At 46.7% G+C, this 72,089-nt stretch overlaps 1 protein-coding gene across 1 annotated transcript; it reads left to right on the top strand.

Annotated features, from left to right (window-relative positions):
- The first annotated feature begins 46,355 nt into the window (after positions 1-46,355).
- LOC142499909 (uncharacterized) lies at positions 46,356-60,519 on the top strand. The gene is made up of 4 exons (XM_075609964.1): positions 46,356-46,420; positions 54,578-54,705; positions 58,943-59,020; positions 59,375-60,519. Exons 1-4 carry the CDS (start codon positions 46,356-46,358, stop codon positions 60,493-60,495), a joined length of 1,392 nt encoding a protein of 463 aa, XP_075466079.1. The 3' UTR covers positions 60,496-60,519.
- Positions 60,520-72,089: the final 11,570 nt, after the last annotated feature.

Raw genomic sequence — 72,089 nt, 5'->3', positions numbered from 1 at the left:
AGATAATGGAGGATGCTGGGGATAATAAGGGAACAGTGGGAAGATCAAGGGGGACGATGGGGAGAATGGGGAATAATGGGACGATCATGGGGGACGCTGGGGAAAATAGGGAACAATGGGAAGATCATAGGGGACTATAGGGAGAATGGGGAACGATGGGAAGATCATGGTGGACGCTGGGGAAAATGGGGAACGATGGGAAGATAATGGGGGACGCTTGGGAAATGGGGAACGATGGGAAGGTCATGGGGGATGCTAGGGAAAATGGGGAACGATGGGAAGATCATAGGGGACGATAGGGAGAATGGGTAATGATGGGAAGATCATGGGGGACACTGGGGAAAATGGGGAACGATGGGAAGATCATGGGGGATGCTGGGGAATATGGGGAATGATGGGAAGATCATGGGGGACGCTGGGGAAAATGGGGAATGATGCAAAGATCATGGGGACACTGGGGGAAATGGGGAACAATGGGGAAGATCATGGGGGACACTGGAGAAAATGGGGAACGATGGAAAAATGATGGGGGATGCTGGGAAAAATGGGGAATTATGAGAAGATCATGGGGGACGCTGGGGAAAATGGGGAACGATGGGAAGATCATGGGGGACACTGGAGAAAATGGGTAACGATGGAAAAATCATGGGGGATGCTGGGGAAATGGGGAACGATGGGAAGATCATGGGGGACGCCAGGGAAAATGGGGAACGATGGGAATATCATAGGGGATGATAGGGATAATGGGTAATGATGGGAAGATTATGGGGACACTGGGGAAAATGGGGAACGATGGGAAGATCTTGGGGGATGCTGGGGTAAATGGGGAATGATGGGAAGATCATGGGGGACGCCAGGGAAAATGGGGAACGATGGGAAGATCATAGGGTATGATAGGGATAATAGGTAATGATGGGAAGATCATGGGGGACACTGGGGAAAATAGGGAATGATGGGAAGATCATGGGGGATGCTGGGGAAAATGGGAAATGATGGGAAGATCATGGGGGATGCTGGGGAAAATGGGGAACGATGCGAAGATCTTGGGGGATGCTGGGGGAAATGGGCAACAATTGGAAGATCATGGGGGACACTGGAGAAAATGAGGAACGATGGAAAAATCATGGGGGATGCTGGGGAAATGGGGAATGATGGGAAGATCATGGGGGACGCTGGGGGAAAATGGGGAACGATGGGAAGATAATGGAGGATGCAGGGGATAATGCGGAACGGTGGGAAGATCAAGGGGGATGATGGGGAGAATGTGGAATGATGGGAAGATCGTGGGGGTTGCTGGGGAAAATGGGGAATGATGGAAAGATAATGGGGGACGCTGGGGAAATGGGGAACGATGGGAAGATCAAGGGGGACGCTAGGGAAAATGGTGAACGATGGGAAGATCATGGGGGATGCTGGGGAAAATGGGGATCGATGGGAATATCATGGGGGATGCTGGGGAAAATGGGGAACAATGGGACGATCATGGGGGACGCTGGGGAAAATAGGGAACAATGGGAAGATTATAGGGGACGATTGGGAGAATGGGGAACGATGGGTTGATCATGGTGGACGCTGGGGAAAATGGGGAATGATGGGAAGATCATGGGGGTTGCTGGGGAAAATGGGGAATGATGGGAAGATTATGGGGGATGCTGGGGAAAATGGGAAACAATGGGAATATCATGGGGGGAGATGGGGAGAATGGGGAACGATGGGAAGATAATGGGGGACTCTGGGGGAAATGGAGAACGATGGGAATATAATGGAGGATGCTGGGGATAATGGGGAACGGTGGAATGATCAAGGGGGATGATGGGGAGAATGGGGAACAATGGGAAGATCATGGGTGTTGCTGGGGAAAACGGGGAATGATGGGAAGATAATGGGGGATGCTTGGGAAAATGGGGAACGATGAGAAGATCATGGGGCACTGGTGAAAATTGGGAATGATGGAAAGATAATGGAGGATGCTGGGGATAATAAGGGAACAGTGGGAAGATCAAGGGGGACGATGGGGAGAATGGGGAATAATGGGACGATCATGGGGGACGCTGGGGAAAATAGGGAACAATGGGAAGATCATAGGGGACTATAGGGAGAATGGGGAACGATGGGAAGATCATGGTGGACGCTGGGGAAAATGGGGAACGATGGGAAGATAATGGGGGACGCTTGGGAAATGGGGAACGATGGGAAGGTCATGGGGGATGCTAGGGAAAATGGGGAACGATGGGAAGATCATAGGGGACGATAGGGAGAATGGGTAATGATGGGAAGATCATGGGGGACACTGGGGAAAATGGGGAACGATGGGAAGATCATGGGGGATGCTGGGGAATATGGGGAATGATGGGAAGATCATGGGGGACGCTGGGGAAAATGGGGAATGATGCAAAGATCATGGGGACACTGGGGGAAATGGGGAACAATGGGAAGATCATAGGGGATGATAGGGATAATAGGTAATGATGGGAAGATCATGGGGGACACTGGGGAAAATGGGGAATGATGGAAAGATCATGGGGGATGCTGGGGAAAATGGGGAACGATGGGAAGATCATGGGGGACGCTGGGGAAAATGGGGAACGATGCAAAGATCTTGGGGGATGCTGGGGAAAATGGGCAACAATTGGAAGATCATGGGGGACACTGGAGAAAATGGGGAACGATGGAAAAATCATGGGGGATGCTGGGGAAATGGGGAATGATGGGAAGATCATGGAGGATGCTGGGGATAATGCGGAACGGTGGGAAGATCAAGGGGGATGATGGGGAGTATGGGGAACGATGGGAAGATCGTGGGGGTTGCTGGGGAAAATGGGGAATGATGGAAAGATAATGGGGAATGCTGGGGAAAATGGGGAACGATGAGAAGATCATGGGGCAATGGTGAAAATTGGGAATGATGGAAAGATAATGGAGGATGCTGGGGATAATGGGGAACGATGGGAAGATCATGGTGGATGCTGGGGAAAATGGGGAACGATGGGAAGATAATGGGGGACGCTTGGGAAATGGGGAACGATGGGAAGATCATGGGGGATGCTAGGGAAAATGGGGAACGATGGGAAGATCATGGGGGTTGCTAGGGAAAATGGGGAATGATGGGAAGATTATGGGGGATGCTGGGGAAAATGGGAAACAATGGGAATATCATGGGGGGAGATGGGGAGAATGGGGAACAATTGGAAGATCATAGGGGACGATAGGGAGAATGGGTAATGATGGGAAGATCATGGGGGACACTGGGGAAAATGGGGAACGATGGGAAGATCATGGGGGATGCTGGGGAATATGGGGAACGATGGGAAGATCATGGGGGACGCTGGGGAAAATGGGGAACGATGGGAAGATCATGGGGGACACTGGAGAAAATGGGTAACGATGGAAAAATCATGGGGGATGCTGGGGAAATGGGGAACGATGGGAAGATCATGGGGGACGCTAGGGAAAATGGGGAACAATGGGAATATCATAGGGGATGATAGGGATAATGGGTAATGATGGGAAGATTATGGGGGACACTGGGGAAAATGAGGAACGATGGGAAGATCTTGGGGGATGCTGGGGAAAATGGGGAACGATGGGAAGATCATGGGGGACGCTGGGGAAAATGGGGAACGATGGAAAAATCATGGGGGATGCTGGGGAAATGGGGAATGATGGGAAGATCATGGAGGATGCTGGGGATAATGCGGAACGGTGGGAAGATCAAGGGGGATGATGGGGAGTATGGGGAACGATGGGAAGATCGTGGGGGTTGCTGGGGAAAATGGGGAATGATGAAAGATAATGGGGAATGCTGGGGAAAATGGGGAACGATGAGAAGATCATGGGGCAATGGTGAAAATTGGGAATGATGGAAAGATAATGGAGGATGCTGGGGATAATGGGGAACGGTGGGAAGATCAAGGGGGCCGATGGGGAGAATGGGAAACAATGGGACGATCAATGGGGACGCTGGGGAAAATAGGGAACAATGGGAAGATCATAGGGGACGATAGGGAGAATGGGGAACGATGGGAAGATCATAGTGGACGCTGGGGAAAATGGGGAACGATGGGAAGATAATGGGGGACGCTTGGGAAATGGGGAACGATGGGAAGATCATGGGGGACACTGGAGAAAATGGGTAACGATGGAAAAATCATGGGGGATGCTGGGGAAATGGGGAACGATGGGAAGATCATGGGGGACGCTAGGGAAAATGGGGAACAATGGGAATATCATAGGGGATGATAGGGATAATGGGTAATGATGGGAAGATTATGGGGGACACTGGGGAAAATGAGGAACGATGGGAAGATCTTGGGGGATGCTGGGGAAAATGGGGAACGATGGGAAGATCATGGGGGATGCTGGGGAATATGGGGAACGATGGGAAGATCATGGGGGACGCTGGGGAAAATGGGGAACGATGGGAAGATCATGGGGGACACTGGAGAAAATGGGTAACGATGGAAAAATCATGGGGGATGCTGGGGAAATGGGGAACGATGGGAAGATCATGGGGGACGCTAGGGAAAATGGGGAACAATGGGAATATCATAGGGGATGATAGGGATAATGGGTAATGATGGGAAGATTATGGGGGACACTGGGGAAAATGAGGAACGATGGGAAGATCTTGGGGGATGCTGGGGAAAATGGGGAACGATGGGAAGATCATGGGGGACGCTGGGGAAAATGGGGAACGATGGAAAAATCATGGGGGATGCTGGGGAAATGGGGAATGATGGGAAGATCATGGAGGATGCTGGGGATAATGCGGAACGGTGGGAAGATCAAGGGGGATGATGGGGAGTATGGGGAACGATGGGAAGATCGTGGGGGTTGCTGGGGAAAATGGGGAATGATGAAAGATAATGGGGAATGCTGGGGAAAATGGGGAACGATGAGAAGATCATGGGGCAATGGTGAAAATTGGGAATGATGGAAAGATAATGGAGGATGCTGGGGATAATGGGGAACGGTGGGAAGATCAAGGGGGCCGATGGGGAGAATGGGAAACAATGGGACGATCAATGGGGACGCTGGGGAAAATAGGGAACAATGGGAAGATCATAGGGGACGATAGGGAGAATGGGGAACGATGGGAAGATCATAGTGGACGCTGGGGAAAATGGGGAACGATGGGAAGATAATGGGGGACGCTTGGGAAATGGGGAACGATGGGAAGATCATGGGGGATGCTAGGGAAAATGGGGAACGATGGGAAGATCATAGGGGACGATAGGTAGAATGGGTAATGATGGGAAGATCATAGGGGACGATAGGTAGACTGGGTAATGATGGGAAGATCATGGGGGACACTGGGGAAAATGGGGAATGATGGGAAGATCATGGGGGATGCTGGGGAATATGGGGAACGATGGGAAGATCATGGGGGATGCTGGGGAAAATGGGGAACGATGCAAAGATCATGGGGGACACTGGGGAAAATGGGAAACAATGGGGAAGATCATGGGGGACACTGGAGAAAATGGGGAACGATGGAAAAATCATGGGGGAAGCTGGGAAAAATGGGGAATGATGAATAGATAATGGGGAATGCTGGGGAAAATGGGGAACGATGAGAAGATCATGGGGCACTGGTGAAAATTGGGAATGATGGAAAGATAATGGAGGATGCTGGGGATAATAAGGGAACAGTGGGAAGATCAAGGGGGACGATGGGGAGAATGGGGAATAATGGGACGATCATGGGGGACGCTGGGGAAAATAGGGAACAATGGGAAGATCATAGGGGACTATAGGGAGAATGGGGAACGATGGGAAGATCATGGTGGACGCTGGGGAAAATGGGGAACGATGGGAAGATAATGGGGGACGCTTGGGAAATGGGGAACGATGGGAAGGTCATGGGGGATGCTAGGGAAAATGGGGAACGATGGGAAGATCATAGGGGACGATAGGGAGAATGGGTAATGATGGGAAGATCATGGGGGACACTGGGGAAAATGGGGAACGATGGGAAGATCATGGGGGATGCTGGGGAATATGGGGAATGATGGGAAGATCATGGGGGACGCTGGGGAAAATGGGGAATGATGCAAAGATCATGGGGACACTGGGGGAAATGGGGAACAATGGGGAAGATCATGGGGGACACTGGAGAAAATGGGGAACGATGGAAAAATGATGGGGGATGCTGGGAAAAATGGGGAATTATGAGAAGATCATGGGGGACGCTGGGGAAAATGGGGAACGATGGGAAGATCATGGGGGACACTGGAGAAAATGGGTAACGATGGAAAAATCATGGGGGATGCTGGGGAAATGGGGAACGATGGGAAGATCATGGGGGACGCCAGGGAAAATGGGGAACGATGGGAATATCATAGGGGATGATAGGGATAATGGGTAATGATGGGAAGATTATGGGGACACTGGGGAAAATGGGGAACGATGGGAAGATCTTGGGGGATGCTGGGGTAAATGGGGAATGATGGGAAGATCATGGGGGACGCCAGGGAAAATGGGGAACGATGGGAAGATCATAGGGTATGATAGGGATAATAGGTAATGATGGGAAGATCATGGGGGACACTGGGGAAAATAGGGAATGATGGGAAGATCATGGGGGATGCTGGGGAAAATGGGAAATGATGGGAAGATCATGGGGGATGCTGGGGAAAATGGGGAACGATGAGAAGATCATGGGGCAATGGTGAAAATTGGGAATGATGGAAAGATAATGGAGGATGCTGGGGATAATGGGGAACGGTGGGAAGATCAAGGGGGCCGATGGGGAGAATGGGAAACAATGGGACGATCAATGGGGACGCTGGGGAAAATAGGGAACAATGGGAAGATCATAGGGGACGATAGGGAGAATGGGGAACGATGGGAAGATCATAGTGGACGCTGGGGAAAATGGGGAACGATGGGAAGATAATGGGGGACGCTTGGGAAATGGGGAACGATGGGAAGATCATGGGGGACACTGGAGAAAATGGGTAACGATGGAAAAATCATGGGGGATGCTGGGGAAATGGGGAACGATGGGAAGATCATGGGGGACGCTAGGGAAAATGGGGAACAATGGGAATATCATAGGGGATGATAGGGATAATGGGTAATGATGGGAAGATTATGGGGGACACTGGGGAAAATGAGGAACGATGGGAAGATCTTGGGGGATGCTGGGGTAAATGGGGAATGATGGGAAGATCATGGGGGATGCTGGGGAAAATGGGGAACGATGGGAAGATCATAGGGTATGATAGGGATAATAGGTAATGATGGGAAGATCATGGGGGACACTGGGGAAAATAGGGAATGATGGGAAGATCATGGGGGATGCTGGGGAAAATGGGAAATGATGGGAAGATCATGGGGGATGCTGGGGAAAATGGGGAACGATGAGAAGATCATGGGGCAATGGTGAAAATTGGGAATGATGGAAAGATAATGGAGGATGCTGGGGATAATGGGGAACGGTGGGAAGATCAAGGGGGCCGATGGGGAGAATGGGAAACAATGGGACGATCAATGGGGACGCTGGGGAAAATAGGGAACAATGGGAAGATCATAGGGGACGATAGGGAGAATGGGGAACGATGGGAAGATCATAGTGGACGCTGGGGAAAATGGGGAACGATGGGAAGATAATGGGGGACGCTTGGGAAATGGGGAACGATGGGAAGATCATGGGGGACACTGGAGAAAATGGGTAACGATGGAAAAATCATGGGGGATGCTGGGGAAATGGGGAACGATGGGAAGATCATGGGGGACGCTAGGGAAAATGGGGAACAATGGGAATATCATAGGGGATGATAGGGATAATGGGTAATGATGGGAAGATTATGGGGGACACTGGGGAAAATGAGGAACGATGGGAAGATCTTGGGGGATGCTGGGGAAAATGGGGAACGATGGGAAGATCATGGGGGATGCTGGGGAATATGGGGAACGATGGGAAGATCATGGGGGACGCTGGGGAAAATGGGGAACGATGGGAAGATCATGGGGGACACTGGAGAAAATGGGTAACGATGGAAAAATCATGGGGGATGCTGGGGAAATGGGGAACGATGGGAAGATCATGGGGGACGCTAGGGAAAATGGGGAACAATGGGAATATCATAGGGGATGATAGGGATAATGGGTAATGATGGGAAGATTATGGGGGACACTGGGGAAAATGAGGAACGATGGGAAGATCTTGGGGGATGCTGGGGAAAATGGGGAACGATGGGAAGATCATGGGGGACGCTGGGGAAAATGGGGAACGATGGAAAAATCATGGGGGATGCTGGGGAAATGGGGAATGATGGGAAGATCATGGAGGATGCTGGGGATAATGCGGAACGGTGGGAAGATCAAGGGGGATGATGGGGAGTATGGGGAACGATGGGAAGATCGTGGGGGTTGCTGGGGAAAATGGGGAATGATGAAAGATAATGGGGAATGCTGGGGAAAATGGGGAACGATGAGAAGATCATGGGGCAATGGTGAAAATTGGGAATGATGGAAAGATAATGGAGGATGCTGGGGATAATGGGGAACGGTGGGAAGATCAAGGGGGCCGATGGGGAGAATGGGAAACAATGGGACGATCAATGGGGACGCTGGGGAAAATAGGGAACAATGGGAAGATCATAGGGGACGATAGGGAGAATGGGGAACGATGGGAAGATCATAGTGGACGCTGGGGAAAATGGGGAACGATGGGAAGATAATGGGGGACGCTTGGGAAATGGGGAACGATGGGAAGATCATGGGGGATGCTAGGGAAAATGGGGAACGATGGGAAGATCATAGGGGACGATAGGTAGAATGGGTAATGATGGGAAGATCATAGGGGACGATAGGTAGACTGGGTAATGATGGGAAGATCATGGGGGACACTGGGGAAAATGGGGAACGATGGGAAGATCATGGGGGATGCTGGGGAATATGGGGAACGATGGGAAGATCATGGGGGATGCTGGGGAAAATGGGGAACGATGCAAAGATCATGGGGGACACTGGGGAAAATGGGAAACAATGGGGAAGATCATGGGGGGAGATGGGGAGAATGGGGAACAATGGGACAATCATGGGGGACGCTGGGGAAAATAGGGAACAATGGGAAGATCATAGGGGACGATAGGGAGAATGGGGAATGATGGGAAGATCATGGTGGATGCTGGGGAAAATGGGGAACGATGGGAAGATCATGGGGGATGCTTGGGAAATGGGGAACGATGGGAAGATCATGGGGGACACTGGGGAAAATGGGGAACGATGGGAAGATCATGGGGGATGCTGGGGAATATGGGGAATGATGGGAAGATCATGGGGGACGCTGGGGAAAATGGGGAAGGATGGGAAGATCATGGGGGACGCTGGGGGAAAATGGGGAATGATGGGAAGATAATGGTGGAAGCTGGGGATAATACGGAACGGTGGGAAGATCAAGGGGGATGATGGGGAGAATGGGGAACGATGGGAAGATCGTAGGGGTTGCTGGGGAAAATGGGGAATGATGGAAAGATAATGGGAAATGCTGGGGAAAATGGGGAACGATGAGAAGATCATGGGGCACTGGTGAAATTTGGGAATGATGGGAAGATAATGGAGGATGCTGGGGATAATGGGGTATGGTGGGAAGATCAAGGGGGACGATGGGGAGAATATGGGGGAAACTGGGAAAATGGGGAATGATGGGAAGATCATGGGGGACGCTGGGGAAAATGGGGAATGAAGGAAAGTTCATTGGGGATGCTTGGGAAAATGGGGAACGATGGGAAGATCATGGGGGATGCTGGGGAAAATGGGGAACGATGGGAAGATCATGGGGGACGCTGGGGAAAATGGGGAACAATGGGAAGATCATGGATGACAATGGAGAAAATGGTGAATGATGGAAAAATCATGGGGGATGCTGGGGAAAATGGGGAATGATGGGAAGATCATTGGGGACTCCAGGGAAAATGGGGAACGATGGGAAGATCATAGGGGATGATAGGGATAATAGGTAATGATGGGAAGATCATGGGGGACACTGGGGAAAATGGGGAATGATGGAAAGATCATGGGGGATGCTGGGGAAAATGGGGAACGATGGGAAGATCATGGGGGACGCTGGGGAAAATGGGGAACGATGCGAAGATCTTGGGGGATGCTGGGGAAAATGGGCAACAATTGGAAGATCATGGGGGACACTGGAGAAAATGGGGAACGATGGAAAAATCATGGGGGATGCTGGGGAAATGGGGAATGATGGGAAGATCATGGAGGATGCTGGGGATAATGCGGAACGGTGGGAAGATCAAGGGGGATGATGGGGAGTATGGGGAACGATGGGAAGATCGTGGGGGTTGCTGGGGAAAATGGGGAATGATGGAAAGATAATGGGGAATGCTGGGGAAAATGGGGAACGATGAGAAGATCATGGGGCAATGGTGAAAATTGGGAATGATGGAAAGATAATGGAGGATGCTGGGGATAATGGGGAACGGTGGGAAGATCAAGGGGGCCGATGGGGAGAATGGGAAACAATGGGACGATCAATGGGGACGCTGGGGAAAATAGGGAACAATGGGAAGATCATAGGGGACGATAGGGAGAATGGGGAACGATGGGAAGATCATAGTGGACGCTGGGGAAAATGGGGAACGATGGGAAGATAATGGGGGACGCTTGGGAAATGGGGAACGATGGGAAGATCATGGGGGATGCTAGGGAAAATGGGGAACGATGGGAAGATCATAGGGGACGATAGGTAGAATGGGTAATGATGGGAAGATCATAGGGGACGATAGGTAGACTGGGTAATGATGGGAAGATCATGGGGGACACTGGGGAAAATGGGGAACGATGGGAAGATCATGGGGGATGCTGGGGAATATGGGGAACGATGGGAAGATCATGGGGGATGCTGGGGAAAATGGGGAACGATGCAAAGATCATGGGGGACACTGGGGAAAATGGGAAACAATGGGGAAGATCATGGGGGACACTGGAGAAAATGGGGAACGATGGAAAAATCATGGGGGATGCTGGGGAAATGGGGAACGATGGGAAGATCATGGGGGACGCTAGGGAAAATGGGGAACGATTGGAATATCATAGGGGATGATAGGGATAATGGGTAATGATGGGAAGATTATGGGGACACTGGGGAAAATGGGGAACGATGGGAAGATCTTGGGGGATGCTGGGGAAAATGGGGAACGATGGGAAGATCATATGGGACGCTGGCAAAAATGGGGAACGATGCGAAGATCTTGGGGGATGCTGGGGAAAATGGGCAACAATTGGAAGATCATGGGGGACACTGGAGAAAATGGGGAACGAAGGAAAAATCATGGGGGATGCTGGGGAAATGGGGAATGATGGGAAGATCATGGGGGACGCTGGGGGAAAATGGGGAACGATGGGAAGATAATGGAGGATGCTGGGGATAATGCGGAACGGTGGGAAGATCAAGGGGGATGATGGGGAGAATGGGGAACGATGGGAAGATCGTGAGGGTTGCTGGGGAAAATGGGGAATGATGGAAAGATAATGGGGGACGCTGGGGAAATGGGGAACGATGGGAAGATCAAGGGGGACGCTAGGGAAAATGGTGAACGATGGGAAGATCATAGGGGACGATAGGGAGAATGGTTAATGATGGGAAGATCATGGGGGACGCTGGGGAAAATGGGGATCGATGGGAATATCATGGGGGATGCTGGGGAAAATGGGGAACAATGGGACGATCATGGGGGACGCTGGGGAAAATAGGGAACAATGGGAAGATCATAGGGGACGATTGGGAGAATGGGGAACGATGGGAAGATCATGGTGGATGCTGGGGAAAATGGGGAATGATGGGAAGATAATGGGGGACGCTTGGGAAATGGGGAACGATGGGAAGATCATGGGGGATGCTAGGGAAAATGGGGAACGATGGGAAGATCATGGGGGATGCTGGGGAAAATGAGAAACAATGGGAATATCATGGGGGGAGATGGGGAGAATGGGGAACAATGGGACAATCATGGGGGACGCTGGGGAAAATAGGGAACAATTGGAAGATCATAGGGGACGATAGGGAGAATGGGTAATGATGGGAAGATCATGGGGGACACTGGGGAAAATGGGGAACGATGGGAAGATCATGGGGGATGCTGGGGAATATGGGGAACGATGGGAAGATCATGGTTGACGCTGGGGAAAATGGGGAACGATGGGAAGATCATGGGGGACACTGGAGAAAATGGGTAACGATGGAAAAATCATGGGGGATGCTGGGGAAATGGGGAACGATGGGAAGATCATGGGGGACGCTAGGGAAAATGGGGAACAATGGGAATATCATAGGGGATGATAGGGATAATGGGTAATGATGGGAAGATTATGGGGGACACTGGGGAAAATGAGGAACGATGGGAAGATCATGGGGGACGCTGGGGAAAATGGGGAACAATGGGAATATCATAGGGGATGATAGGGATAATGGGTAATGATGGGAAGATTATGGGGGACACTGGGGAAAATAGGGAATGATGGGAAGATAATGGGGGACTCTGGGGGAAATGGAGAATGATGGGAAGATAATGGAGGATGCTGGGGATAATGGGGAACGGTGGAAAGATCAAGGGGGATGATGGGGAGAATGGGGAACAATGGGAAGATCATGGGGGTTGCTGGGGAAAATGGGGAATGATGGGAAGATAATGGGGGATGCTTGGGAAAATGGGGAACGATGAGAAGATCATGGGGCACTGGTGAAAATTGGGAATGATGGGAAGATTATGGGGGATGCTGGGGAAAATGGGAAACAATGGGAATATCATGGGGGGAGATGGGGAGAATGGGGAACAATGGGACAATCATGGGGGACGCTGGGGAAAATAGGGAACAATGGGAAAATCATAGGGGATGATAGGGAGAATGGGGAACGATGGGAAGATCATGGTGGATGCTGGGGAAAATGGGGAATGATGGGAAGATAATGGGGGACGCTTGGGAAATGGGGAACGATGGGAAGATCATGGGGGATGCTAGGGAAAATGGGGAACGATGGGAAGATCATGGGGGTTGCTGGGGAAAATGGGGAATGATGGGAAGATTATGGGGGATGCTGGGGAAAATGGGAAACAATGGGAATATCATGGGGGGAGATGGGGAGAATGGGGAACAATGGGACAATCATGGGGGACGCTGGGGAAAATAGGGAACAATTGGAAGATCATAGGGGACGATAGGGAGAATGGGTAATGATGGGAAGATCATGGGGGACACTGGGGAAAATGGGGAACGATGGGAAGATCATGGGGGATGCTGGGGAATATGGGGAACGATGGGAAGATCATGGGGGACGCTGGGGAAAATGGGGAACGATGGGAAGATCATGGGGGACACTGGAGAAAATGGGTAACGATGGAAAAATCATGGGGGATGCTGGGGAAATGGGGAACGATGGGAAGATCATGGGGGACGCTAGGGAAAATGGGGAACAATGGGAATATCATAGGGGATGATAGGGATAATGGGTAATGATGGGAAGATTATGGGGGACACTGGGGAAAATGAGGAACGATGGGAAGATCATGGGGGACGCTGGGGAAAATGGGGAACAATGGGAATATCATAGGGGATGATAGGGATAATGGGTAATGATGGGAAGATTATGGGGGACACTGGGGAAAATAGGGAATGATGGGAAGATAATGGGGGACTCTGGGGGAAATGGAGAATGATGGGAAGATAATGGAGGATGCTGGGGATAATGGGGAACGGTGGAAAGATCAAGAGGGATGATGGGGAGAATGGGGAACAATGGGAAGATCATGGGGGTTGCTGGGGAAAATGGGGAATGATGGGAAGATAATGGGGGATGCTTGGGAAAATGGGGAACGATGAGAAGATCATGGGGCACTGGTGAAAATTGGGAATGATGGGAAGATTATGGGGGATGCTGGGGAAAATGGGAAACAATGGGAATATCATGGGGGGAGATGGGGAGAATGGGGAACAATGGGACAATCATGGGGGACGCTGGGGAAAATAGGGAACAATGGGAAGATCATAGGGGACGATAGGGAGAATGGGGAACGATGGGAAGATCATGGTGGATGCTGGGGAAAATGGGGAACGATGGGAAGATAATGGGGGACGCTTGGGAAATGGGGAACGATGGGAAGATCATGGGGGATGCTAGGGAAAATGGGGAACGATGGGAAGATCATAGGGGACGATAGGGAGAATGAGTAATGATGGGAAGATCATGGGGGACACTGGGGAAAATGGGGAATGATGGGAAGATCATGGTGGACGCTGGGGAAAATGGGGAATGATGGGAAGATAATGGGGGACGCTTGGGAAATGGGGAACGATGGGAAGATCATGGGGGATGCTAGGGAAAATGGGGAACGATGGGAAGATCATGGGGGTTGCTAGGGAAAATGGGGAATGATGGGAAGATTATGGGGGATGCTGGGGAAAATGGGAAACAATGGGAATATCATGGGGGGAGATGGGGAGAATGGGGAACAATGGGACAATCATGGGGGACGCTGGGGAAAATAGGGAACAATTGGAAGATCATAGGGGACGATAGGGAGAATGGGTAATGATGGGAAGATCATGGGGGACACTGGGGAAAATGGGGAACGATGGGAAGATCATGGGGGATGCTGGGGAATATGGGGAACGATGGGAAGATCATGGGGGACGCTGGGGAAAATGGGGAACGATGGGAAGATCATGGGGGACACTGGAGAAAATGGGTAACGATGGAAAAATCATGGGGGATGCTGGGGAAATGGGGAACGATGGGAAGATCATGGGGGACGCTAGGGAAAATGGGGAACAATGGGAATATCATAGGGGATGATAGGGATAATGGGTAATGATGGGAAGATTATGGGGGACACTGGGGAAAATAGGGAATGATGGGAAGATAATGGGGGACTCTGGGGGAAATGGAGAATGATGGGAAGATAATGGAGGATGCTGGGGATAATGGGGAATGGTGGAAAGATCAAGGGGGATGATGGGGAGAATGGGGAACAATGGGAAGATCATGGGGGTTGCTGGGGAAAATGGGGAATGATGGGAAGATAATGGGGGATGCTTGGGAAAATGGGGAACGATGAGAAGATCATGGGGCACTGGTGAAAATTGGGAATGATGGGAAGATTATGGGGGATGCTGGGGAAAATGGGAAACAATGGGAATATCATGGGGGGAGATGGGGAGAATGGGGAACAATGGGACAATCATGGGGGACGCTGGGGAAAATAGGGAACAATGGGAAGATCATAGGGGATGATAGGGAGAATGGGGAACGATGGGAAGATCATGGTGGATGCTGGGGAAAATGGGGAACGATGGGAAGATAATGGGGGACGCTTGGGAAATGGGGAATGATGGGAAGATTATGGGGGATGCTGGGGAAAATGGGAAACAATGGGAATATCATGGGGGGAGATGGGGAGAATGGGGAACAATGGGACAATCATGGGGGACGCTGGGGAAAATAGGGAACAATGGGAAGATCATAGGGGATGATAGGGAGAATGGGGAACGATGGGAAGATCATGGTGGATGCTGGGGAAAATGGGGAACGATGGGAAGATAATGGGGGACGCTTGGGAAATGGGGAACGATGGGAAGATCATGGGGGATGCTAGGGAAAATGGGGAACGATGGGAAGATCATGGGGGTTGCTAGGGAAAATGGGGAATGATGGGAAGATTATGGGGGATGCTGGGGAAAATGGGAAACAATGGGAATATCATGGGGGGAGATGGGGAGAATGGGGAACAATGGGACAATCATGGGGGACGCTGGGGAAAATAGGGAACAATTGGAAGATCATAGGGGACGATAGGGAGAATGGGTAATGATGGGAAGATCATGGGGGACACTGGGGAAAATGGGGAACGATGGGAAGATCATGGGGGATGCTGGGGAATATGGGGAACGATGGGAAGATCATGGGGGACGCTGGGGAAAATGGGGAACGATGGGAAGATCATGGGGGACACTGGAGAAAATGGGTAACGATGGAAAAATCATGGGGGATGCTGGGGAAATGGGGAACGATGGGAAGATCATGGGGGACGCTAGGGAAAATGGGGAACAATGGGAATATCATAGGGGATGATAGGGATAATGGGTAATGATGGGAAGATTATGGGGGACACTGGGGAAAATAGGGAATGATGGGAAGATAATGGGGGACTCTGGGGGAAATGGAGAATGATGGGAAGATAATGGAGGATGCTGGGGATAATGGGGAATGGTGGAAAGATCAAGGGGGATGATGGGGAGAATGGGGAACAATGGGAAGATCATGGGGGTTGCTGGGGAAAATGGGGAATGATGGGAAGATAATGGGGGATGCTTGGGAAAATGGGGAACGATGAGAAGATCATGGGGCACTGGTGAAAATTGGGAATGATGGGAAGATTATGGGGGATGCTGGGGAAAATGGGAAACAATGGGAATATCATGGGGGGAGATGGGGAGAATGGGGAACAATGGGACAATCATGGGGGACGCTGGGGAAAATAGGGAACAATGGGAAGATCATAGGGGATGATAGGGAGAATGGGGAACGATGGGAAGATCATGGTGGATGCTGGGGAAAATGGGGAACGATGGGAAGATAATGGGGGACGCTTGGGAAATGGGGAACGATGGGAAGATCATGGGGGATGCTAGGGAAAATGGGGAACGATGGGAAGATCATGGGGGTTGCTAGGGAAAATGGGGAATGATGGGAAGATTATGGGGGATGCTGGGGAAAATGGGAAACAATGGGAATATCATGGGGGGAGATGGGGAGAATGGGGAACAATGGGACAATCATGGGGGACGCTGGGGAAAATAGGGAACAATTGGAAGATCATAGGGGACGATAGGGAGAATGGGTAATGATGGGAAGATCATGGGGGACACTGGGGAAAATGGGGAACGATGGGAAGATCATGGGGGATGCTGGGGAATATGGGGAACGATGGGAAGATCATGGGGGACGCTGGGGAAAATGGGGAACGATGGGAAGATCATGGGGGACACTGGAGAAAATGGGTAACGATGGAAAAATCATGGGGGATGCTGGGGAAATGGGGAACGATGGGAAGATCATGGGGGACGCTAGGGAAAATGGGGAACAATGGGAATATCATAGGGGATGATAGGGATAATGGGTAATGATGGGAAGATTATGGGGGACACTGGGGAAAATGAGGAACGATGGGAAGATCTTGGGGGATGCTGGGGAAAATGGGGAACGATGGGAAGATCATGGGGGACGCTGGGGAAAATGGGGAACGATGGAAAAATCATGGGGGATGCTGGGGAAATGGGGAATGATGGGAAGATCATGGAGGATGCTGGGGATAATGCGGAACGGTGGGAAGATCAAGGGGGATGATGGGGAGTATGGGGAACGATGGGAAGATCGTGGGGGTTGCTGGGGAAAATGGGGAATGATGAAAGATAATGGGGAATGCTGGGGAAAATGGGGAACGATGAGAAGATCATGGGGCAATGGTGAAAATTGGGAATGATGGAAAGATAATGGAGGATGCTGGGGATAATGGGGAACGGTGGGAAGATCAAGGGGGCCGATGGGGAGAATGGGAAACAATGGGACGATCAATGGGGACGCTGGGGAAAATAGGGAACAATGGGAAGATCATAGGGGACGATAGGGAGAATGGGGAACGATGGGAAGATCATAGTGGACGCTGGGGAAAATGGGGAACGATGGGAAGATAATGGGGGACGCTTGGGAAATGGGGAACGATGGGAAGATCATGGGGGATGCTAGGGAAAATGGGGAACGATGGGAAGATCATAGGGGACGATAGGTAGAATGGGTAATGATGGGAAGATCATAGGGGACGATAGGTAGACTGGGTAATGATGGGAAGATCATGGGGGACACTGGGGAAAATGGGGAACGATGGGAAGATCATAGGGTATGATAGGGATAATAGGTAATGATGGGAAGATCATGGGGGACACTGGGGAAAATAGGGAATGATGGGAAGATCATGGGGGATGCTGGGGAAAATGGGAAATGATGGGAAGATCATGGGGGATGCTGGGGAAAATGGGGAACGATGAGAAGATCATGGGGCAATGGTGAAAATTGGGAATGATGGAAAGATAATGGAGGATGCTGGGGATAATGGGGAACGGTGGGAAGATCAAGGGGGCCGATGGGGAGAATGGGAAACAATGGGACGATCAATGGGGACGCTGGGGAAAATAGGGAACAATGGGAAGATCATAGGGGACGATAGGGAGAATGGGGAACGATGGGAAGATCATAGTGGACGCTGGGGAAAATGGGGAACGATGGGAAGATAATGGGGGACGCTTGGGAAATGGGGAACGATGGGAAGATCATGGGGGACACTGGAGAAAATGGGTAACGATGGAAAAATCATGGGGGATGCTGGGGAAATGGGGAACGATGGGAAGATCATGGGGGACGCTAGGGAAAATGGGGAACAATGGGAATATCATAGGGGATGATAGGGATAATGGGTAATGATGGGAAGATTATGGGGGACACTGGGGAAAATGAGGAACGATGGGAAGATCTTGGGGGATGCTGGGGAAAATGGGGAACGATGGGAAGATCATGGGGGATGCTGGGGAATATGGGGAACGATGGGAAGATCATGGGGGACGCTGGGGAAAATGGGGAACGATGGGAAGATCATGGGGGACACTGGAGAAAATGGGTAACGATGGAAAAATCATGGGGGATGCTGGGGAAATGGGGAACGATGGGAAGATCATGGGGGACGCTAGGGAAAATGGGGAACAATGGGAATATCATAGGGGATGATAGGGATAATGGGTAATGATGGGAAGATTATGGGGGACACTGGGGAAAATGAGGAACGATGGGAAGATCTTGGGGGATGCTGGGGAAAATGGGGAACGATGGGAAGATCATGGGGGACGCTGGGGAAAATGGGGAACGATGGAAAAATCATGGGGGATGCTGGGGAAATGGGGAATGATGGGAAGATCATGGAGGATGCTGGGGATAATGCGGAACGGTGGGAAGATCAAGGGGGATGATGGGGAGTATGGGGAACGATGGGAAGATCGTGGGGGTTGCTGGGGAAAATGGGGAATGATGAAAGATAATGGGGAATGCTGGGGAAAATGGGGAACGATGAGAAGATCATGGGGCAATGGTGAAAATTGGGAATGATGGAAAGATAATGGAGGATGCTGGGGATAATGGGGAACGGTGGGAAGATCAAGGGGGCCGATGGGGAGAATGGGAAACAATGGGACGATCAATGGGGACGCTGGGGAAAATAGGGAACAATGGGAAGATCATAGGGGACGATAGGGAGAATGGGGAACGATGGGAAGATCATAGTGGACGCTGGGGAAAATGGGGAACGATGGGAAGATAATGGGGGACGCTTGGGAAATGGGGAACGATGGGAAGATCATGGGGGATGCTAGGGAAAATGGGGAACGATGGGAAGATCATAGGGGACGATAGGTAGAATGGGTAATGATGGGAAGATCATAGGGGACGATAGGTAGACTGGGTAATGATGGGAAGATCATGGGGGACACTGGGGAAAATGGGGAACGATGGGAAGATCATGGGGGATGCTGGGGAATATGGGGAACGATGGGAAGATCATGGGGGATGCTGGGGAAAATGGGGAACGATGCAAAGATCATGGGGGACACTGGGGAAAATGGGAAACAATGGGGAAGATCATGGGGGGAGATGGGGAGAATGGGGAACAATGGGACAATCATGGGGGACGCTGGGGAAAATAGGGAACAATGGGAAGATCATAGGGGACGATAGGGAGAATGGGGAACGATGGGAAGATCATGGTGGATGCTGGGGAAAATGGGGAACGATGGGAAGATCATGGGGGATGCTTGGGAAATGGGGAACGATGGGAAGATCATGGGGGACACTGGGGAAAATGGGGAACGATGGGAAGATCATGGGGGATGCTGGGGAATATGGGGAATGATGGGAAGATCATGGGGGACGCTGGGGAAAATGGGGAAGGATGGGAAGATCATGGGGGACGCTGGGGGAAAATGGGGAATGATGGGAAGATAATGGTGGAAGCTGGGGATAATACGGAACGGTGGGAAGATCAAGGGGGATGATGGGGAGAATGGGGAACGATGGGAAGATCATAGTGGACGCTGGGGAAAATGGGGAACGATGGGAAGATAATGGGGGACGCTTGGGAAATGGGGAACGATGGGAAGATCATGGGGGATGCTAGGGAAAATGGGGAATGATGGGAAGATCATAGGGGACGATAGGTAGAATGGGTAATGATGGGAAGATCATAGGGGACGATAGGTAGACTGGGTAATGATGGGAAGATCATGGGGGACACTGGGGAAAATGGGGAACGATGGGAAGATCATGGGGGATGCTGGGGAATATGGGGAACGATGGGAAGATCATGGGGGATGCTGGGGAAAATGGGGAACGATGCAAAGATCATGGGGGACACTGGGGAAAATGGGAAACAATGGGGAAGATCATGGGGGGAGATGGGGAGAATGGGGAACAATGGGACAATCATGGGGGACGCTGGGGAAAATAGGGAACAATGGGAAGATCATAGGGGACGATAGGGAGAATGGGGAACGATGGGAAGATCATGGTGGATGCTGGGGAAAATGGGGAACGATGGGAAGATCATGGGGGATGCTTGGGAAATGGGGAACGATGGGAAGATCATGGGGGACACTGGGGAAAATGGGGAACGATGGGAAGATCATGGGGGATGCTGGGGAATATGGGGAATGATGGGAAGATCATGGGGGACGCTGGGGAAAATGGGGAAGGATGGGAAGATCATGGGGGACGCTGGGGGAAAATGGGGAATGATGGGAAGATAATGGTGGAAGCTGGGGATAATACGGAACGGTGGGAAGATCAAGGGGGATGATGGGGAGAATGGGGAACGATGGGAAGATCGTAGGGGTTGCTGGGGAAAATGGGGAATGATGGAAAGATAATGGGAAATGCTGGGGAAAATGGGGAACGATGAGAAGATCATGGGGCACTGGTGAAATTTGGGAATGATGGGAAGATAATGGAGGATGCTGGGGATAATGGGGTATGGTGGGAAGATCAAGGGGGACGATGGGGAGAATATGGGGGAAACTGGGAAAATGGGGAATGATGGGAAGATCATGGGGGACGCTGGGGAAAATGGGGAATGAAGGAAAGTTCATTGGGGATGCTTGGGAAAATGGGGAACGATGGGAAGATCATGGGGGATGCTGGGGAAAATGGGGAACGATGGGAAGATCATGGGGGACGCTGGGGAAAATGGGGAACAATGGGAAGATCATGGATGACAATGGAGAAAATGGTGAATGATGGAAAAATCATGGGGGATGCTGGGGAAAATGGGGAATGATGGGAAGATCATTGGGGACTCCAGGGAAAATGGGGAACGATGGGAAGATCATAGGGGATGATAGGGATAATAGGTAATGATGGGAAGATCATGGGGGACACTGGGGAAAATGGGGAATGATGGAAAGATCATGGGGGATGCTGGGGAAAATGGGGAACGATGGGAAGATCATGGGGGACGCTGGGGAAAATGGGGAACGATGCGAAGATCTTGGGGGATGCTGGGGAAAATGGGCAACAATTGGAAGATCATGGGGGACACTGGAGAAAATGGGGAACGATGGAAAAATCATGGGGGATGCTGGGGAAATGGGGAATGATGGGAAGATCATGGAGGATGCTGGGGATAATGCGGAACGGTGGGAAGATCAAGGGGGATGATGGGGAGTATGGGGAACGATGGGAAGATCGTGGGGGTTGCTGGGGAAAATGGGGAATGATGGAAAGATAATGGGGAATGCTGGGGAAAATGGGGAACGATGAGAAGATCATGGGGCAATGGTGAAAATTGGGAATGATGGAAAGATAATGGAGGATGCTGGGGATAATGGGGAACGGTGGGAAGATCAAGGGGGCCGATGGGGAGAATGGGAAACAATGGGACGATCAATGGGGACGCTGGGGAAAATAGGGAACAATGGGAAGATCATAGGGGACGATAGGGAGAATGGGGAACGATGGGAAGATCATAGTGGACGCTGGGGAAAATGGGGAACGATGGGAAGATAATGGGGGACGCTTGGGAAATGGGGAACGATGGGAAGATCATGGGGGATGCTAGGGAAAATGGGGAACGATGGGAAGATCATAGGGGACGATAGGTAGAATGGGTAATGATGGGAAGATCATAGGGGACGATAGGTAGACTGGGTAATGATGGGAAGATCATGGGGGACACTGGGGAAAATGGGGAACGATGGGAAGATCATGGGGGATGCTGGGGAATATGGGGAACGATGGGAAGATCATGGGGGATGCTGGGGAAAATGGGGAACGATGCAAAGATCATGGGGGACACTGGGGAAAATGGGAAACAATGGGGAAGATCATGGGGGACACTGGAGAAAATGGGGAACGATGGAAAAATCATGGGGGATGCTGGGGAAATGGGGAACGATGGGAAGATCATGGGGGACGCTAGGGAAAATGGGGAACGATTGGAATATCATAGGGGATGATAGGGATAATGGGTAATGATGGGAAGATTATGGGGACACTGGGGAAAATGGGGAACGATGGGAAGATCTTGGGGGATGCTGGGGAAAATGGGGAACGATGGGAAGATCATATGGGACGCTGGCAAAAATGGGGAACGATGCGAAGATCTTGGGGGATGCTGGGGAAAATGGGCAACAATTGGAAGATCATGGGGGACACTGGAGAAAATGGGGAACGAAGGAAAAATCATGGGGGATGCTGGGGAAATGGGGAATGATGGGAAGATCATGGGGGACGCTGGGGGAAAATGGGGAACGATGGGAAGATAATGGAGGATGCTGGGGATAATGCGGAACGGTGGGAAGATCAAGGGGGATGATGGGGAGAATGGGGAACGATGGGAAGATCGTGAGGGTTGCTGGGGAAAATGGGGAATGATGGAAAGATAATGGGGGACGCTGGGGAAATGGGGAACGATGGGAAGATCAAGGGGGACGCTAGGGAAAATGGTGAACGATGGGAAGATCATAGGGGACGATAGGGAGAATGGTTAATGATGGGAAGATCATGGGGGACGCTGGGGAAAATGGGGATCGATGGGAATATCATGGGGGATGCTGGGGAAAATGGGGAACAATGGGACGATCATGGGGGACGCTGGGGAAAATAGGGAACAATGGGAAGATCATAGGGGACGATTGGGAGAATGGGGAACGATGGGAAGATCATGGTGGATGCTGGGGAAAATGGGGAATGATGGGAAGATAATGGGGGACGCTTGGGAAATGGGGAACGATGGGAAGATCATGGGGGATGCTAGGGAAAATGGGGAACGATGGGAAGATCATGGGGGATGCTGGGGAAAATGAGAAACAATGGGAATATCATGGGGGGAGATGGGGAGAATGGGGAACAATGGGACAATCATGGGGGACGCTGGGGAAAATAGGGAACAATTGGAAGATCATAGGGGACGATAGGGAGAATGGGTAATGATGGGAAGATCATGGGGGACACTGGGGAAAATGGGGAACGATGGGAAGATCATGGGGGATGCTGGGGAATATGGGGAACGATGGGAAGATCATGGGGGACGCTGGGGAAAATGGGGAACGATGGGAAGATCATGGGGGACACTGGAGAAAATGGGTAACGATGGAAAAATCATGGGGGATGCTGGGGAAATGGGGAACGATGGGAAGATCATGGGGGACGCTAGGGAAAATGGGGAACAATGGGAATATCATAGGGGATGATAGGGATAATGGGTAATGATGGGAAGATTATGGGGGACACTGGGGAAAATGAGGAACGATGGGAAGATCATGGGGGACGCTGGGGAAAATGGGGAACAATGGGAATATCATAGGGGATGATAGGGATAATGGGTAATGATGGGAAGATTATGGGGGACACTGGGGAAAATAGGGAATGATGGGAAGATAATGGGGGACTCTGGGGGAAATGGAGAATGATGGGAAGATAATGGAGGATGCTGGGGATAATGGGGAACGGTGGAAAGATCAAGGGGGATGATGGGGAGAATGGGGAACAATGGGAAGATCATGGGGGTTGCTGGGGAAAATGGGGAATGATGGGAAGATAATGGGGGATGCTTGGGAAAATGGGGAACGATGAGAAGATCATGGGGCACTGGTGAAAATTGGGAATGATGGGAAGATTATGGGGGATGCTGGGGAAAATGGGAAACAATGGGAATATCATGGGGGGAGATGGGGAGAATGGGGAACAATGGGACAATCATGGGGGACGCTGGGGAAAATAGGGAACAATGGGAAGATCATAGGGGATGATAGGGAGAATGGGGAACGATGGGAAGATCATGGTGGATGCTGGGGAAAATGGGGAATGATGGGAAGATAATGGGGGACGCTTGGGAAATGGGGAACGATGGGAAGATCATGGGGGATGCTAGGGAAAATGGGGAACGATGGGAAGATCATGGGGGTTGCTGGGGAAAATGGGGAATGATGGGAAGATTATGGGGGATGCTGGGGAAAATGGGAAACAATGGGAATATCATGGGGGGAGATGGGGAGAATGGGGAACAATGGGACAATCATGGGGGACGCTGGGGAAAATAGGGAACAATTGGAAGATCATAGGGGACGATAGGGAGAATGGGTAATGATGGGAAGATCATGGGGGACACTGGGGAAAATGGGGAACGATGGGAAGATCATGGGGGATGCTGGGGAATATGGGGAACGATGGGAAGATCATGGGGGACGCTGGGGAAAATGGGGAACGATGGGAAGATCATGGGGGACACTGGAGAAAATGGGTAACGATGGAAAAATCATGGGGGATGCTGGGGAAATGGGGAACGATGGGAAGATCATGGGGGACGCTAGGGAAAATGGGGAACAATGGGAATATCATAGGGGATGATAGGGATAATGGGTAATGATGGGAAGATTATGGGGGACACTGGGGAAAATGAGGAACGATGGGAAGATCATGGGGGACGCTGGGGAAAATGGGGAACAATGGGAATATCATAGGGGATGATAGGGATAATGGGTAACGATGGAAAAATCATGGGGGATGCTGGGGAAATGGGGAACGATGGGAAGATCATGGGGGACGCTAGGGAAAATGGGGAACAATGGGAATATCATAGGGGATGATAGGGATAATGGGTAATGATGGAAAGATTATGGGGGACACTGGGGAAAATGAGGAACGATGGGAAGATCTTGGGGGATGCTGGGGAAAATGGGGAACGATGGGAAGATCATGGGGGACGCTGGGGAAAATGGGGAACAATGGGAATATCATAGGGGATGATAGGGATAATGGGTAATGATGGGAAGATTATGGGGGACACTGGGGAAAATAGGGAATGATGGGAAGATAATGGGGGACTCTGGGGGAAATGGAGAATGATGGGACGATAATGGAGGATGCTGGGGATAATGGGGAACGGTGGAAAGATCAAGGGGGATGATGGGGAGAATGGGGAACAATGGGAAGATCATGGGGGTTGCTGGGGAAAATGGGGAATGATGGGAAGATAATGGGGGATGCTTGGGAAAATGGGGAACGATGAGAAGATCATGGGGCACTGGTGAAAATTGGGAATGATGGGAAGATTATGGGGGATGCTGGGGAAAATGGGAAACAATGGGAATATCATGGGGGGAGATGGGGAGAATGGGGAACAATGGGACAATCATGGGGGACGCTGGGGAAAATAGGGAACAATGGGAAGATCATAGGGGATGATAGGGAGAATGGGGAACGATGGGAAGATCATGGTGGATGCTGGGGAAAATGGGGAACGATGGGAAGATAATGGGGGACGCTTGGGAAATGGGGAACGATGGGAAGATCATGGGGGATGCTAGGGAAAATGGGGAACGATGGAAAGATCATAGGGGACGATAGGGAGAATGAGTAATGATGGGAAGATCATGGGGGACACTGGGGAAAATGGGGAATGATGGGAAGATCATGGGGGATGCTGGGGAATATGGGGAATGATGGGAAGATCATGGGGGACGCTGGGGAAAATGGGGAACGATGGGAAGATCATGGGGGACACTGGAGAAAATGGGGAACAATGGAAAAATCATGGGGGATGCTGGGGAAATGGGGAACGATGGGAAGATCTTGGGGGACGCCAGGGAAAATGGGGAACGATGGGAAGATCATAAGGGATGATAGGGATAATGGGTAATGATAGGAAGATCATGGGGGACACTGGGGAAAATGGGGAATGATGGGAAGATCATGGGAAATGCTGGGGAAAATGGGGAACGATGGGAAGATCATGGGGGACGCTGGGGAAAATGGGGAACGATGCGAAGATCATGGGGCACTGGTGAAAATTGGGAATGATGGGAAGATAATGGAGGATGCTGGGGATAATGGGGAATGGTGGGAAGATCAAGGGGGACGATGGGGAGATTATGGGGGAAACTGGGAATATGGGGAACGATGGGAAGATCATGGGGGACGCTGGGGAAAATGGGGAACAATAGGAAGATCATGGGGGACACTGGAGAAAATGGGGAACAATGGAAAAATCATGGGGGATTCTGGGGAAATGGGGAACGATGGGAAGATCATGGGGGACGCCAGGGAAAATGGGGAACGATGGGAAGATCATAGGGGATGATAGGGATAATGGGTAATGATGGAAAGATCATGGGGGATGATAGGGATAATGGGTAATGATGGGGAGATTATGGGGGACACTGGGGAAAATGGGGAACGATGGGAAGATCTTGGGGGATGCTGGGGAAAATGGGGAACGATGGGAAGATCATGTGGGATGCTGGGGGATATGGGGAACAATGCGAAGATCATTGGGGACGCTGGGGAAAATGGGGAACAATAGGAAGATCATGGGGGACACTGGAGAAAATGGGGAACAATGGAAAAATCATGGGGGATTCTGGGGAAATGGGGAACGATGGGAAGATCATAAGGGATGATAGGGATAATGGGTAATGATGGGAAGATCATGGGGGACACTGGGGAAAATGGGGAATGATGGGAAGATCATGGGGGATGCTGGGGAAAATGGGGAACGATGGGAAGATCATGGGGGACGCTGGGGAAAATGGGGAACGATGCGAAGATCATGGGGCACTGGTGAAAATTGGGAATGATGGGAAGATAATGGAGGATGCTGGGGATAATGGGGAATGGTGGGAAGATCAAGGGGGACGATGGGGAGATTATGGGGGAAACTGGGAATATGGGGAACGATGTGAAGATCATGGGGGACGCTGGGGAAAATGGGGAACAATAGGAAGATCATGGGGGACACTGGAGAAAATGGGGAACAATGGAAAAATCATGGGGGATTCTGGGGAAATGGGGAACGATGGGAAGATCATGGGGGACGCCAGGGAAAATGGGGAACGATGGGAAGATCATAGGGGATGATAGGGATAATGGGTAATGATGGGAAGATCATGGGGGACACTGGGGAAAATGGGGAATGATGGGAAGATCATGGGGGATGCTGGGGAAAATGGGGAACGATGGGAAGATCATGGGGGACGCTGGGGAAAATGGGGAACGATGCGAAGATCTTGGGGGATGCTGGGGAAAATGGGCAACAATTGGAAGATCATGGGGGACACTGGAGAAAATGGGGAACGATGGAAAAATCATGGGGGATGCTGGGGAAATGGGGAAGGATGGGAAGATCATGGGGGACGCTGGGGGAAAATGGGGAACGATGGGAAGATAATGAAGGATGCTGGGGATAATACGGAACGGTGGGAAGATCAAGGGGGATGATGGGGAGAATGGGGAACGATGGGAAGATCGTAGGGGTTGCTGGGGAAAATGGGGAATGATGGAAAGATAATGGGGAATGCTGGGGAAAATGGGGAACGATGAGAAGATCATGGGGCACTGGTGAAAATTGGGAATGATGGAAAGATAATGGAGGATGCTGGGGATAATGGGGAATGGTGGGAAGATCAAGGGGGACGATGGGGAGAATATGGGGGAAACTGGGAAAATGGGGAACGATGGGAAGATCATGGGGGACGCTGGGGAAAATGGGGAATGATGGAAAGTTCATTGGGGATGCTTGGGAAAATGGGGAACGATGGGAAGATCATGGGGGATGCTGGGGAAAATGGGGAACGATGGGAAGATCATGGGGGACGCTGGGGAAAATGGGGAACAATGGGAAGATCATGGATGACATTGGAGAAACTGGTGAACGATGGAAAAATCATGGGGGATGCTGGGGAAAATGGGGAATGATGGGAAGATCATTGGGGACGCCAGGGAAAATGGGGAACGATGGGAAGATCATAGGGGATGATAGGGATAATAGGTAATGATGGGAAGATCATGGGGGACACTGGGGAAAATGGGGAATGATGGAAAGATCATGGGGGATGCTGGGGAAAATGGGGAACGATGGGAAGATCATGGGGGACGATAGGGAGAATGGGGAACGATGGGAAGATCATGGGGGATGCTGGGGAATATGGGGAACGATGGGAAGATCATGGGGGACGCTGGGGAAAATGGGGAACGATGCAAAGATCATGGGGGACACTGGGGAAAATGGGAAACAATGGGGAAGATCATGGGGGACACTGGAGAAAATGGGGAACAATGGAAAAATCATGGGGGAAGCTGGGAAAAATGGGGAATGATGAGAAGATCATGGGGACGCTGGGGAAAATGGGGAACGATGGGAAGATCATGGGGGACACTGGAGAAAATGGGTAACGATGGAAAAATCATGGGGGATGCTGGGGAAATGGGGAACGATGGGAAGATCATGGGGGACGCTAGGGAAAATGGGGAACGATTGGAATATCATAGGGGATGATAGGGATAATGGGTAATGATGGGAAGATTATGGGGACACTGGGGAAAATGGGGAACGATGGGAAGATCTTGGGGGATGCTGGGGAAAATGGGGAATGATGGGAAGATCATATGGGACGCTGGCGAAAATGGGGAACGATGCGAAGATCATGGGGGACACTGGGGAAAATGGGGAACAATAGGAAGATCATGGGGGACACTGGAGAAAATGGGGAACAATGGAAAAATCATGGGGGATTCTGGGGAAATGGGGAATGATGGGAAGATCATGGGGGACACCAGGGAAAATGGGGAACGATGGGAAGATCATAGGGGATGATAGGGATAATGGGTAATGATGGGAAGATCATGGGTGACACTGGGGAAAATGGGGAATGATGAGAAGATCATGGGGGATGCTGGGGAAAATGGGGAACGATGGGAAGATCATGGGGGACGCTGGGGAAAATGGGGAACGATGCGAAGATCTTGGGGGATGCTGGGGAAAATGGGCAACAATTGGAAGATCATGGGGGACACTGGAGAAAATGGGGAACGATGGAAAAATCATGGGGGATGCTGGGGAAATGGGGAATGATGGGAAGATCATGGGGGACGCTGGGGGAAAATGGGGAACGATGGGAAGATAATGGAGGATGCTGGGGATAATGCGGAACGGTGGGAAGATCAAGGGGGATGATGGGGAGAATGGGGAACGATGGGAAGATCGTGAGGGTTGCTGGGGAAAATGGGGAATGATGGAAAGATAATGGGGGACGCTGGGGGAAATGGAGAATGATGGGAAGATAATGGAGGATGCTGGGGATAATGGGGAACGGTGGGAAGATCAAGGGGGATGATAGGGAGAATGGTTAATGATGGGAAGATCATGGGGGACGCTGGGGAAAATGGGGATCGATGGGAATATCATGGGGGATGCTGAGGAAAATGGGGAACAATGGGACGATCATGGGGGACGCTGGGGAAATAAGGGAACAATGGGAAGATCATAGGGGATGATTGGGAGAATGGGGAACGATGGGAAGATCATGGTGGATGCTGGGGAAAATGGGGAACGATGGGAAGATAATGGGGGACGCTTGGGAAATGGGGAACGATGGGAAGATCATGGGGGATGCTAGGGAAAATGGGGAACGATGGGAAGATCATGGGGGTTGCTGGGGAAAATGGGGAATGATGGGAAGATTATGGGGGATGCTGGGGAAAATGGGAAACAATGGGAATATCATGGGGGGAGATGGGGAGAATGGGGAACGATGGGAAGATAATGGGGGACTCTGGGGGAAATGGAGAATGATGGGAAGATAATGGAGGATGCTGGGGATAATGGGGAACGGTGGGAAGATCAAGGGGGATGATGGGGAGAATGGGGAACGATGGGAAGATCATGGGGGTTGCTGGGAAAAATGGGGAATGATGGGAAGATAATGGGGGATGCTGGGGAAAATGGGGAACGATGAGAAGATCATGGCTGGAGATGGGGAGAATGGGGAACAATGGGACAATCATGGGGGACGCTGGGGAAAATAGGGAACAATGGGAAGATCATAGGGGACGATAGGGAGAATGGGGAACTATGGGAAGATCATGGTGGATGCTGGGGAAAATGGGGAACGATGGGAAGATAATGGAGGACGCTTGGGAAATGGGGAACGATGGGAAGATCATGGGGGATGCTAGAGAAAATTGGGAACGATGGGAAGTTCATAGAGGACGATAGTGAGAATGGGTAATGATAGGAAGATCATGGGGGACACTGGGGAAAATGGGTAACGATGGGAAGATCATGGGGGATGCTGGGGAATATGGGGAACGATGGGAAGATCATGGTGGACGCTGGGGAAAATGGGGAACGATGGGAAGATCATGGGGGTTGCTGGGGAAAATGGGGAATGATGGGAAGATTATGGGGGATGCTGGGGATAATGTGGAACGGTGGAAAGATCAAGGGGGATTATGGGGAGAATGGGGAACAATGGGAAGATCATGGGGGTTGCTGGGGAAAATGGGGAATGATGGGAAGATAATGGGGGATGCTGGGGAAAATGGGGAACGATGAGAAGATCATGGGGCACTGGTGAAAATTGGGAATGATGGGAAGATTATGGGGGATGCTGGGGAAAATGAGAAACAATGCGAATATCATGGGGGGAGATGGGGAGAATGGGGAACAATGGGACAATCATGGGGGACGCTGGGGAAAATAGGGAACAATGGGAAGATCATAGGGGACGATAGGGAGAATGGGGAACGATGGGAAGATCATGGTGGATGCTGGGGAAAATGGGGAACGATGGGAAGATAATGGGGGACGCTTGGGAAATGGGGAACGATGGGAAGATCATGGGGGACACTGGGGAAAATGGGGAACGATGGGAAGATCATGGGGGATGCTGGGGAATATGGGGAATGATGGGAAGATCATGGGGGACGCTGGGGAAAATGGGGAAGGATGGGAAGATCATGGGGGACGCTGGGGGAAAATGGGGAATGATGGGAAGATAATGGTGGATGCTGGGGATAATACGGAACGGTGGGAAGATCAAGGGGGATGATGGGGAGAATGGGGAACGATGGGAAGATCGTAGGGGTTGCTGGGGAAAATGGGGAATGATGGAAAGATAATGGGGAATGCTGGGGAAAATGGGGAACGATGAGAAGATCATGGGGCACTGGTGAAATTTGGGAATGATGGGAAGATAATGGAGGATGCTGGGGATAATGGGGTATGGTGGGAAGATCAAGGGGGACGATGGGGAGAATATGGGGGAAACTGGGAAAATGGGGAATGATGGGAAGATCATGGGGGACGCTGGGGAAAATGGGGAATGATGGAAAGTTCATTGGGGATGCTTGGAAAAATGGGGAACGATGGGAAGATCATGGGGGATGCTGGGGAAAATGGGGAACGATGGGAAGATCATGGGGGACGCTGGGGAAAATGGGGAACAATGGGAAGATCATGGATGACATTGGAAAAAATGGTGAATGATGGAAAAATCATGGGGGATGCTGGGGAAAATGGGGAATGATGGGAAGATCATAGGGGACGCCAGGGAAAATGGGGAACGATGGGAAGATCATAGGGGATGATAGGGATAATAGGTAATGATGGGAAGATCATGGGGGACGCTGGGGAAAATGGGGAATGATGGAAAGATCATGGGGGATGCTGGGGAAAATGGGGAACGATGGGAAGATCATGGGGGACGCTGGGGAAAATGGGGAACGATGCGAAGATCTTGGGGGATGCTGGGGAAAATGGGCAACAATTGGAAGATCATGGGGGACACTGGAGAAAATGGGGAACGATGGAAAAATCATGGGGGATGCTTGGGAAATGGGGAATGATGGGAAGATCATGGAGGATGCTGGGGATAATGCGGAACGGTGGGAAGATCAAGGGGGATGATGGGGAGAATGGGGAACGATGGGAAGATCGTGGGGGTTGCTGGGGAAAATGGGGAATGATGGAAAGATAATGGGGAATGCTGGGGAAAATGGGGAACGATGAGAAGATCATGGGGCACTGGTGAAAATTGGGAATGATGGAAAGATAATGGAGGATGCTGGGGATAATGGGGAACGGTGGGAAGATCAAGGGGGCCGATGGGGAGAATGGGGAACAATGGGACGATCAATGGGGACGCTGGGGAAAATAGGGAACAATGGGAAGATCATAGGGGACGATAGGGAGAATGGGGAACGATGGGAAGATCATGGTGGACGCTGGGGAAAATGGGGAACGATGGGAAGATAATGGGGGACGCTTGGGAAATGGGGAACGATGGGAAGATCATGGGGGATGCTAGGGAAAATGGGGAACGATGGGAAGATCATAGGGGACGATAGGTAGAATGGGTAATGATGGGAAGATCATGGGGGACACTGGGGAAAATGGGGAACGATGGGAAGATCATGGGGGATGCTGGGGAATATGGGGAACGATGGGAAGATCATGGGGGATGATGGGGAAAATGGGGAACGATGCAAAGATCATGGGGGACACTGGGGAAAATGGGAAACAATGGGGAAGATCATGGGGGACACTGGAGAAAATGGGGAACGATGGAAAAATCATGGGGGAAGCTGGGAAAAATGGGGAATGATGAGAAGATCATGGGGGACGCTGGGGAAAATGGGGAACGATGGGAAGATCATGGGGGACACTGGAGAAAATGGGTAACGATGGAAAAATCATGGGGGATGCTGGGGAAATGGGGAACGATGGGAAGATCATGGGGGACGCTAGGGAAAATGGGGAACGATTGGAATATCATAGGGGATGATAGGGATAATGGGTAATGATGGGAAGATTATGGGGACACTGGGGAAAATGGGGAACGATGGGAAGATCTTGGGGGATGCTGGGGAAAATGGGGAACGATGGGAAGATCATATGGGACGCTGGCGAAAATGGGGAACGATGCGAAGATCTTGGGGGATGCTGGGGAAAATGGGAAACAATTGGAAGATCATGGGGGACACTGGAGAAAATGGGGAACGATGGAAAAATCATGGGGGAGGCTGGGGAAATGGGGAATGATGGGAAGATCATGGGGGACGCTGGGGGAAAATGGGGAACGATGGGAAGATAATGGAGGATGCTGGGGATAATGCGGAACGGTGGGAAGATCAAGGGGGATGATGGGGAGAATGGGGAACGATGGGAAGATCATGAGGGTTGCTGGGGAAAATGGGGAATGATGGAAAGATAATGGGGGACGCTGGGGAAATGGGGAACGATGGGAAGATCAAGGGGGACGCTAGGGAAAATGGTGAACGATGGGAAGATCATAGGGGACGATAGGGAGAATGGTTAATGATGGGAAGATCATGGGGGACGCTGGGGAAAATGGGGATTGATGGGAATATCATGGGGGATGCTGGGGAAAATGGGGAACAATGGGACGATCATGGGGGACGCTGGGGAAAATAGGGAACAATGGGAAGATCATAGGGGACGATTGGGAGAATGGAGAACGATGGGAAGATCATGGTGGACGCTGGGGAAAATGGGGAATGATGGGAAGATAATGGGGGACGCTTGGGAAATGGGGAACGATGGGAAGATCATGGGGGATGCTAGGGAAAATGGGGAACGATGGGAAGATCATGGGGGTTGCTGGGGAAAATGGGGAATGATGGGAAGATTATGGGGGATGCTGGGGAAAATGGGAAACAATGGGAATATCATGGGGGGAGATGGGGAGAATGGGGAACAATGGGACAATCATGGGGGACGCTGGGGAAAATAGGGAACAATTGGAAGATCATAGGGGACGATAGGGAGAATGGGTAATGATGGGAAGATCATGGGGGACACTGGGGAAAATGGGGAACGATGGGAAGATCATGGGGGATGCTGGGGAATATGGGGAACGATGGGAAGATCATGGGGGACACTGGGGAAAATGGGGAACGATGGGAAGATCATGGGGGACACTGGAGAAAATGGGTAATGATGGAAAAATCATGGGGGATGCTGGGGAAATGGGGAACGATGGGAAGATCATGGGGGACGCTAGGGAAAATGGGGAACAATGGGAATATCATAGGGGATGATAGGGATAATGGGTAATGATGGGAAGATTATGGGGGACACTGGGGAAAATGAGGAACGATGGGAAGATCTTGGGGGATGCTGGGGAAAATGGGGAACGATGGGAAGATCATGGGGGACGCTGGGGAAAATGGGGAACAATGGGAATATCATAGGGGATGATAGGGATAATGGGTAATGATGGGAAGATTATGGGGGACACTGGGGAAAATAGGGAACGATGGGAAGATCTTGGGGGATGCTGGGGAAAATGGGGAACGATGGGAAGATCATGGGGGACACTGGAGAAAATGGGGAACAATGGAAAAATCATGGGGGATGCTGGGGAAATGGGGAATGATGGGAAGATCATGGGGGACGCCAGGGAAAATGGGGAACGATGGGAAGATCATAGGGGATGATAGGGATAATGGGTAATGATGGGAAGATCATGGGGGACACTGGGGAAAATAGGGAACGATGGGAAGATCATGGGGGATGCTGGGGAAAATGGGGAACGATGGGAAGATCATGGGGGACGCTGGGGAAAATGGGGAACGATGGGAAGATCATGGGGGATGCTAGGGAAAATGGGGAACAATGGGAATATCATAGGGGATGATAGGGATAATGGGTAATGATGGGAAGATTATGGGGGACACTGGGGAAAATGAGGAACGATGGGAAGATCTTGGGGGATGCTGGGGAAAATGGGGAATGATGGGAAGATCATGGGGGACGCCAGGGAAAATGGGGAACGATGGGAAGATCATAGGGGATGATAGGGATAATGGGTAATGATGGGAAGAGAAAAAAGGGGGGGATGAGAAAAAAGGGGGGGATGGGGGAGCACCGGTAGAAAGCTAGTATACACTGAATGGATTGTGTAATGCTCTATGCCAAAGTGAAGGGTTTTGTAGGTGTAAAATAATTTTTAACACTCACACGGCCTTGTGCGAATGCTGTCGCATCGAGGTATCTTTTGGACTCTCTTTTCTTTCTTCTTTCTCCTTTCTTCTTTCGTCTCCTATCTGTCTTCTGGATTCTTTCGCCGCCTTGCGTCTGAGTTCTTCTTCTCCTACTTCTTTGATGTTGGACTCACCCTCGGAATAAATATATACACAAAATATATGAGCAAACTGTGATTGTATCAAGAAGATATCAGGATATGTGATATGGATATATAATAGGAATAAGTAATATGAATAAAACACTCACACGGGCCTGTGTGCGTGCGCTCTATGGGATGGTATCTTGGTCTCTGAGGGGCAGTCCCACTACTCAATGAATAGTTGAGGCTCTAAACAGAAAGTCAGAGGCCACACCTTGGTTAAAAGGCAGAAAACAAAATAAATGTTACTACTCACACGGCCAAGTGTGAGTGCACACTTGGAAATGGTATCTTTAAGATTCTCCTTCTGATGTCCCAGCTGGGAGAGGTCCACTGGTGCTGCACGTGAGTCCTCACCCCCCCCCCAATGGGTCAAAAAGTTCTGAGCCCGGGAATTCAAGGCCAAAGTCTTTATTAAATCAATAAATAAAACAACAAAACACAGCTAACTCAGCCCGTGAGTTACTCTGTGAAATAGTAAAAAAGCCAGTCTTTTGGGAATCGAGCAGGACTTATGATACTGCAGCTGAACTGCCTCCGCGTCCGGATGTAGCGCTGCACGTCCGCGTGACCCGCTCCCGACGGTGGCTTGATAGGGTCTAAAATCTTGGGGGATTTTGAGCTACGCGTTTCGCCCTATGGGCTTCCTCAGGCTCCGTAGTTAGACCTAACTATTAATAGAATTAATACAATTAATAGTGTACAACAAGCAGCATATACTAGAACAACAATACACAAGATAGCATATAATTAAGGAAATAGAGAGTCCAATGTTCAAAAACCTGTAAGAGTCCTGACAAATAGCACCAGAACAAAATGTACAGGTCCCAGGGGTCCATGGCAGCTCTCACATGGAGTAACCAGCTCAACAGCAAAATCTACAGAGAAAACAAAACAGAGAGCGCACGCCACATTTCAATGAGAGTTTTCTAGTGAATTTATATAAATCAACTGTGGTGGAGAAGAGATCAAAATCTTTATCAGGGGAAAAAGTCAGACCTAGATCAAGGACTCGTGTCTCAGAATGAGTGAGTGTATGTTTGGATAAGTTAATTACATTAGTCTCATCAATGTTTATTGTCGTCTCTTTTTCGTCTGTGGTCCCCCTATGTTTGACTTTGGATTTGGGTCCTCTCTTTCGTCGTTTTTTGACCTTGTTTGACGTTTAGAGATAGAATTGGGTTTACTATGTGTCTGTTTTGTAACTGAAGCTTCTTCTGTGGAGGAAGCTAGGGAGTCATATTCAGAGAAAGACACCCCATATGTGACTGATTCATTATCTGTTGTGTCAATGCTAGTGGTGTCTCTATCACTGTGTCTGTTAGACTGATCTTTTTCATGTGCTTTTTTCAGGATAGATTTGGTCGGTTTATTTGATTTATTTCTTTGAGCTGCACGGTCAACCGATTGTTTTTGGGATGTTTTAGGCATCGGTTGTGTTTTCTGCCAGAGGTAGACCTGATTACGTTCGTAATCAAATCTGTCTCTGTCATACTTGATCTGTTTGGCTTGCATCAGATTTTTTTCAAATTTAGTAATATTAGCAGCCAACTTTTCATCAAATTCTGTGAACTCTTTCATATGTGTAAATTCAGATAATCTATCCTGAAGTTTCTGCACCTCTTTCTTGGCTAATATTTTCTCTTTCTGTCTATGTGAGATAATAAGGTCAATGAGTCTGAGAGAACAGTCGTCTAGGATCAATCTCCACTGTCTCTCAAACTCATCATTTTCAAAACCAAATGTGGGGGTCTTTTTCATGCGTAAACCTCTAGGAATACGCTTTGTCAGCTGGTAATTCTCAAGTGTGGTAATCTCCCACCATACCCTGCGATCATGTGAAATCAATTTTTCTAATTGCAAAAAATATTTTTTGAGATCTTGTGCATCTTCACACAACAGTTCATGGTCTTTAACGAAAACGGAATTAGCTTTTCTGAGTCTATCAGCAATGTCAAAGCAATTAAATGCAAAGTGTGTCTTGGGTGTAGGCTCCTTAGTGACATCTGGTTCCGTTTCAGAATCCATGGTTGGGTTCAGTGGTGTATCAGAAAGCAGAAAAAACGATTCCAAAACATATAACAGTCTCTCAATGAGTGTGTAATAAACCAGTCCAGCTGTGGTAAAATGGTATCAGATAAGTGGTAAGTCCGAAATTTTCAAAGTTACTAAGAACTAATGAATGGTCTAAAGTATAAAAAAAAAAAAATCTTTAATGAAATCCTAAAAACATGGACAAAAAATGTCAAGAAAAAAGGATATAGTGGTGAGCTGATTCACTACAATCAGTATAATAAAGTCTCGTAGGCGTGCAGACTCTCTGTGAGCAGATGAAGTAGCAATGGTTTAACTGATTGGTTGAGGGCTACTAACAGCTCTAAAACAGAGAGTACCATAGAATAATGAAAAAATATAAATAATGAACGGGACCGCTGAGGTAAGCTGCGAGGCAATTCAAAAGCGTGGGTGTGGGAGAAAAAGAAGGGAGAGATGCTGTGAGCTGCGTGTATGTAGGAGGAGTCCCAATGGGAAACGCTACCTGAGATCCTGAAGTGTAGCGGGCCTGGGTCAGTGCCCCTACGGATCCCTCGTGTAGCCCTCCTCCAGTGCAGTTTTCTCCATCTCAATTAGCCTCCGTGTTGTCTCCCTTCTGTGGCGCGAAGATCCCGAGTGCCGGAAGACACGTGGTGATGTATCCGGTCCGTCCGGGAAAATCTTCCTCTCCTAGTGGACACGTGATGGTCCGGGGGGGGGAGATAGACTGCCGCCAACACCCACGCAGACTCCGATCCTCAGCGCGTCACTCCAATCTTGCGATAGCAGGAAGCAGAAGTGGTGATTGGAAAGTTGAATCGCACCAGGTCCCCGAAAGCACTGACAGCTCGCCAAAAATAGAAACTAAAACTGTTTAATAAAGACTACACTGGCGACACACTTTATTCGAGCTCGGCTAGTCCCACGAATTCAGGTATACCCGGGTGTATTGAGGTTTGTGACTGTTTTCTGCCCGAGTGCATTGAGGTATTTTCCAAGCAGGGATTGAAGCATTTTATTCCCGCTGGCTGCAATACTGCACAGTATATATATATATATACTGCATTACAATTCATGAATTTATGCCATCTGGTAGACACGCGAAGCATTGCAGCCTATTAAATCCTAATCATTATCATTTAACAGATCAGCCGCCCGTCAGCCAGGCATGAACCCAGGCTGGGAAGGCAAACACAACGGGGCTTGTCAGAGGTGAGGAGCGGCGCATTCCAGGTATCTGCCAGGTACATACTGGGTATTTGCTCGAATAAAGTGTGTCGGTGCAGTACATAAAAAAGAATAACAGGACAAACAAAAAACTGCTACATAAACACCCTACGCGTTTCAGGCACCTTAGTGCCCTTTCTCAAGGGGAATAGTGGGGACTGAATGAATATCAAGTATATATAGCCCCTCCTGTCTAATTAAACTCACAGCTGAACATGGTTAATTCCTGGTAAGTAATTACACTTGTTAAGCCTATGGATGCACCATAATAATGATTGAGTAGTTCAGGTGATGTCACAATTGATTAATTAAATCAATAGAAATTCAACAGGGACCATATGAATACAAAATCTAAGATATAAATGGTATCTAATATAGTACAATCCTAATGCAAAATCAATGGGATATATTACAATCAATGGAGACTGGGGGGATGGTGAGGGATAGACACAAAAGGAGGCAAGAAAACTTGGGCTAACAGAGAATATAATGAATATAGACATCCACTGATTGAGATGATAACATGGTAATAAACAAAATATTCAAAGTTTATACAATAGCTAAAATAACCATCAGATATACAATAGTTTGTAGAGTAGCTAAAGTTAACTTAAGACAGGCTAACCATAGAAACCTCTAAGAGTAGTCAAAGGAGTCCTAAAAGATGTTAAATAGGAGGAAATATGTGAACAGACTACCACTTGATATCATACATGTATTACAGGAAATATTTGAGATCCCACTCTGTATTTAATCCCTTAGGAATTAATGTATCAAGGGTGAAGATCCAGTGGGCCTCTCTGCGGTAAAGTGTGGTAACCCTATCACCGCCCCTGTAGTGTATGGGTATCTGTTCTATTGCTATGCATCTGAAGTTTGTTAAAGTGCCATTCTGACAGATATTGAAATGCTTTGATACAGGATGTGATTCGTCTCTTTTAAGTATTAATCGCATATGTTCAAGTATTCTTGTCTTAAACATACGTGTGGTTAAACCTATATATTTTTTATGGCAACCACAAATGAGCATGTATATTACGAACTCTGTTCTGCAATTCAAAAACATTGGAATATTGTAAGACCTTGTGTTATTAATATTTGTAAAGGGAGTGTTCCCTGTAGTGTTCCCTGAAGTCACTGAAGGTTGCTGTGCTGCAGGGGCGGCCATAGTGATAGTGAGCATCACCCTTACTGTGTAGACAGCGAGGGACAAAGAGACAAGCGTGCGGTGCAGGTTTGCTGGCGAGTCGTCTGGGACCAGACGCCTGGACATTGAGACCCAGGAGGCAGACTGCTGATTCATCTGACCCTTTGCGAAGATGTACCGGTCACCGCCGTGACCGGAAGATACTATAACATCAAGTGCACCAACACCGGTCAACAGGCGCTGATCCCGCCTTAGGCTAAACTCTTTAGGAACACTGAGCAAGTGGTTAAAGAACTGAGCCTATACCAATAGCACTATACATGGACACGTCTGTGGGGCACGCGGTGAGGGGACAGAGACGTTACTCCTGATGAGTGGCCGAGCCACTAAGGTTATACCGTTATACAGTAGTATAAGGTTATATGTGTTGGGTTATATTGCTATATGATAGAGTGATAAGGTATTGTGCATTATCTTATAGTAAAACTGGTTGCATCATATATGCGTGTTGTTGTATTTCTTGCCCAGGGGAATCTCACATTACAGGGATCCTGGGTAAGTGGAGGCACTGCGCTAAGTAGTGTATAAGTGTTACCCCAGGCTCCCAGCTAGCGGAGGCTCAGATCTCCTGGAGCCGCAGGTGGTGTACAGTGACCAGTAGTTCCTTTGGGAGGGTTCAGAAAAAGGGCTACACTTCTATAATGTAACAAAAAACACAGAACTTCAAAATATGAATGACCAAGTTATCTTACATGGACATACGTTTTACAATAGGGGTTTCACAAGTGTTTAAAATAATCAAAAAGGCCAGTATTTCAAAAAGATTGAACTACTGACGTAATGGAAGGAATGAAGGGGTTAATGGATTGACTAAGATTCCTATGTGTACTCTCAATGACCAATTGAGGGCTGGGAAATATTCAATCTTAGGTTGACCCTTAAATAGCCTCTCACTATTGTGCTAATTTCTACTACTAAAGTCCCAACAAAGTCCTCTGTTGCAAAGACAATGGAAGAATTGCTGTGCAGCTCCCACCATGCATGAAGGGTTATGTGGAGAAAAAACAAACAAAATTATGGTGCAGTATGTCAAACTAATATAACTGACAAAAGGACCCAAAACACTAATGACAAAACAAAACAAGACAGACAAACTAGACAACCAATAGCAAGGCTAATAGTGATAAAAAGCTAATTTATTAAAACAACATAAATGAAGGGTTCCAGAAGACTAGAAAATCGCCAGGTCCAGATATTGTAAAATTGGGACCCTACTCACAAGATGCCAATTTGTAACAGGCAATGAAGATAAACGGCGTGCTGCTCATCCACTGCAGTGGTGGCCGGAGCGCCTTCCTGTGATTCCCCTGCCTCGGATGGATGCCGCGTCACTATGGGGCGGGACCTCCAGGCGGATGTCACGTGACTGGAAGGCAGGACTTCCTGGAACAGAGTTTTTTTTCCTCCCCAACTTCAAGCCTGGATCAACTGCACGTCTTCTTTCACCAACAGACAGCTCTAAAAGAACTTCCCTACGCGTTTCATGCGCCTGCGTGCACTTCTTCAGGGGTTGTAATGACACTAATACTGAGTGGAATATATACACCCACACTGCGATCCCAATTGGTTAATTACACAATTGAAAAGTAAGCACAGATGTTACCACAGTACTGACATCACAATAACATGCCTTGCTAAACAGACAACTACAATACAACACAAGACAATAAACAGTTAACAAAAAAACACTTATTCTAATAATGAGACTATTCAAATATGGATAAAATACTACTAGGTAAAAACATTACTATACTATAAAAAAGCCTTCAATTCAAAGTCTATGTTCAGGCCTCTTGGAGAGAGTGTTTTCAGTTCATAGATCCAGTATGCTTCACGCATACTGGCCTGTTGAAGTCTGTTACCACCTCTCCAATTGGCCTGAACAACCTCTATAGCTTGACATAACAAGCCTTTAGGATTCTGATTATGACACATGAGAAAATGGTGAGACACACTGTGATTGACCAATCACTTTTTGATGTTGTAGATGTGCTCATAAATTCTCCTTTGAAAGGTTCTCCCTGTTCTGCCAATATACTGCAAGCCACACGGGCATTGAAGCAAGTATATAATAAATGTAGAATGGCAATTAATAAATGTCTTGATGGGATATGATTTTGATGTTACTTTTGATGTAAATGATTTAGCATTACAGCTAAAAGAACATGCAACACATTTCGCACAAGTGAAAAAAACTTTCAAATTCCCTACTTGTTTCTGTCTATGCTGATTGAATGGACAGCTTGGGGCCAATTTAGATTTTAAATTATTTGCCTTAGAGAAAATAATGTTTGGCCTTTTTGGGAGAATCTCTACAAGAACATCATCTTTTAACAGGATTGGCCAATATTTGTTTATGATTTGTCTTATTTTAGGCGCCATCTCATTATATTGAGTAATAAATGATACTTGATGATTACACCTATTTGTTGTGTCTTTTTTCTTATATTTAAGCAGTGTGTCTCTTTCAATGTCATTGACTTGTTTAAGGGCCTCATCCAAAAGGCTCTCAGAGTATTTTCTCTCTATGAATTTAATTTTTAAATCTTTGGCCTGAGCTTTAAAAATTTCCTTATCAGAACAATTGCGTTTAAGACGCACTAGTTGACCCTTCAGAATATTTCTTAGCCACTAAGGGTTATGCTGACTATCAGCACGTAAATAATTGTTAGCTTGTACTGGCTTGAAGAATGTTTTCGTTTGAAGTGTGTTGTGACTAACATAAATGTGAAGATCTAAAAAATCAATGTGCTCGGTGCTGTGACTACAAGTGAACTTAAGATTTCTATCATTATTATTCAAATAAGTGCAAAAAACATCCAAAGATGCCTGACTGCCTGACCACACAAACACCACGTCATCAATGTAGCACCGCCAGAGCACCAAGTTTGCCTCTAGAGGACAATTGTTCCAGATATAATCCTCCTCCCAACTGTCCATAAATAAATTAGCATAACTAGGGGCAAACCTGGTTCCCATAGCGGTGCCACATTTTTGAATAAAATAATGTGAATTAAATTTGAAATAATTGTGCGTTAAAATAAACCAAATGCTATCCACCAAAAAATTCCTTCTACCCAAAGTAAAGTCAATTTTAACCTCCAATTTACGTGACACAGCTTGGCTGCCTAGTTTGTGATTAATAACTGTATACAAGATGTTACATCAGAAGTAGCCAATATGTACCCAGGCTGCCATTTAAGATCTTTTAACATTTGTAATATGTGAATAGTGTCTCGCAAATAAGATTTAACACCTGTGACAATTGGTTGGAGGTGGTAATCAATAAATTGAGATAGATTTGAGGATAGTGAAGATATGCCAGAAATAATAGGTCTTCCAGGTGGGGAAGTAAGGTGCTTGTGAATTTTAGGTATAAAATAAAATAAGGGAGTGCGTGGAAACTGAATATACAGAAAATCAAACTCTTCTTGAGTAATGACTCCATTGTTCAAGCCAGAGGTCAGCAATTCCCCCAGTTCAACTTTGAAATCCTCCAAAGGGTCATTGACAAGGGGGAGGTATGTGGTGGTATCATCTAATAATCTCATTGCCTCCTGCATATAATAGGATTTATCCATCACCACTATACCTCCTCCCTTGTCAGCTGATTTAATGACAATCGAGTCATTATTTTCCAAATTTTGAAGAGCCTCTTTTTCTTGAACATTAAAATTGTCGCGTCTGATTTTGAAAGTACGGCTTGATTTTTCTAGGTCCATATTGACCATCTCCACAAAAGAGCTGACCAAATGCCCCTGTGCAAACTTGGGGTAAAATGTTGATTTCTTTTTAAAGCTCTTCTGTGGAGAGATGTCTATGCTGCTCACCTCTCCAATCAAATTTGTTTGGTTGGATATTGCATCTCTTGCAAAATATTTCTTAAGAGCTAGCTTACGAGCAAATTTGTGCACATCTATAAACAGGTTTAAACTATTTGGCCCACATACAGGGGCAAATGTTAGACCCTTACTTAATACCTTTTTCTCAATGGTAGTGAGTGCATACTGACTGATGTTAAATATGTTAGAATATTCAGTTTTCTTTTTTATTCGATTTCTACTAGCACCTCCTCTCCATCCTGACCCTGTCTTTCTTTTCTTGTAGTTTGGAGGTGGCCGGGATTCTAGTTGAGGTTTCACAATTTCCACTTCTGGGAAAATGTGTTCCCTCTCCTTCCTCCATTCTAAAAAAGAAAAGTTGGTTTTTGTGGCCAGGGTGGGGTGTATAGGAAATGCTTTCTGCATCGCTTTCAGACCCTATATCAGACAACAATGTATACTGTTACTAGTGGCAATAGGTGCTGATTGAGGCATTACCAATGCATCATAACGTTCTTTTGCTCTCTTTTGTTGTAAATAGAGAGTTTTATCGTGCATTGGTAATTTTGCAGGTATAATGGGTGTTGGAAGCAAAATGTGGCTACTTGATTTGTTTTGATCATTCCTCTTTTCTTTTTGTATAGTTTTACTCCTATTACTATTTTGTTCCCTTGTACCTTTTGATCTAACATCTTTTTGTGATTCCACTTTATTACTTTGACTATCTTTATTTTTTTTGGCCCAGTTTCTTTGACATCCTGAATCGTAATCCTGTTTATCTCTAAAGAACTTTGTTTGCTTTGTTTGAACTATTTCTAGTTCTGCTTGATCCAACCTAGATCCAATGTGTTGCATGCTCTTTTAGCTGTAATGCTAAATCATTTACATCAAAAGTAACATCAAAATCATATCCCATCAAGACATTTATTTTTTGTTCAAAATTTTTTATTGTTTTTCACAAGATACACAACATATAATGAACTTTGTTGTACATATACTGGAGGAACAATGACAGTTATAGAGGTTACAATAGGCATCCGTAATTCGCTATCTTTGTTTAAATAAAATGCTTGCCTAGCTGTGTTAATTACTGCGTTCTCATTTGTTCCCACAATAGGGGTTCTGACGGGGAAGCAGCCGCTTCCTCGTGTGCATCTCTTAGTGTCAGGAAAGAGAAGAAAAAAGATGAGAAAAAGAGAAAGTAGGGGAGAGAGAGGGGGGTAGGGGGGTAGGGGGGAGCTGGGGGGGCAGGGAGGGCCAGCCCAACTATTTGACTTTTCAAGTTACTTCCTTGGGAGCCTGTCACACACCCGGCCATATTTCCCATGTTTTATGGAACTTGTCCATTTTTTGGGCTAGTTTTGCTGTGAGAAGTTCCATCGTCTTTATTTCACGGAGTCTTCGTAACACTGTCTGTTTAGAAGGGGCATTTACTTTTTTCCAGGCAGCTGCCACACAGCAGTGGGCCGCCGTGAGTACATATATTACCATCCTGCTTTCTGCAGTTTCTAGATCGTCAATTGGTTTAGTCAGCATCATGGTCAGTGGATCCACCTCAATCTCCACCCCCAGGTACTCTCGGATCAGCGTTTTGATCATGACCCAGAATACCTGAATCTTTGGACAATTCCACCAGATTTGAGCTATGTCTCCTCTGTGCCCGCATCCCCTCCAACACAAATTTGGGGTCCCGGGGAAGATCTGGCTCAACCTATTCGGGGTTAAGTACCAATGAAATAAGATTTTGGTGGTGGTGCATATTGATGTTTTTGAAGCTGCCTCCCAGATATCCTCCCAGTCTTCCCTATAAATCTCTATATTTAGATCTTCCGCCCATTTGAGCATATAATTGTGTTGGGAACAACCTGCTGACCTTGCCAGGCCCACATACACCTCCGAGATCAACCCTTTGCAGTAATACACTTTCCTACATAGACGCTCGAAATTTGTTAACGGTTGGAATGCCAATTCTTTGGAAACTTTTTGCAGGTAGTGCCTGATCTGTAGGAAGCCAAATATTGGCAGGTTTACTGTTTGGTATTTTTTCTCCAGTTCCTGAATTGATAGGATCTTACCTTTTCCTATAAAGTCCTCTGCTACCATCATCTTTAACTTTTTTAATTCACTGAGTCTCTGTGGGAGCCAGCCTGGGGGGAACTCCGGATTATTGAATATGGGTGTTAATAGTGTGGGTTGAGCCATCAGACCATATTTCTCTCTATTTTTAGTCCATATTGTCCATGTACATTTCATTGCTCCTAGTTTTAATACTTCCGAGAAGGTCTCTCTACCCCTCTCAGTCCACAGGGTGGCCAGGAGCGAGAGAGGTCTCGTGTAGGTAGACTCTATCCCAATCCAACAGCTCGTAGTTGGGTCGTTGGCCTTAGACATAGATGCTGGGATAGCTGTTCCCTCCAGAAACTCATTGAACATATCAAGAAGGTATGGAGCCAGGATTATTGAATTTTTTTTAATATTGATTGGAGAACCCATCTGGGCCTGGCGTTTTGCTTGGTTTTAGTTGGGAGATGGCGTCTAAAAGCTCTTCCTGCGAGATTTCTATATTTAGCTCTGAAAGATTACTTTCTGAGAGGTTCGGAAGTTTGCATGATTCTAAATATTTGGCTATAGCTTCCTCGTTTGAGGATCTGTTTTTTGGAAAGTTTAAGTTATATAATTTGGAGTAGAAGTCTGAGAATTCGGCTGCTATCTGCTTCTCGCAATACGTTTTGGTGCCCGCCCTCGTTTGTATAACTGATACTTGGGATTTGGTTCTCAGACCTCTTAACTTGGATGCTAATAACCGGTCGGCCTTATTCCCTTTGTCGTAATATTTTTGCTTGGTCCACCGCAACGCTCTCTCCATGTAAGGAATCCGCTCCGCAGTTTACTGGTTGCCTTACCTTGCAGACAAGTGCAGTCCTGGAGCACCTCTCCTGATGTTTGCTGCAGCCTGGATTCACTCACCAAAGCTATACACACTCCCTCTGGTATCTACTGCAGCTGTGCAGCCTATCACTGCAACCTAGACTTGCATTCATTCATTGGAGCAGTACCTTCACACCCCCCTCCGGGGATTGGCCCGCTGGCCTTTAAGTATTGTCTTCCCATAATGCTCCCTGCCGAGCATAGTCCTTCCTGGATGTCACTATCTGTTCTGCCACAAGCCCTCGCTTGTTCCTGTCTCTCATGCTGAAGCGGAGTATTCTCCTTGTTGTCTGCAGCTCCAGGTTTCCTAAGGCCGGCTGCTATATTCACGCAGCGGTCTGCTCCAGTCTCCTGTGTTGTAGCTGAGTACTCTTCTTGTTCACTTCAGCTCCTTGTTTCCTGTGACCGGCTGCTATATTCACGCAGCGGTCCACTCCTGTTCTCCTGTGCTGAAGCAGAGGTTTTCGTCCCTGCGTCCCTCAGCCTCCTGGATTCCTGCACTGAAGCGGATGTTTCGTCCCTGCGTTCTTCAGTCTCCTGAATTCCTGCACTGAAGCGGAGGTTTCCCTGTGTATCTTCAGCTTCCTGGTTCCTGGGGCCTACTCTTTCCCTAATCTAGAGAGGCCGTGTCCTGGTTCCTGCGCTGAGACAGAGGATTCCCTAGCCCGCTCAGGACTCTAGCGCTGTAGCACTGGTGCACCCGTGCAGCAAAGCGGTGTGCTACTCTGGTCTGCCTACCATCTCCTGTGACCAGTACCATGGGCCATGGTCGTCGCTCGCGCAGAGGCCAACCCCGCGCTCCTAAGCTGAAGCGGGGCTCTCCTGACTACCTGTTGCCGAACTCTTGCCTGAACAATGTTTATCCTGATGTCTCCTGTCCTGACCCTGGCTTCTACAACGACGACGCTGTCTTCTCCAATCCTGATCCTGCGACATATGACTACGAACTGCGCAATCCGGATCAGCCTGCGCGGTCTCAGGTCGGTGCTTTTACAACCCCACCTCAGCCTCGCGGTCCGGTCCTGGTTTGTGGCGAGCAGAACCCTGACAGTATGCTCGGCCGCACAAACTCGGACCGCCCTGTGGTGAGGGTTGGTAAGTTTCTGTCTGAAAGCCTGTCCCAGCCTGTAAACCAGTCCCTGTGTGAATACCAATTTCTATGTGAGATAATACCCCTGATTGAAGATCTGATTGTGTTTGTAGGTTTAACCCCTTTGCAAAACAAATGCCGTAATGATCTCATGATGAAGGTTTACCGCCTCCGGGACTTAAAACAATCGCTGGCCGCTTGTATTTGCTTTCCTGGTTACCCTTTAACTTGGGAGAATGTGTACCCTTTAGAATTGGACGACGCCCAAAAGGAACTCTCTTCCCTGGCCTTGTCTTTAGACATTTATATAGCAAAAGAGGACCCTCTCCTCATGTTGGCTGATGCCCAAAAAACACTCCATATCCTTTCCATGACATTGGACATTTGCATAAAGGAACAGGATCCTCCCCTCGCCAGCTTCGCTGCCGCTTGGCTGTATCCCTGGTCTACCACGGATCCTTGCCCTGAGTGTATGCCCGGGTTCCCTGACACCAATGATATGTTTTCGTTAACCCCTGCCGATCAGTCCTGTGAGGTCCCCCTGGAGAATACATATGTTGCTCTACCCAGCACTAATGTTCTTGTATCAGAGAATAAGTTCATTAGTTCTCCTATTTCTAGCTCAGAAGTCCTTTCTCTAGGTCTTGAGGGTTTTCCAGCTTTAACCCCTGCTGAGCAGTCCTGTGAGGTTCCCCTGGAGAATACATATGTTTCACTAGCCAACACTAAGGTTCTACTATCAGAGAATAAGTCCCTTTGTTCCCCTATTTCTAACTCCGAATCTGTCACTCCAGCTCTTCAGGGTTTTCCAGCTTTAAACTCTGCTAGGCAGTCCTGTGCGCTTTCCCCGTCAGAGAAAGAATCCCTAAGTTCTGTTCCCAGGGTTATTTCTGTATTAACCTCTGTGGGGCAGCTCTCTGAGTTTCCTTTGGTAAATCCCTGTTCTCTGTCAGCAATGGTCACGCCCCTAGCTTCAGAGGAGAGATTCCTGGTCTGTCCTAATACAGAGAGAAGATTACCTATGTTTTACTCTCAGGCATTGTCTGCATTAACCCCTGTAAATTCTTGCTGCCTCCAAGTTAATGCCTTCGTTTTAGCCTCAGAGAATGAGTCCACAAGTCAGACAGCAGAGGTTGCATTGAGGGATTCCCATAACCCTACGGAGTCCCTAGATATTCTTTGCTATAAATCCCCTGCTTCAGCTCAAGTTTCCGCAGTTTCATCTCCGGAGACTTCGGCTAAAGTTCTGGTTCCTGATAAATGTATTCAGGAGTCAGGTTTTTCCCTAAGCTTGCTCGCAGAGTTCCTTCTCCCGGGTGTTTCGCTGAACCAGCCTGTCGCCCACATAGCGGTGATCCCTGCTTCAGCGCATAGTTCCCACATTATGGAGTCTGCAGTAATTTCTGGTTTCCCAGACATTCCTTACCAAATACCTACTTCAGAGACCAGTACAGTTATGATTCACCCCCGTGTACTGTCTGAGTTCTCCTCCTCTTTAAGCTTAGGGTTAAAAGCATACAGTAGTCTGTATGTCCCTCCTGAGGTTCATATTATGTTCCCAGGAATGTTTGCTGACACACGGTTTTCTCCCCAAAGTGACGCTTTTTCATATAGATTAGTAAAAAGCTTGCACACTGTATCCCTTTTCGCTGAATTGTGTCTTACTAGTTTTGAGACTCTGAGAGGTAATGATTCTCCTTCTGATTCTGAAGCTCTTCCTACAAGGAGTATCCTGATTTGGGGTCCCCCTGATTTCTCTGTCCAGGCTAATTCTCCAGGGATCAGCATATCTGTGGTCACTTCCTTAGTACTGTCTGAGGTCACCATGCATATATTACAAGTCCTGGGGTTTAAATCTGAGCTATTTAGCTGTCCTGCCTTTGCTGAAACCCAGTCCCTCAGTACTGTGTCTAAATATGCCCCAGCAAACATGGGGTTACTCTGGAAAGAAATGAAAACTCCTGTCTTAAAGGGTATTTTTTCTCACATGTCCAGCAAATCTAGAACCTCAGTAATTGTTTCTAAGTCACTTATCAATACATCTGATTTTTTCTCTAATCAAACCCAGACACCCTCACTATCGGTTAGGAGTCCTGTGATCAGAGATTTTGCACTAGAAAACACACCAATTCATGTTTTTGTCAGGTTAGGAACCCCTGTGGTTAGGGCCATTGCAGTTTCGGAAAAGACTCCTTGTACTCCTAAGGTGCCTGTCATTAAGAGTTTTCATAGTTCATACTTGCTGCTTGTTGATTCTCAGGGCCCTGTCACTGAGGTACAGACTTCAGCTTCTGATGTTAGCTTCCCTCCCACCACTACCCTGGCTCTGCCTTTTTCTCAAGCTACTGATTTGAAGATCCCAAGGACTATTCCTGATTCACTGACAATATTATCTCCCAATGAAGATTTCCCAGTATTGGAGAGCTCTACTGTTGTTTGCTTCTCTGCTCCTGCTAAACCATGGTTTTGTCCCTCGGAATTTTCGGTTGCCCCTGTTATTTCCTCTCAAATGGAAATACTCTGTACGTATCCCAAGATTTCGGTCCCTATGCCTGGTTTACTGCTTGCCTTGTCACCTTCCATACCAATACCGGGAGATGCTTCCAACCAACCTATACCCTTACTAACCATTACCTGGGAGCCTTCTAGAGGAAAAATTCCTCGCAAATTCCAACATGCAGTGGTCAGCCAAGACTTTTTCTGTTACAAAGTTCCTCCTGGTGTATTCGATCAACTATCAGGGCCGCTGATCCTAGAGTCCGGTTCATTTATTAAAGACTGGTCTTCCTGTAGGGGTTTTCCTGCCGTTTCTGCTCTGGAACCCTCTGGTTCTTCACAGCCCTGGATTTCCAAGTCATTTTGCGAGGCGAGCCATGTACCAAAGATGTTTCTTCCATCAATCTCATATCCTAGAACTGTATTCACCAAAGAACTGCTCGTTTACGGATGCCCTTTCCACCTAAAGAATTTTAGGAACAACTCAATGTCCCCAAGACCCATGGATGGTCCTGTCTGGCCGCAGTTCTCACCGGGGGGTGGGGGTACACTAAGGACTAACCACGAGTCTCTGGACCACGACTCTAACCCCAATCCTAGACGGTTCAGCAACAATTCCCGGTCCCCCAACTCTAGGTGTGCTCATGTTCGCCCGGAGGTCTCGCGTGAAGGGGGGGTACTGTAAGGAATCCGCTCCGCAGTTTACTGGTTGCATTACCTTGCAGACAAGTGCAGTCCTGGAGCACCTCTCCTGATGTTTGCTGCAGCCTGGATTCACTCACCAAAGCTATACACACTCCCTCTGGTATCTACTGCAGCTGTGCAGCCTATCACTGCAACCTAGACTTGCATTCATTCATTGGAGCAGTACCTTCACACCCCCCTCCGGGGATTGGCCCGCTGGCCTTTAAGTATTGTCTTCCCATAATGCTCCCTGCCGAGCATAGTCCTTCCTGGATGTCACTATCTGTTCTGCCACAAGCCCTCGCTTGTTCCTGTCTCTCATGCTGAAGCGGAGTATTCTCCTTGTTGTCTGCAGCTCCAGGTTTCCTAAGGCCGGCTGCTATATTCACGCAGCGGTCTGCTCCAGTCTCCTGTGTTGTAGCTGAGTACTCTTCTTGTTCACTTCAGCTCCTTGTTTCCTGTGACCGGCTGCTATATTCACGCAGCGGTCCACTCCTGTTCTCCTGTGCTGAAGCAGAGGTTTTCGTCCCTGCGTCCCTCAGCCTCCTGGATTCCTGCACTGAAGCGGATGTTTCGTCCCTGCGTTCTTCAGTCTCCTGAATTCCTGCACTGAAGCGGAGGTTTCCCTGTGTATCTTCAGCTTCCTGGTTCCTGGGGCCTACTCTTTCCCTAATCTAGAGAGGCCGTGTCCTGGTTCCTGCGCTGAGACAGAGGATTCCCTAGCCCGCTCAGGACTCTAGCGCTGTAGCACTGGTGCACCCGTGCAGCAAAGCGGTGTGCCACTCTGGTCTGCCTACCATCTCCTGTGACCAGTACCATGGGCCATGGTCGTCGCTCGCGCAGAGGCCAACCCCGCGCTCCTAAGCTGAAGCGGGGCTCTCCTGACTACCTGTTGCCGAACTCTTGCCTGAACAATGTTTATCCTGATGTCTCCTGTCCTGACCCTGGCTTCTACAACGACGACGCTGTCTTCTCCAATCCTGATCCTGCGACATATGACTACGAACTGCGCAATCCGGATCAGCCTGCGCGGTCTCAGGTCGGTGCTTTTACAACCCCACCTCAGCCTCGCGGTCCGGTCCTGGTTTGTGGCGAGCAGAACCCTGACACTCCACTTCATCTATTTGTGTCTGTTTGAATTCAGATCTGGCTTTATCTAGTATTTTGAGTGATTTTTTTGAGGGATTAGTTTTATGCTTTTGTTCCAAGAGTTGGACTTTCTCCGCTAATTCGTTGTACAGTTTCTGTTTTATTTTTTTCTTGTGTGAGGCTATGGAGATGATATTCCCTCTAATTGTGGCCTTATGGGCTTCCCATAGCATCGCTGATGACTCTACGGAGCCCTTGTTCAGTGCAAAGTATTCTCTGAGTTTTTGCTTAATTTCTATCTCTACATCTACAGTATTTGGTTTAACAGAGAATCATTTAATTTCCAGTTGTATTGACTATTTTTGTAAAAGGGGAGAGAGAGTGTCAGTGATACCAGAGCATGGTCCGACCAGGATATTGATCCTATATCTGACTGAGAGGTTGCCTGGAAGATATCTTTGGTACCCAGAAAATAGTCAATCCTTGAATAGGTCTGGTGCGGGGGGGGGGAAGTAAGAGTAGTCCCTCTGGCCCTGATGCTGTGCCCGTCAAATGTCTGTCAGCGAAAATTCTTTCAGTATATTTCGGAACTCTCTGGCGTTTTTTTTCCGTGGAACGGGGGTGGGGGGTTCCAAGTGGACTCGTCCTGTCATGGTCAGGGTCTGCTAGCATATTTAGGTCCCCTGCTAGCAACAGTGTAGTTCTAGGCTGGGGAGCTAAACTCTCGCAAAGTTCTCTCAGGAAGCCGGCTTGGCCTTCGATTGGGGCATATATATTGACCAGGGTAATATCTACACCTGATAAGGTGCCCTGTAGAATAAGGAATCTACCCTCTGGGTCAGCGGTCTCTTTTTTTAGCGAGAATTTAACATTTTGTTTGAATAGGATTGCCACTCCTCTTTTTTTGGTGGAACAAGATGCATAATATGTCTGGGGGTAAAATCTCTGAAAAGTGTTGGGGGGTGATGTCGTGTTAAAGTGAGTTTCCTGTAAAAACAGTATATCTCCTTTCATTTTTTTTTAGCTCCTGTAGAGCAAGCTTTCTTTTAATTACCGAATTTAATCCTCTGAAATTTAGAGATACTAATTTGAGTGTTGTGTTATGGGCCATTGTTACCCGTATGGTGTCTCAGGAAGTCTGTCTTTCCCTCCACTTTCCTAAGGTGGTGGGAGTCTCTACAGTCATACCTTCTCATGTTGTCTGAGTGTTGTTTTTGCCGTGTCTTGGCTTCTGGAGGTCCTGTTCGTCTGCACCTGTGTTTGTCCCTGCTGGGTATGTATGGACAAGAGGACAAATTTATGCTTATTTTTGTCTTAGACTTTTTTGCAAGCAATATCTGGTGTTTGCGGGAGATGGTTCTGTGAGAACTTCTTGTTTTCCCTTTGTGAGCGGGGGTGGTTGTGGGGACATGGAGGGGCTGGGGGAAGGGTGAAGAGAAGAGAAGGTGAGAGAAAGATGGAAAAAGAGAAGAAAGTGGGCTGTCCGAAAGCCCAGTTTTGGGGACCCTCATCTCCCTAAGGACGAGGATAGTGGGCATATTGCCTCTGGGAGACTTCCCCGAGTACCGCTTCTTGAAAGCCATCAGGGAGGTCGAAGAGCCCTCCTACAAAGGACGATAAACCCAATCCTATTAAATCACACAAAACTTATTTAACCATATAACTTCAGGGTTGAACATTTTGAATTTCCTATCTGATTTCCCTATTTCATCTTACTTATATGACATATGGACCTCTGTTTGGCAGAAAAGATGGGGTATTTATCAGTGGGGGGGAGGGGGAAGGGGGAGGGGAGGGGGTTAAAAGTTGGGGGGTGGGGGCGGGAGGGGGGAGGAGGGAGAGGGGGGAGAGGGGAGGGTAGGGGGGAGGGGGGTCTATCTGGCTATTACCACATTGGTTAACGTTCAAAAACCTTTCAACTCTATGATGAAAAACCAGGACCTCTTCTGGGGTCCCCCACTTAGAGGTATCACAATTCCACATCTTGGCATTATAGAAACTCTTTGACTTTGTTAGTCATTCAGTGATTGTGGCTCTAGATGGCGCTGTTCTACTATTTTCAGCTAATTCTCTATATACAGAGTGTCTGTTACGTTGATTGAACCTGCCATGTCCTTAAGGGTACAAAAAACTTTTGGGGGGTATTTTAACTGTTTGGAATAAACTTGTGGAGATATAGATTACTTTGGAGAATCACTTACAACTCCTATCTAATATGTGTTGCATGTAAGATAACGCTTTATACAACCTGAGTCCACAAGTGTCATTCTTTTGGTCTTGCCTTTACTCTCCATGTATCTCGTCCGAGCCCACCGCGGTAGTATCCGCAGGCTCAACCATAAGCTCGCCGGGGGGGGGAGGGTGGGGGAAGAGGGGCGACTCCCCTCTCCCCCAGCCAACCGCCCCCCCCCCCCCAGCAAAGCCCCCCTCCCTCCCCCCAGTGCTCCATCGGTGATTCCGCAGCCCCTGCCGGTGTCGAGACTCCATCACGTTGCTCCGTGTTCTCGTCTTGAGGTTCTTCTCCTTGGTCCAGGCGGTAGAAGGTGGCAGACGCCGAAGCTCTGAGGGAAGACGCCCTCGTCGTGCGGCAGGTAAGGGTAGACTCGCCGGGGAGGGTGGACGGAGGAGCCGCATCTTCCATACGTCCGGGGGGGGCGTGGGGGGCAATGGAGGGCGCAGTCATGCAGACTCCGCAGGACCGGGACAATTTCTGAGTCGAGCCTCTCACTCCTCCCCGCCTGGTTTCGCTGAGTGGCAATTCTCTGGGAGGCCCGTGGCACCCTCTCTGTTGGTCTTTGGTTCTGATCCTCATCCGCGTCTTCAGGGGCAGATCCTCCGCTTGCGTGCGGGATACCTAGGCCCCTCTTAAATCTCGGCGCCTCTTCCGGGTAAGATAGGGTGTGGAATTTACCCCCCGCCTGAACAACAATTTAAATGGGAATCCCCACCGGTATTTTATCTTGTTGTCTCGCAGTTTCTGTGTGAGGGATTTTAACTCTTTTCTCCTCTCCACAGTGGCCCTCGAGAGATCACTGTAAATTTCAATGTGTGTATTGCGGAATTGTAGGGCTCCTTTCTCTCTACTAGCCGTTAGTATTCTCTCCTTCGTGGAGTAATAGTGGAACCTGATCAGTACGTCCTGGCCCTCCTGGGGTCCGTTGACTTGGGTCCCGGGGCTCTGTGGGCTCTATCCATCTCCATTTTATCAGGGGGTAAGTCTGGTACTAGGTGGACAAATAGATCTATAAACCACACAAATAATCAAAAAGATTATATAAAGCCCCCTGTAATTGCACTCAAGGTAGGTGACATTATGAATGGAATGTCAAATAAGGTATAGACCAGTGAATAGCCAAATCCTAGTATAGGATACACTGCCAAAAAGGTCACACTACTGATTGAAAAATAACAAAACTTTAATGGTATTTACTATAAAAACCGACGAAACACTATAAAAATGCAAAACATTGCATAAATAAAATCCCCAAATGTGTTGGGTAACGGTGCTCTATGAACACTAAGTATACCAAATAGCAATAAAGTATTAATCGCTATATGTACGGCTGTAGAATTCTCAAAGTGGGTGCTGGTAGTCTAATAATATACCTTACTAGGCCACTAGAAGTGACCACCAACTATGATAATAAATTGGCTCTTAGGGCCTCATGCAGTAAGCGTCGATTATGTGAAATCGGCAATCTTACCGATTAGTCATGTTATTGGCGATTTTTCCTCTCCGTATGCAGTAAGTGCCGAATACATTCCAAATCAACCCGAAAACAAATCCGCCCACTCTCACGATGATTAGCCGATCACACACAGGTGTATCGGCGTGCGTGGCGCGGTGCTGTTAGGTTGCCCAATCACAAATCTTGCTGAATCAGGCGAAACAAGCATGTATTGGATTGCGCGCCATATTTAAAGGCAACGTGTACTGCTAATCATTCTCTGTGTTGTTGGGAGTGAGAGAGAGAGAGACGCACAGAGCTGGCTGATTGAACATTTGCATATTGACGGAGAGACTTGTTGTGTATTGGGTGAGCTTTGTCCATTGTTGTTTTGTTTACATCTTTGTCTTGTTTTATATGTGGAAGTGTTTCGTGTGATTGGCTGTACATTAGTTGTCTGTTTTTTGTGAGTGCTGGAAGTATGCCCGCAAAGCGTGGGAAGAGTGATGCTGGTGGGAGTGGGAGTGCTACTCATGCGAGTACGCGTCGGAGTGAACGTACTGTTCAGGGGAGTGATGTTGCTGAGAGTGAGAGTGGTGTTGCAGGGAGTGGGAGTGCTGGTGCTGCGAGTGGTGTTGCTGGGAGTGGGAGTGCTGTTGCTGGGAGTGGGAGTGCTGTTGCTGGGAGTGGGAGTGCTGTTGCTGGGAGTGGGAGTGCTGGTGCTGGGAGTGGGAGTGCTGGTGCTAGGAGTGTGAGTGCTGGTGCTAGGAGTGGGAGTGCTGGTGCTAGGAGTGGGAGTGCTGGTGCTAGGAGTGGGAGTGCTGGTGCTAGGAGTGGGAGTGCTGGTGCTGGGAGTGCTGCTGGTGGCGCAGTTGCTGATGGGGTGGATGGTGGTGGCGTGCTTGCTGGTGGGCAGCTTTTGGAGGCTCTTCTATTGGAAGAAGGAGAGTCCAGTCAGCACCAGCCAAGCTCTGTCCCTAAACCTGCTCGGAAGAAACGTGTGGAGAAGCCACGTAATCCTTGCTTCAATGACCAGGAAAATACAGCTCTTGTCACTGGCATTCTGGAGCACTATGACAGTATATATGGACATTTACTAGGTAAGTGTACCTTTACATTTATTATTCAAATACATGTGATCCTAGGTCATCTGAGTTTTGTTCATATGCAAATATGGGTTCACAATATCTTTCTATGTTAATTAGTCTGGAAACACAGCTTTTTATCATGCCTTACAAGGACAACTAAACACAGGCGGTCAATTTGCCATAACTGCATACAATATGAATGCAAGCTTGCTTACATGTATAGGTTTAGTAGTGAATGCTCATGTGCTTCACATATTACACCTAAAACAGCATGTTTGCTACAGTATCTCTTGGAACAGCTAGCAGTGTAGGAAACTGGTGCTTATATTATTATTAATTTACCTCATATATTTTATATGTTTTTCAAGGGCGGACAAGTTCAGCAAGCAGAAAAGAAATGTGGGACACAATAGTCATTTGTGTCAATGCGTGTGGGAATCATGTGAGGGACAAGCGGAATTGTCACAAGAGATTTGATGATATTAGGTCCAAATTGAAAAAGAAAATACAACACCAACGCGTGCATGCTACTGGCACTGGAGGTGGGCCGACACCACAACGTCTCATATTAAGTCCATTGGAGGAGCTGCTTCGGGCAAAATTACTTCCCGTCGTCGTGGAAGGCTTACCTGGTGACCGTGATATAGGAATTTACCCCTCACAATTTCCACCAGGTGAGAAATATTACTGTACTAGGCGTGTCGTTGCTTACAGTTATTTTGCATAGTTACACTGCTTTTTATACTGTCTTCACAATATAAGCATACCTGCATCTATATATGTATATGTCTGATTCTGTATATATATATATCTCAAAATAGACATATATGTTGTAGTCCTACTAAAAGCAGTAACTAATATAGCACGTGCCATTGCGTGCTCATTTACATGTGAATTCCCAAAATGCATTGCTGCAGTGGAAGCAATTGATGGTGGGCGAAGATGGGGAACAACAGGGTAGTACACATGTGTAACACATGTTAATCAGAAATTATTACTAGCTACAGGTACAGAACAGAAATATGTATAAAATTATTGTGTATTTTATTTATTTTACTCCGACAAACATGACATTACTGCCTATTTTAAGCATGCATCAAATATATTGCATGCAACGGCCTACAAACATCACTTGCACTAACACATCTATAGTTGTTTATGAAAAGGTCCATTTTTGCTTTAACTCATATACAGACAGCATAATGAGGCACACGTATCATATTTTATGTCATTGTTTTCATAACTTAAAAACTGCACACGACTATTTAGCTCATCTACCATTGTGTTAAAGCAGCTGCAATTAATATCTCATCACAGCATACACTTCAACAGAGGGGGTGGGGTTCAGCACACACACTAATTACAGCCTCATTTTAGGGTCAACTTAGTTCACACCATTTTCACCTGTTTCAAGTAATTGAAAGATGTGGCTGATTAGGCTTTTTGGGGAAGGGAATACCGTTCTTACAACCTGACTAGCACAACTGTAGTTAATCACACTCATTTGAAAGCTTCACTTTAGCTACTAAATGCCCCAACAACTCATTACTTATCAAAGCGTACGTCACACATTAGTTCACTCATATCTATAGTTGAACTACTACTATCAACGACACATTATCACACACTGCATGTGTTGTCTTGTTGAGTCACAGCCACATTCAGGTGTGCCACATCTTATATTAATGTACCACACATATCCTCTACCAAAAACAACACTTTTTGCAATATGACCACCTTCATGATAACCATTGTGAATGGTCATCTCATGATAGTTATGTACATTATGATACTGATATCACTACACAACATATGATTTTTATGTTCAAATTTTATCTATTTATCCTCACGCATTACTGCAGAAACATAGTATGTTTTATGTTAGGGAACTCAAAAGTTCTAAGTACACAGGCATGTACATTGTTATTACAACTATTTATGTTCACTTTCACACACACATTTTGGGTTAAGGAAATGATGCTGTTAGGTACTCATAAATACAGAACATACAATAACTGTTTGTTCAATATTTACACATGTAAATGTAAAACTTATGTTATTGTTATATATAGTTGCCCCTGAAGGACATGTGTCACCTGAGACTGAACAAGTGTCTTCACCTGGGTCAGCCAGCTCAACACACCTAGAAGGTGAGTGTATCAGTTGGTGGCCATATAATATGTGCTCTTCTATATGTTATGTTGTCATGTGCATTATTTGTTTTGCACATCTTCTTTAAATAGGATTACTTAGTGTCAGTGAAAATGAAGTGTAAGGCAACTTGTATTGTGTTAGTGATGTTAACTATCATGTAGGAGTTGTGAGTTTACAGCAAGTTTTCATTCACTCATATTTCAAACATTATTCTTAAGTCAAGGTAGTTTTTTATGTGAGGTTATAAAACGTATGGAAACATGTTAGTTGTTACTTATGACACAGTACAATTACATAGTAACACAGCAGAGATTAACATGCCATTTAATAATGTGTACATTTATTTGTAGAACATGATGAAGAGGATTTTGATGATGATGATGATGATGATGATGATGCCGCCGCCGCCGCCATAGACACACAAATACAAGCAAGTGACCATGAAGAGGTTCCAATTGAAACTGTTTTACCGCCAAAACGTCCAGCAAATACCACATATGATGCAATTGTAGCTTCTGAGGGAAAAATTGTGGAAGCAGAAAATCGTCGCCATTCTGACCTGATGACAGTGCTGGAAAGGATGATTGCACTGCAGGAAGAAACAGTTTCACAATTGGCACATCTCCACAGAGTCTTCATTGAAGTGCCTAAACAGTTGCAAAAAATCAACACCTCATTCGAAGCATTAGTTGTTCAGCAAACACAAGCTAATTACTGGAGAATGACTAATGTACCACAATTCAACACCTCCCAGCCAGGATCTGTTCATGCAGGTCAGTTTTCACCACATTCATCTGATATTCATTCACCAGGCCCAAATGTTACCGGTCAAGTAGCAGACATTGCTGTGCAGGTTCCTGATGACATCCTACCGCTGCCATCTGTACAAATTCAGCAGCAGACACCTACAAAGGAGGCGACAAAAACAAAACAAGACACACATGAAACAGACCAACCATCACTTGTGCAGTGTCTACCAACTTGCTCACATGTGTCAGTGGGCACAAGCCCTGTCCGTGAACAGTCACTACCCAAAAGCCCTGTAGGTGAGTCACTGCCCAAAAGCCCTGTAGGTGAATCGCTGCCCAAAAGCCCTGTAGGTGAATCGCTGCCCAAAAGCCCTGTAGGTGAATCACTGCCCAAAAGCCCTGTAGGTGAGTCACTGGCCACAAGCCCTGTAGGTGAATCGCTGCCCAAAAGCCCTGTAGGTGAATCACTGCCCAAAAGCCCTGTAGGTGAGTCACTGGCCACAAGCCCTGTAGGTGAGTCACTGGCCACAAGCCCCGTAGGTGAACAGTCACTGCCCAAAAGCCCTGTAGGTGAGTCACTGGCCACAAGCCCTGCCCGTGAAGTGCCAGAGGCCACTCAAAGTGGCTCTGTTGTGCCTAAAGTTGGTGGCAAAAGAAAAAGGAAAATTCAAGAGACAACAAGCAGGCCTGTTACTCGCTCGCAAAAGGAACAAAAAAAATAAATGTTATAATTCAGAAAATATGTCTTTGGCCTTGTTTTGTTGACTTCAGATTATCTAATTACTATTGTATGTATGCTGAAGACTGTGTTGTTTCCAAACTTTCAAGTATGTTCTTGTACACGTGAAGTTTTGGAAATGTTAACACTCCTAATTAATGAATAGTGTTATAAATATTTATGTTTTAATCGTCTGTTCAGTAATGGTCCACCAGGAGCCAGTTGCTAAGTTTAGAGAAGCTGCCATTGACTTTGCAGCAAAACATTGCATTTGGGTGTGTTAATTGATGTAATCATTGCATGTGCATATTATTTTCATGCAATTATAAAAGCACCTATTTAACTGCAAACATCTTTCTTGTACGTGTACAGCAGGATTTTGTGTTAAATATTACTTACCTTTGGTGGCCATTGTAATGTTGTCCTTTAATCATTTATGTGTTCTTGTTTCAAGAACATCTCTGAATTTATACTAAAATATATGTAGTATGTATTGATATATGCACACACACACACACACAGACACACACTGTGTGTGTGTGTGTGTGTGTGTATATATAGTACTATCTAAACTGGTATAGATGTATTTACAAAAAACATACACTTCATGCTTCCTTGTGAAAACACACTATTTTAATAATACAGGCCTAATGTTTGACAACTATACTAAGTGTGAGCCTCTAACATTATTGGGTGCAAACAAATGTTTATTACTTAATTCACTCATGTTTATCACCATTTAAATAGGTTTCATACAAGGCCTACTTACTGCCATCAATATGTTGTGTGTACTCCTGCAATATAAAAAAAAAAAAAAAAGATACATTATATATATATATATATATATATATATATATATATATATATATACACATATACATATATACACACACACACACACACACACACACACACACACACACACACACACTATACATATAGTACAATATACACTTTATATATATATATATATTTTTTTATGAGAGAGATATATTTATATATATATAGATACACACGTATTTAAACTAATGCAGACAGGTAGTTAACCAGAATTTCAAATACACACAGAAATGTATGTGGGAAAAAAACATTTCATTTTGCAGGTGTGTGTATTTACTGATATGGCTGTCTAAGCACTATTTTCACACAGTGCTCTTTGTTATTTTTCTAGAAAACTCAATGTTACTGAAATAAGTGTAGGAATGTTTTCACAAACGAGATAAAAAAATGATACATGTTTTTCCCACATTCGCCTATCACTAACCACAAAACTTAAACCAATTAAAAGGACACATCCAATTGGCGTTTGAAATAAGGAGTAAAAGTAGTTACTTTTGTTGACCTTGAAAACGAAACACAGGAATTTGTTAGCCATTGAGCAGAATCATTTTGATGAGCAAAGAAGACAGAACTGCACACATCTTTTGTGCTACTCTGACATGGCTGATGAATTCGTTAACAATATGAATCCCCTCTTAGGTTATAAGTACATGGTTTCAGAAGCAATTTTAAACAGTCGCGGACACAAAGCAAGCACACGCCAAATCTATGATTTGATTCGAGCTAAATATCCTTATTACCAAGACCGTAGGCATGCGCGGAATTTTAATTCCTCAATAAGATTCACTTTATCAACTAATGACTTTTTTGAACGTGTGCAGGATAAGCTAGAACACACCTATGGTTTCTGGAAGATTGCAAAGGAAAAGCATTTTACCCTGAAAGAGGGCACATATATTGTTGTGAAGGCATATTTATTCCTAATGCCAATAGCAATGGATCCGCTACTACTGTTCCGTGTGAATCGATACCTGCTGCAATATCTGCACCCTCCATTCCTGAGACCCACATTGTACAACAACAAAAGTACTATGATTATGTACCAAGCCTTTCAGCTGAAAATGCATTGGAATGGGAACCAGAAGAAATGAACCTACCTCCCGACCAATTGTTTGAAGAAAGCAGTGGCGATTCCTATGAGCGCTTCATGGAGGAGATGTGTGTCATACTGGATTCAGCGGGTGGGTCAAGCGTGGATGAAAATGCCTTGCATTTCTGGAGCGACCAGTTGCAGCCAGACGAACAGTTAATTCTAGAAGAATGGTAAATATAACAACCGTTATGCGTTGACTGTGCGTTTAAATGTTTTTTTTTTTTTTTTTTTTTTAACCACCATTTTCCCTTTCAATGCGTGGATACAGCGTAACATTGCAGACTGCATAACATGTAGCGATCACAAAGAAATTGTTGCCGAATACAATATAGTATAACCTGAAAGAGTAGTACACATTGCTGACGGAATAAATATACGTACTTTCCTATCCCTTTAACCATATTAGCAACATTTTAACATAACTCTAACACATACCTGTTTTGTTATCATGCAACATTTAAAAGCGGGTCCACCACGTATGACGTGGGACCCTTGTCATGGGCCAAGGTGTCCTTAAAAAGGATTACGGATGTAAGTCCCGCCCCCAAGCGACGTGCGCGCCTCAAAGCCTATTGGCTGTCATGTTTTGTTATAGTAACGGTAACTGCAGTGTGTCATGTGTGCGGCTCAGTGTTTGTAGGCGCCAACTGGGCGTTAGCTGAATGTTAATTGAGTGGGAGGAGTGTTAGCGTGCGTTTCACGCTGGTTTAACATGACGTCACACGTATTGCATTTGCGCATTGTGTTATCGGCCGTCCTTTCTGTCCAAACACGTCTGTTTAAAAAGAATACAGATGTACTCGTTTAGAACGAATGTAGTTTCGTATTCATTGTATTTGAAATAAAGATTTTATGTTTAATGGTATTTTCAAGATGTATTGAACGCACAACGTACGCTTTGTTTTGCGCATGCGCTAACAGTTAGTGCAGCCAAGCGTGAAGTGCGTGCGCACACTAAGATGTGCGCGCACATTTTTCAGTATACAGGCAACGTTCACATCATATACATAGTTATGCCTGCTACAAATTTAAAGAAACATTACATACTGATGTACACTTGTACTTCTAACATATAAGTGAGTGACGTGTGTATGTACACAATCATATAGAGCTGTGTAATGCGTTGTCACGGATACATATATAGTAAGGTGCCATATTTGACCATCATGTGTTTGCTGTATTTCAGAGATGTCGGGGAAGATACAATCGGATCAATGTATGATTTCAGAAGAGTCTACCTTTATATGAGATGATTGTGAGGAGGAGTCACCGACTACTATACTACATATGGAACTAATTTTATATTGCTTGCAGCGCTTATTAACAAACAATTAAAAATGTGATACCCTTATGCCTATATTGCATAAGCACTTAATTAACATAATGATGTTGCAAAATAGTGCCTCATGAATTTTTATTGAGTGTTCTTTAATGACTACTATCATTTTATGGCATGGTGTGTTTTATATATAACAACCATTCCCACTCTGCTAACACATTTGTGTATTCTATTGTGTAATGGAACGTATGACTGTCGAAACTATGTAACAATAATAATAATTATAATATGAGCATGTTCATGTATAGCGCTGCTAGTTGTACACAGCGCTTTACAGACACATTTTTCAGGCTGAGGTCCCTGGCCCGTGGAACTTACAATTTATTTTTTGGCGCCTGAGGCACAGGGAGATAAAGTGACTTGCCCAAGGTCACAAGGAGCCGACACCGGGAATTGAACCAGACTCCCCTGCTTCAAACTCTCAGTGCCAGTGTGTGTCTTTACTCACTGAGCCACTCCTTCTCCCAATGTAAAGGACACTTACAACCAACTAGCCATTTATTGTTAAAAATCTCTTGTTACATGGGTATGTTGATAAAATGGTTTGGGACTGTAGCAAATAATGTTATTGGCCAGATGTTGTGGTCCCCTACAATGCATGAAGTTCTGAATATGACATCAACATCATGTAATGAAGTACGTTTCTGTGTATATTTCATTAACCTAACTAACTATAGTTTACTGTGTTTATTAAACGTTCTAAAAATACATAGTATAGTCAATATGATGATATAAGCTACCATAATAAAGCTGGTGTTATCATTTGTCGGTGTTATACATGGATCCTACACAAATTGATACAGACACAAACAGTTGTCTTACAAAGTGTGTCTATGCTAATGTGCACGTGATTGACGTTACAATTGTGAAAATACTTGATAATTATCATCATGATAATGATGAAGTGACGTGATTTATATTCCAAAAATATTACCAACATTGTCATATTGGTAAATTATAAATGCTAAATGACAGTAACATTAGCGACAAATTTGTCTTCTCTGTTAACAGTTTAACACTTGGTACATGTAGGACACATCCACACACGTGTGACTTATACATACACATGTCACAAATTTAAATTAATGTTGACTATTAATTCCTAGCATTACAAAACACCAACATTGCTAAATATAAGATGTAGTACGCATTGTTGTGATTGCAGGCATTCATGCATGGAGTTTTATGATGTCAATTTCATCCGTGATGAATGATCTCCCGTAAGTAAAGAAATAACTACAGTTATCCCCTTGTCTCCAAACACCTCTATATTACATTAATGGAATTTATAAGGAAACATACATAAAATGTGATGAAATGGGATTAATCATTTTCTAATACAATGCACATGAAAGCTCAAGAGTAGCTAAATGCATATACATGATACAGAAAGTACATATATGTAACATTTGTGTTTAAACCAATATGTTGGGTTTTTACTACAAATAATTATAGGAAGATTGATGTAGGCACATCTTATGAGAGATGTCAGCAAATATACATACCATGATCAGTCATACTGGAGATATACCTATAATGCAAAGGAACAATATATAAATTGCAAACATTGACATGCCATCTTCAGTACCGTTAACAACACAGCAAAGTGTGTATTTGGTGTTAAATGTGCAACACCATGTATATTTCATGACATTCAAAATGTAAATCAGGCTGGTGTACACATCATATGGATGTACATGTTACACTGCACCAATAACATTGTATGTAAGCATACTAGAAGCATGAATGAATATGGGCATAATATGTGTATTGTGTTAGCATAAGGAACAACACAATGCTAAAATATTAGTGCTTTGTTACCCCAGTTGTATTCACATACACACAACTAAAGTAAAATTGAAGAGGGATTATATAACCTGTGCAACAATAACATACCGGTGCCACATCCCTTTGTGCACACAGCAGAGAGAAGAAAGGTGTGCAACCCATATTCATCTGTGTCCTACCAGAAGGGTATATAAAAAAACATTATTGTTAAGATAACATAATGTAAGTATAAAAGTATAACTTGGAACATATATGTTTTTACTTACAAGAAAAAAATGAATTGATGAGATTCTGGCGTGTCTGGCCACCACTGGCTGTTTGTTCATTTTCAGCAGCTACATGGGTGGGATGCTCGTCTACCACAGGCTCAGCTAGGTCTGACTGTACATTGTGCCTGAGTGCAACATTGTGCAAAATGCAACAGGCAAGGATAATATCAGACACTTTTTGAGGCTTGTATAGAAGAGCCCCACCAGTTCTGTCCAGACACCTAAATCTGGTCTTGAGTAGGCCAAATGTCCTCTCTATAACAGATCTTGTAGATATATGGGCTGCATTGTACCTCTCCTCTGCTTCAGTTTGAGGGTTTAGCCCCGGAGTCAAGAGCCACGGCCTAATTCCGTATCCTGAGTCACCTATAATGAATGGAGCACACATAAGCTGACATTAGTGATCAAATTGTACAATGCCAACATTCCTAAATAAAAATGTGTTTTGTGTTATAACATGTAAATGTGTACTCACCCAGCAGCCAACCATGTTCAAAATGTCCCTCTTCGAACGCATGGAAGACTGAAGAGTTCCTCAGGATGGAGGAATCGTGACTGGAACCAGGGAATTTGGGTACCACATGCATTATCCTCATCGTCGCATCACATACCACCTGTACATTGAGTGAATGGTAGTGCTTACGATTGCGGTACACATGCTCACTCTGACTAGGTGCAATCAAAGCAACATGTGTGCAATCGATTGCACCCAGCACACATGGTATCCCTGCTATATTATAAAAGCCAGTCCTGACTTCCAGCCACTCTGTCGCCTCTGTAGGAAAATGAATATAATTCCTAGCGCGTCTATTGAGTGCATAGAGAAACTGGGTCAAGGCCCGCGAGAATGTAGATTGCGAGACCCCGCCCACTATGCCCACAGTTGTCTGGTATGACGCGGAAGCAAGATAATGTAATGAGCACAGCATTTTAACAAGCCCAGGGACTGCACGACCTCTGGCTGTGAAAAAATCTAAATCTCCCCTTATCTCCTGATAAAGAGCTAAGATTGCTGCTGAACTCAAACGATAGCGACTTACAATCTCCTCCTCACTCATCCCATCTAACAGGGTTCTCTCCCTGTACAGACGCGGACGAGGCACAACTTGTCTCCTCTGTCTTCTCCTCTGATCTCCTGTCCCTCTACCTGTCTCTGTCGTATCCGCGTGACTGTCCCTGTCACTGTCACTGTCCCTCGGTGTGTCCCTCCCTTGCCCTATATGATTGTCTTCATCATCAAGCATGTCATAGAAAAGAATGTTCCTCCGTCTCCTAAACAATCTCAACATTTTGAAATGAGTAGCTGTGAATGATCAGGTAATGGGCGTCCTTTAAATAGGTATGTGATGATGTCAGGTGACATAGTAAAATGCAAGGTGTTACATTAACATAATAAAGTACTTCTGTGGCAAGCTGTGTGCAGTTCTTGTTATAAGTATTTGTTGTGTGTATTCTGCAGGGAATGATGATATTTGGCAATGATGTGACGTGAACCTTTGTAGAAACATTGCTTGCAAATAAATAGTTGCATGTGCAATGCATGTAACACTTGTGAACGCAACAGTCAGTCATGTAATTAGGCAAAAAGGCTGAGATTGACGTGGGAAAAGTTTTGTGTAACATGTGTAATTAGGCATGTTATTGTGACATGTTGACAACAATGAATAGTCGTGTGCATATGCATGCATTTCTGTAAGGAGGATAGTTGGTATAGAATGAGTTAACAAGGTGTCCCAATGCTGAATTACTGTACATGTGTGTATAAGTTAGGTTGAAGTGCTTGTAATGCTACGGTTACAATGTAAACATGCAATGTGATTGAGCGTCCAATAAGTGACGTCATGAAAATAGGGAGGACTCAAAAGTATATGTAAACATGAGAATACAGATGTACATGAACGTTTAAAGATGCGTGACACATTACTAGCATTGTGTAATGTAAAGGAAGATGAATATACTGTGTATGTGTGACATGTGTGACATGTGTAACATCATGTAAATAATTGTCGCTCAGTTCATTAAAATGTGTGATATGATGTGAGGTTCTCCTTTAAGAGTTGAGTATAGTATTTTCCCTTGGCACATCATCACATGATGAGTAATGTGACCCGCAAATGCTGCAAACATGTAAAAGTATAATGTTATGCAAATAATACACGTCAGCTGTGACACAATGCAGGGAATGCCCCCACACTGTAATGCAAATGACGTTTGTATTGTGAGCAATGAAACGTAAACAGTACTATACTGTTATACGTCCCCGCTCCATTGACTCCATTGATGTACAGAAGTTTTTTTTTTCTAAGTGCCGTTGCGGCAGCCTTAGCGATCGTTCTCCCCTCCAAACTGCCAACTTTAGTTGGCGGGAGAAATTGGCCATAACATCTCAATTTCGTAGTGCCGATCAGGCCCGATAAGCTGTTTTTTTTTGTTGAATCCAGCCGATTTAAAAAAGTGGCGATCAGTGGCGAAAACAGGCTTATCGGCAGGCGAATGGCCATAACAAAATAATCGGCTCCGAAACCTGGCGAAATCAAGCACTTATCGGCGCTTACTGAATCTCAAACCCAATTTTGCCTATAAAATGGCGATAATTCCCTTATCAACGCTTACTGCATGAGGCCCTTAGTCCTCAATAGGATCAGGTCAGATAGAGAACCTCAGTATTGCCCACAAACATCAGCAAAATACCCCCAGTAGCACAGATCCCCACTGTGCTCTTTAGGACAAATATATCTGTCAGGTATGTGCGTAACTGGTCAGTTTCAACCGATTCTGGGACATACCTTAGCCTTAGGTTCTGCCTCCGATCACGGTTTTCCTGGTCCTCGGCACTTTCCTTGAGCCCCCTTATTTCCCAATGCAGGCGATTGATTTCTTCCTCCGCGGAGGATTGGGCCTGTTCTAGGGCTTCCACCTTATGATTCAGGGTGTCCGTTTTGGCCGCTGGTAGGTTCATATCAGTCTTTAAGGTATTAACCGCTTTGGCCAAATCTTCTTGGAACTCTTTCCTCATTCTAGAGAAGAGGTTTTCCAAGTACTCTTTGTTTATGTCAATGTTTGCCATTTCTTGTTCTTGTGTTCCGCTCGGGCCTTCCCGCGTGCTGGTCAGGCTGCCATCTTGAGAGATCTCACAGCTCCCTGCGGTCCGCTGATTCGGGGTAAAATAGCTCGAAACGGATTGTTGGGCTGCTTTTTTGCTTTTGCTGCTCATGCTATATGCTTTCCCCTGGCTGTTTATGTTGTTTCTGGGGGTGCGATCGCTCGATTGGGGCTATTTAGCTCGTTTATTCAGTGGAGGGCTCCGGAGCTCTCTCCTCAAGCTTCCATCCGTGGTGACGTCACCGGAAGTCCCCCCATCAAGACATTTATTAATTGCCATTCTACATTTATTATATACTTGCTTCAATGCCCGTGTGGCTTGCAGTATATTGGCAGAACAGGGAGAACCTTTCAAAGGAGAATTTATGAGCACATCTACAACATCAAAAAGGGATTGGTCAATCACAGTGTGTCTCACCATTTTCTCATGTGTCATAATCAGAATCCTAACGGCTTGCTATGTCAAGCTATAGAGGTTGTTCAGGCCAATTGGAGAGGTGGTAACAGACTTCAACAGGCCAGTATGCGTGAAGCATACTGGATCTATGAACTGAAAACACTCTCTCCAAGAGGCCTGAACATAGACTTTGAATTGAAGGCTTTTTTATAGTATAGTAATGTTTTTACCTAGTAGTATTTTATCCATATTTGAATAGTCTCATTATTAGAATAAGTTTTTTTTTGTTAACTGTTTATTGTCTTGTGTTGTATTGTAGTTGTCTGTTTAGCAAGGCATGTTATTGTGATGTCAGTACTGTGGTAACATCTGTGCTTAATTTTCAATTGTGTAATTAACCAATTGGGATCGCAGTGTGGGTGTATATATTCCACTCAGTATTAGTGTCATTACAAACCCCTGAGGAAGTACGTGCAGGCGCATGAAACGCGTAGGGAAGTTCTTTTAGAGCTGTCTGTTGGTGAAAGAAGACGTGCAGTTGATCCAGGCTTGAAGTTGGGGAGGAAAAAAAACACTGTTCCGGGAAGTCCTGCCTTCCAGTCACGTGACATCCGCCTGGAGGTCCCGCCCCATAGTGACGCGGCATCCATCCGAGGCAGGGGAATCACAGGAAGGCGCTCCGGTCACCACTGCAGTGGATGAGCAGCACGGCGTTTATCTCCATTGCCTGTTACAACTTGACATCTTGTGAGTAGGGTCCCAATTTTACAATATCTGGACCTGGCGATTTTCTAGTCTTCTGGAACCCTTCATTTATGTTGTTTTAATAAATTAGCTTTTTATCACTATTAGCCTTGCTATTGTTTGTCTAGTTTGTCTGTCTTGTTTTGTTTTGTCATTAGTGTTTTGGGTCATTTTGTCAGTTATATTAGTTTGACATACTGCACCATAATTTTGTTTGTTTTTTCTCCACATAACCCTTCATGCATGGTGGGAGCTGCACAGCAATTCTTCTATCGTCTTTGCAACAGAGGACTTTGTTGGGACTTTAATGATATCGTTTTGGACTTTCTATATACTACTGAATTTGTAAGGCGCCGGTTTTCTTTTTTGTTACTGTATCTAAGTGTCTGATTGTGCAATTAGCACTCACCTGGCGGCCTAATTTCACCTAGACTAGGGTTTAATATTTATTTCACTATTTATAGCGCTGTTTTCACACTGTCTTTTTCTTTTTTGTAATTTCTACTACTGGCGTAATGTAAGGGACAAAACGTATTTTTTGCTGAGTTTTCAAAAGAGAAATATTGTAATTTCCTGAAACCACCAGCATCATTTTAAACAATGTGCACATTTTCTCTCTCAGAATTGTTTTGCAACAGGAAGTGGTTACAGTATATGTTGTCAAGACAGCACAACACCAAAAATCAAATGACTTCTCCATGCCTTGATTACAGGGGCCCTTCTGCTTACAAAACGACAATACAGAACTTGTACAATCACTTGGGAGAAAAGTGCCCACAGCTTTCCTAGCTACTTAACACAAACAAAGATTGGGTAGTCAGCCAGGTTGCTCTGCTGCCATACCCTCGGCCTGAACTGCTATCTGTCAACTGGTGTAGGCCACTTGGTTGAAAGCACACCGAAAATCTGGATGGTTACTTGCACACCATCCCTCATAACCACCAAACTAGAGGTACACTCCATCTCCACACAAGCAGCTAACTCTGGCAGGATCCTTTCCCCCATACAACATCTTCCTGCTAAGCTACAACAAAGTATTACATATACACTACTGATTTTCTTTCTCTTTTTTATTGTTCGTTTCAATTTTTCTTCCTTTTTTAAAAATGTTTTATTACTGGTGTTTTTTTGTAAAAAAAAATGATTGTCTTTTTAATTTTGACGCAGCATAGAAAACTCAGCATGAATACAAAACACCACCAACAACAATGGGGAGGGAGGGTGGTTCTATTTGTCAGCCCACGCAGGATAAAACGGTAGAACCACACCTTTGCCCAGCCTTTTTAACCTCCTATCCACCTAGGCAATTGGCAATCTACAGTAGTTAGTGGGGATTTCGAAGGTAGTTAGCCTATTTATATACAGCTATTATTATAGGCCACTATAATATTCCTGCCCTATAGTAACAGGAGGATCTATATGGTAATATTAGTCAATTACATACAGTAACTTAGAAGGGATTTACCCTGACACTCTGATCTTACAGTAATTTTGATTAGTATGCCTATACACTATTAGCCCATAGGCAACTCCATATCCCTATATAGTTGACATTAGGTTATATGTGCTATCCAGATGTAGCCATGCCACCTTTGGCTACTAATCTGCCCTACTCCTGGCAGTAAGCCCTGGTAGAATCCGGCTGCCAGTAGTCAACATGGGGTTTCCACCCTCCTTGGTGCTGCACTTGAATGACAGTGGGTAGCTCTTATTCCTATGCTGGGAAGGTACTTATCTTGAGGGCCCATCATAAAGGATATAGTCAGGACCGCTTACAGGGAAGCTATGATGCGGTGAGAACCCGCTGGACAAACGTCAAGTTAGGTTACCATCACGTTAAGTGACAATTGAGCTTTGTGGTTTTCAACCACGGAGATCTTAAAGCAACAATCCCCCCCCCCAGAACCCTATACGAGTTGAACTCATATACTGTTCGTGAAGGGGGAACCTACACTGTTCCACAAATCTATTTCAATATTTCACCAGATAACAGGCAGGGCACCTTCACCAGAATTCCCAGTGAGAC

The sequence above is a fragment of the Ascaphus truei genome, chromosome 7 (assembly GCF_040206685.1).
Source record: "Ascaphus truei isolate aAscTru1 chromosome 7, aAscTru1.hap1, whole genome shotgun sequence".
NCBI lineage: Eukaryota > Metazoa > Chordata > Amphibia > Anura > Ascaphidae > Ascaphus > Ascaphus truei.
The sequence above is the reverse complement of the archived record's forward strand: the minus strand, read 5'-3'. Positions and strand labels throughout refer to the sequence as shown.

What these genes read in the sequence shown, in the direction of transcription:
- LOC142499909 (XM_075609964.1), top strand. Translation starts at nt 46,356, where the DNA reads ATGGCGTCTAAAAGCTCTTCCTGCGAGATTTCTATATTTAGCTCTGAA. An exon ending in ACGCCCTCGTCGTGCGGCAG is followed by an intron (nt 54,706 to 58,942) that starts GTAAGGGTAGAC and finishes TGTTATATATAG; the next exon opens with TTGCCCCTGAAGGACATGTG. An exon ending in CAGCTCAACACACCTAGAAG is followed by an intron (nt 59,021 to 59,374) that starts GTGAGTGTATCA and finishes ATTTATTTGTAG; the next exon opens with AACATGATGAAGAGGATTTT.